This window comes from Rhinopithecus roxellana, chromosome 11, assembly GCF_007565055.1.
Source record: "Rhinopithecus roxellana isolate Shanxi Qingling chromosome 11, ASM756505v1, whole genome shotgun sequence".
NCBI lineage: Eukaryota > Metazoa > Chordata > Mammalia > Primates > Cercopithecidae > Rhinopithecus > Rhinopithecus roxellana.
In genome coordinates, this window is record NC_044559.1 from 63,614,204 (window position 1) to 63,686,292 (window position 72,089).

Consider the following 72,089-nt stretch of genomic DNA (forward strand, 5'->3'; position numbering starts at 1 on the left):
ACATCTGGTGGAGTGCCGAAATTCTATTATAAAAATTTTATTACTTTGCCCTTGAAGGCCTGAGGACTCTCAGGAATATGCTGGTAAAATAAAAATAACCTTTAGAGATGCCCAAACTGTTTTCCCCAGAACACCAGCATTTATTAGGTGTTCATTCAATAGATTTTTCAAAGAGTTCCATAGACAAAGAAGTTTGGGGAACAGTATATATAATTACCCCACCCTTTAATATTAGCATGTTAAAGGCCCTGAGAAGTTTTGGATTAAGAAAGTTTTCAAATTAAATTAACCCAGAATTTTCTAAGATTATTTGACCATGAAACATATTTCTCCCCACAAAGCACCTATTCCTATCTCCTTGTACTTGAGGATAATTAGATGTACAAGGGTAGGAGGTAGGGGAAGGGGATATGGCATAGAAAGAGCAGGACCTTGGAAGCAAGAATATCTAAGTTTAATTCCTGACTCTGCTATTTATTAACTAACCAACTTTGCCAATGTTGCTGAAGCTTTTTTGGCTACTTTTTTTTTATTTGTAAAGTAAGTTTAATAATCACTCACCTCACTGAGCTATAATGATAAGTATTAACTAAGGAAGATCCACATATGCGAGTTTCTGGCTTATAATTCACACTCAAGAGATACTGATTTTGTCAATTGTCCTTTCCCCTTTTCTTCTCACTTCCCTCCTTCCATTCCTTCTTCCCTTACTTCTCTTTTCCTTCCCTCTCACCTCTTTTCCTTCCTTCCTTTTACATTTTTTATTTAAATGAACTTTTTATTTTGGAATAGTTTTAGGATTTCAGAAAAGTTGCAAAGGTAATACAGAGAATGCCCATATACCATCCTCCCTGTCCCACTTCTTTCTGTGTCTATTAGATGCTCAGTGTGTGCACAAGGCTGGCACGCCCAGGGTCTTCCTCATGGCACTAACAGTCTACTGAAAGATGGAACAGAGACAAATCAGTCAACACCTACAAGACTGCTGGTAAGTGCAGCGACAGATGCAAAACACAGGATGATGGAAAGCACTCAGGAGGGTAACCTAACCTAGATTTGAGGGCCGGAACAGGCTCCAGAAGAAAATGTCAACTAAGAGGAAGACTGAAGGATGAACAGTGAGCCAAGCAAAGGGTTATTAATGTGTTATTAATGGGTTGAATCTAACTGGGAAGGGAGGGAGCCGGCAGAGTGATGTGCAGAGCATGGTGGACGATGCCAAAGGAATACTGAAACTTTCAGTGTGTCCAAATTCAGGTTCAGTAATGATGGTATTATCCAAACATACTTTCTGTAAAATTCATGCAAAACTACCTAAGAGCTATCTACTGTTCCAAAACAATAGTAACTTTGAACAGTGTTCACCAGAGCACAAAAGAATTACAAGATTTTTTTTTTTTTTTTTTTTTTTTTAAGAAAACTGGCCAGGAAATAATGAGTAACGAAGGACAGGAAGTAATTCTGAATGTTTAATATAGCTGGGGCTGTGCAGTCTGCCTTAAGTTGTTAGCTTTGTTTTCCTCTTGAGAAATAAAAAGGGGCCCTCCCTTTTCAGAGCCCTATGGCGCAATATCTATACTTTTTCATATGGCGACCTGTCCATTGCAGGAACGTAAGCCACAACATGCACAGCTCAGTCAAATGCCCCGCAAGTCTTCCTCTGATTGACTCCAGCAATTAGCCAAGGCTGTGCACCCAGGCAGGACCTGTGCACTCTGAGCTGCCTTCTCCTTCAAGACCCCCTCAACTTCGCAGGTTGAACTGCAGCCGAAGTCTTTAGAAAGGGCAGCAGGCAGGCTCTCGTGGTCCTCACCTGAAGTGAGCTTGCCAGCCACTGCAGGAACGCCCCGGGACGGGGAATGCCCATTTGTGCAACAAACCCTGACTCCTTCCTCACCCTGACTTCTCCCCCTCCCTATCCGCGCGCAGGCCAAGTTGCTGAATCAATGGAGCCCTCCCCAACCCGGGCGTTCCCCAGAGAGGCTTCCTTCCCATCCTCCTGACCACGGGGGCTTTTCGTGAGCTCGTCTCTGATCTCGCGCAAGAGTGACACACAGGTGTTCAAAGACGCTTCTGGGGAGTGAGGGAAGCGGTTTACGAGTGACTTGGCTGGAGCGCCGGAGGCGGGCACTGGCACGGAACACACCCTGAGGCCAGCCCTGGCTGCCCAGGCGGAGCTGCCGCTTCTCCCGCGGTTGGTGGACCCGCTCAGTGCGGAGTTGGGGAGGCTCTTTCACTTCGGAGGATTGCTCAACAACCATGCTGGGCATCTGGACCCTCCTACCTCTGGTGAGCCCTCTCCTCCCCGGGTGGAGGCTTACTCGTTCTTAGTCCCGAGGATAGGCAAAGTGGGGCGGGCGCGGGACGCGTGCGGGATTGCGGCTGCAGCGGCGCACGCGGGCACCTGGGAGCGGCGGGCTGCTGCCGGAGGTGTTGGAGACTGGCTCCCGGGGGCTGTTAGGATCTTCCCTCCGGCCCGGGTGCTCAGAACGCTGGAGGACTCGCTTTTCTAGGGACTTGATGCGAAGTGCTGACCCCGCGGAGCAGGCGGGGCAGCTCCGGTACTCCTCGGGGACCACTGTGCTCCACGTAGAGGTGGGCGTGGGGGGCGGACAGGAATTGAAGCGGAAGTTTGGGAAGCTTTAGGGTCGCTGAAGGAGGACCCCGGTTGGAGAGAGGAGCGGAACTCCTGGACAAGCCCTGACAAGCCAAGCCAAGGATCCGCCGCGGCGCTGGTGGGTGAGCGCGCGCCGCCCCGCGGGGGCGGGGAGAGAGCCTGCAGCCTTCAGAACAGATATTGCTCATTTTCTGGCAGTTCTCAGACGTAGGAAATAAGTCAGCCCCGAAGCAGTGGTTAAACCGGAGGGCTCGGAAGAACGGCACTGTTTCTTTCTCGAAAAAGTTATATAGGGGCTGAATGAGTTTCTGGAGGCTTGTTTACCTTTTTTTATTGTCACACAGAAAAAGAAACTGTCGTCTCCCTTCCGGGAATTCTCTCCTTAACACTGTAAGTCGCTGCCTTAGTGGTTTCATTTTGTTTTGTTTTTCTGCCCTTCTCTTTCTTCTTTTGCCCTTTCTTAGCTTGCACTCCCATGGTAGTTTCTGCCTGGTCTCCTGCTGGGGTGGTACCCGTTCCCACCACACAGAAGCCGGCGCCTATTATTGGCCAAGAAACTTAAGCAACCTGTTTTGAAAAGTCCCTCGCTCAGAAATGCCAGCTTGCGGATGGCTAATCGAAGAGACGTGGATCCAGGAGGCTCATTGGAGTACCGGAGCCTCTGAGAGTCCATGGATTTTTTTTTTTTTTTTTTTTTTTTTGGCCCCAACAAAGTGCCAAGCATAGCGAGAGAAATGTTTACAAATGTGCTCTCCGTGGATTCCCAGGAGAGCCATGTAGTGGGGAAGATGACCACATCCCCATTTTACAGATGGCAAAATGAGGTTCAGAGAGCTTCAGTAATTCAACCAAGATCACACAGCTAGTAAATGGCACATAGGGGATTGAACTCAGCTCTAACTCCAAAACTCAGGCTGTTCCCTGATTGCATCTGATATCCAGATTACACCAAAAGGCTGAGATGTCTGGGTCCATTTTATGATTAGAAAAAAAAAAAAAAAATCCTCCTGTTCCTTTCAGAAATAATGTGCACTATTTGGGCTTCTTTAGAAACTTCCTTGGAGAAAATTTATGATTCAAGATTGAGAAACCATTTATACAATCTCAGACCACACTCTTCTCTCCCTTGTTATTAACCATTGCACTAATGCAATGTTGGCTGCTTTGAAAATCTCTTAGTTCATGGACAGCAGTATTAGCAAAGTGTAAGAAAATTGCCAAAGCTTGGAGCTATGCTTGTTGAACTTTTGTACCAGTAGCACCTTTACCAGAGGCTGCGTGTGTTTAAAGCCCAAAGAAAACTTTGCTTTTCTGAAAGAATACACACACACACACGCATATATGCACATACATTTTGTATATATACATCTTATAATACCTATAAGTTTGGTATAATTTATAATATTTGTATATGATATATGGCCTAGGAAATTAAGGCTTATTAAATACAATTTATAAATGCAGATGAGTCAAATACAAAAATCAGACATAACCCTATCACCTAAGTAATCATTTTTTACATTTTGCGGTATATCTTCCATTTATCCCCTTTAATAGAACTCTTTTAAATTTGGTTACACAGAAATTGGTTTTGCGTTCATGACATGCCTGACATCAGGCCTGTATCCTTAAAGAAGTTTCAACACTCTTGTGTCACCTCATGCGTCTCCAGAAAATGTTTGCTTTTATGCCTTCACGGTTACTGCTTTCTTAGTAATAGCAATAAATAAAATGGATGCAAAATGCGAATTACTTGGAATACAGAAGCAAATTTTTAATTCTATTAATGGGCTGGACGTAGATGGGTGGGGAGCTGTTTTCTGCTTTTCCCCTCTTCCCCTAGTCCTCTGACTCTGATGATAACCATAGTCAACAATTATCCCCATCCTTAACCCCTTTTGCTTCTCTTTCTCTTTCCTTCTCTCAGCCTTCCTGGTGTTAGTTTTCTCTTTCCTATTTCTCAGTGTTTTCACTTCGACACTTAACAATAACAAAGTTAGAAATTCCAAAATGTTGGCAAATTTCTAAAGGAGACAGAAAAAAAACTTACTTTACAGATTTGTTTGAGAAATAGCTGTGGTTGCTTTTTTTTTTTTTTTTTTTTAATTGTGCATGACCCTGTTATTGGCCAAGAAACTTGAGCAGCCTGTTTTAGAAAGTCTCTCGCTCAGAAATGCCAGCTTGCAGATGCCTAATTGAAGGGATGTGAATCCATGAGGCTCATTTGAATTCCAAAGCCTCTGAGAGTCCATGGATTTTTATTTTATTGGGCCCCAACAGGTTTTGTCTTGCATTATTTAGGACATTGGCCAGGCAATCACTGGACAGCCAGTTTTATCTCCTTTACATTTTTTAGAATGGTTATCTTATGGTCAAAGGAAGGAAGAGGGCCTTTGGAAAATAAAGCTGTGTATTTACAAGTAACCATACAGAATAGTTTTGTGAGGAAAATAAAGAAAGTTATTTAATTTGTAATTTAATCATTTTTCTTAAACCAACCCAACGAACATAAAAGGGACTATTTAATCATTTTTGTAGTTTAATTTGTAATTTAATAATTTTTCTTAAGCCAACTTGATGAACATAAATTGGGCTATTTATTTTTGTTTTTAATGGGCTGTACTTACATCGCAAAGGACTTGAGAAGTCTTATAAATACGATAAAATAATAAATGTGAATTAAGACATTAGCAACCAGGATGGAAAAACCCAAATTTGTAAATGATGGCAAGGCTTGCAAGCAAAAATTAAATTGATAAATGGCATCACCCCCACTACCAGCTACAGTTAGACTAATGAAAAATCCTCTAATGTTCGTGCCTGAAATACAGTTACCACCCTTAGCAGCAAATTAGACTTTAATTTGGAAAAAAAAAATTTTCTTGCCACTGAGTTTAGAGAGGGGAAAAGATGACATAATTAGAGGCAAAGAAGATCTGGAATTTAGACGTTGTCTCTGAGTAAGGTCTTTGAGACACTGGACAAGTAATTTCCTTCTGAATACTCTCATGTTAACACATAGAAGAAGTGTCAGTGTTTCAAAGGAACCTCTTTGAAGGCTACTAGAAGGCTTTAGGGGTGCCAAATTACCAGAGTAAACTGCCAGTTTGATAGAATAACTTTTTGTTAAGAGATGGTCTGAAACCTAAGTAAGGAAATCCCCCCACTTGAAAGCCCCTAGGAAGTTAATTGCTTTTGGCGAATTATCTTAGGCTCCAAAAGTCCCTTGGTGAGCACATGGTTTGTAATAGGGACTAAAGACTACTGACTTATGGTGAAAAATGAAATAACACCACTTAAAACTTGAAATTGACAAAAAGCAACTTGAAACCAAATATAGGAGAGTGAACCCATCGGTTTCTTCTTTTTAAATAGGTAAATATAGAAAAAATGACCAGACAATGTGAAACAAAAAGCAAATATTTAAAAACTACATTTATACTTTATCTCACCCAACTAATATAAAGAATTTTGATTTTACTTATAAATTCCTAGCCTTGTCTACACATATACATAATTGCATGTTTAATTTGAGCTATATATAGTCTGCTTTTTGTTCCTTTGAATGTTACACAAACCTTTTTCTATTTCTGCATAATTTTTATCTTGTACTTTTTCTTGGATACATTATGGAGACAGCATTTATTAAATGAGCTGGGATTATTATAATTTTTTTTTTTTTTTTTTTTTTTTTTGAGACGGAGTCTCGCTCTGTCGCCCAGGCTGAAGTGCAGTGGCTGGATCTCAGCTCACTGCAAGCTCCGCCTCCCGGGTTTACGCCATTCTCCTGCCTCAGCCTCCCAAGTAGCTGGGACTACAGGCACCCACCACCTCGCCCGGCTAGTTTTTTGTATTTTTTAGTAGAGACGGGGTTTCACCGTGTTAGCCAGGATGGTCTTGATCTCCTGACCTGGTGATCCGCCCGTCTTGGCCTCCCAAAGTGTACTATAATTTTTATTATTTACTTTTTAATTTATTTATTACTTATTTTTATAATTTACTATTAGAAAAAAGCATTTCTTAAGTGTACTGGTATATATATGTGTGTGTGTGTGTGTGTGTGTGTGTGTGTGTGTATGACTTTTTCTTGTTACCCAAAAGTTACTCATAGAACTTACATATGAAAATTGTAGTACTTATGATGAAAAATCATAAAATAAGACAATTTAAAACTTGATAAAAAGCAACATAATATTATATGTTGTACCTTGTACTTCCTTATAAGGTACAACACTACAAGAACCTTAGTGTATAATTTTATTTTTGCTATATATGTATATATATATTCATAAAAGTGGAAAAATAACATTTAACTAATAAATCCTCTTTATTTTCTGGAAAATCCTTGCTTTAAAAAAAGTCTTTAGCTTTTTATATAGTTAGACTTCTAACACCAATTAAATATCTTCAATTCAGTCTCAAGCAGGAACAAATCTTCAGTCCACTTGCCTACCTTTATTGTCTTTGAAGTGACAGTGTGAGTAGTAAAGCCCAAATCAGAGAGAAGTTGACTTTTGTAAGATTGGTAACTTCACCTTCCCCGGAAGGAAATGAGGTGGTTCTTCCCTTTGATCACAACTGCTTTCTTGATTTGAAATAAACTGTTGTACAGCCCAGTCACCCCATCTTTAGGCATTTAGAAATAGCAATCATAGTTATATAGGACAACTTGCCTGAGTCCCACTAAGTAGAAATGATAGTGAATTTAGTATAAGATTATACCTTTAGGTTGGGCGGATGACCCACACCTGTCACTCAGCACTTTGGAAGGCCAAGGTGGGTGGATCATGGATCAATTGAGATTAGGAGTTTGAGACCAGGTTGGCCAACATGGTGAAAACTCGACTCTATTGAAAATACACAAGTTAGCTGGGTGTGGTGGCATACCTGTCACCTCAGCTACTCGGGAGGTTGGGGCAGGAGAATTGCTGGAACCTGTGAGGCGGAAGTTGCAGTGAGCCAAGATCATGCCACTGTACTCCAGGCTGGGCGACAGAGTAAGACTCCATCTAAAAAGAAAACAAACAAACAAAAAATTATACCTTTAGAGCAAGGCCAGCGTTTTAAATTAGCAAATCTGACTACAAATTCAATCAGCAGATATACTCAGCCCAGCAAAGTGAGCAAGCTTACTGTAGGTTGTGTTAAGGCATGGACTGGGATAAACAGGCAAAATTAGAGTAAATTTGACAATTTGACATTGGATTCATTAAAGACAGCCTGTCCTTCGATGAAGTCAGGCAGCATTGTGTTTCTATTCACCTCTGTGTTTTGTGAGGCTATAAAAATATAAGATGTGAGAAATGTGAATAGATTTTATTTGTGAGGGCAGAGATCTTGAAGAAGAGAGTGAGAGGAAGTCAGAGTATGTGGGTGAAAGCTCTTGTTTTCTGCTGAGGATTTAGCTTTGGTTTTTAGCCATTCGCACAAAGAGATCATTGGTCCTAATTAACTGATTGTTGTTGTTGTTTTTCACATGAATGTCTGTAAGGATTTAGGCTTGATTTTAAAAATTGGGCCTATACTCACAGAAAGACAAATACTACATGATCTCACTTATATGTGGAATCTAAAAGATTCGAATCCATAAAAGTAGAGAGTAGAATAGTGGTTACCAGAGGCTGGTAGGGGGCAAAGTTGGGGGGAGTTAGGGAGATATTGGTCAAAGGATACAAAAAGATACAAAATTTCAGTTAGAAGGAATAAGTTCAAGAGATCTAGTGTACAACTTGATGTCTATAGCTAATAACAATGTATTGTATACTTGAAAATTACTAAGAGTAGATTTTAAGTGTTCTCCTCACACATAAGAAAAGAAAATGAATAAGTATGTGAAGGAATGCCCAATGTTAATTAGCTCAATTTAGCTAATTATCTTCCAAAATATGTACACAATTCAAGACATCATGTTATATGCTATAAATATATACAATTTTTTATTTGTCAAATAAAAAACAATACAAAAAAACCCGGGCCTATACTGCCCACAGGCAGTCTTGTTAGCCTGCAGATAAAGTGTGTATGTATATATGCACACATGCATTTGTTTATTTTTAGTGTTAGTCATCACCATCTAAGTGTTGGGGGATTTTGCTTTCGTTTGAAAAGTGGACGATCTGGGCTCCCATACCACATGGCCCCTATTCCCCTGGGGCTCAGCAATGGTTGCTCCTTGGGACCAGGCAGAGCTGGTCCCAAGCCCCTCCCTCTCTCTGTAGTCTCTTATCCCAGGTTGCTTTATTCTTGTATGACCCAGGTGGCCCCTCTGGGCTTGTAAGGACTCTGGGGCTGTATTTTAGGGCTCTATAGCCCTCACATTACCCATTTCCTCTCCCAAAGGTCATTTCTTTTCTCTTCAGGCTTATTTTTGGAAGGGTCATTATTTCTTCATGAGAAGTCAAATTCTGATTTGCAAGTGCTGAACACAGATGCCTTTAGTCTGTAAAACTCTTATATTCTCACATGTAAATGTAGTAACCTGCTAACCTCAGCTTTTGCTTCCTCTAACCTAGTTGCCCTGCAACTGTGATGAGCATCAAAGTCACCAAGGGCACTTCCCCATTCTCAGAGATCCTGATTCCTTAGGTCTGTGTGGGGGCCTTAATAAATAATGCATCACTACAGAATTCTGATGTCTGTCGGGGTCTTGAGAACTATTTTTCTAACTCTAGCACTAAACTCAAAATGTAATTTCAGATGGAATTTCCTAGGCTTATTCGTTTTGTTTTATTTATGGCTTGGCCAGTCATGGATCTAATCAGTAACTTGAAACTGTTGCTTCAACTACCTCTGTCCTGGACTTTCCAGAGATTCGCTTTAAGAAAGAAAGAGGACATCCCTGGGATAAGATGACCATGTATATTTTTATGTACACATGTTAAAAACATATAAACAAATGGGATATTTGCTTATCTCTTTCATGTAGAAAAATTTATTTTACTTCTATTTCAGGTTTTCAGTAATGTAGTAGGACAAGATGGCATCACTATATCCCTGTTTTTTACACAGATATATTAGAGATGCATTATCTTATTGGAAATGTTAAACTATTCAATAATAAACTATTCGTCTTTTAGAATTTCTTTTTCCTCAAGTGTTGATAAGTACCTGAAAGTCTACAAGCAGACAAGAAGAATTAGTCAGTGGAACTTCATTTCTTGCTCCGTTTTTGTCCTCAGCAGTAGAGGGTGGTGAGATTTCAACCCAGCCTAGCAGGACCAATAAGTCTGGAAAGAAGTAGCTCCAGTTCATATTGGCACCTGCTAATTCTAGTTCCGAAGACCATGGGAAATCTCTTGCCTATTTAGCTCAGTGATCATCCAAGATGGGAAATTCTTGGGCTCAGCTGTGAGGGATCCCAAGTTTATATGTACCACTAATGTCTCACAAATCCAGAATCCAAGAGAATCAAGAGACTGTAGTTCATTCTTTATATTAAATTCTTAGGACTGCCGACTGGGTCGGCAGTTTTGGGGACTAGAAGCCTGATATCAAGGTGCCAGCTGGACTGGTTCCTTCTGAGGACCACGAGGGCAGGATCTGTTCCAGCCTTGTAAATGGCCTTCTTTTCCATGTGTCTTCACATTATCTTCCTCTGTTTGTATGTGTGTCCAAATTTCCTCGTCTTCTTCTTCTTCAAATTTAGAAGTGTATACTGTTTAATCTGCAAGGTTTATATAGCTTTAGCTAAAAATAAAAAAAAAAAGCAAAACAAAAACAGTGAAGCCAAGACACTCTTCCAAAGTCTGGACCCTTCCAGCCTTCCAAATACAAGAGCTCTGGAAGTTGTATATACCAAATTTCCTCTTCTTAAAAGGTCACCTTTTCCTCTTCTTAAAAGGTCACATTGGATTAAGGCTTACCCTATTAACACCATTTTAACTTAATCACCTCTGTAAAGACCCTATCTCCTGATACTGTCACATTCGGAGGCTCAGGAAGTTAGGGTATCGGTATCAATATATGAATTTGGGAGTGAGGGGAGGACACGATTTAGCCCATGACAGTTCTGAATCTCCTTTGCTAGATGCATGGCTGCGGGCCAGTCACTTCACCAGTTGGGACGCTGCCATCTCTAACAGAAAAGGGGTTTGGGCTAGGTCATCTATAAAGTCCTTTCTGCTCTAAATTGTAAATATAATGAGATACCAACTTTTAGTTTAATTGTTTAAAATTTTAGAAGTTAACTGGATGACAACTGGGTGGTGTCAACACCCCCCTTTAAAAAAAAAAATTCGGCCGGGCATGGTGCCTCACACCTGTAATCCCAGCACTTTGGGAGGCCGAGGCAGGCAGATCATGAGGTCAAGAGATCGAGACCATCTGGCCAACATGGTGAAACCCCATCTCTACTAAAAATACAAAAATTAACTGGGTGTGGTGGCGAGCATCTGTAGTCCCAGCTGCTCGGGAGTCTGAGGCAGGAGAATGACTTGAACCCAGGAGGCGGAGGTTGCAGTGAGCTAAGATCACGCCACTGCACTCCAGCCTGGCAACAGAGTGAGACTCCATCTCAAAAAAAAAAAATTCTCACTTTCTGTTTCTACTGTTCTCTCAAGTACCCCTCTGCCTTCTGTTACTTCTTTGCTGCATTCTGAGAGGATTGGGGTGGGGAGCACTCTTTCCTGTAGAACCCCATAACCCATCTATTTTCATCAATCTATTTGAAATTCAAAGCCAGGGGTTAAAATGTCCATTTTCAATTTGAGATGTCTAACTTTCAGATAAATCTATTAACATGCATTTCTAAGTGACTTTTAAGCTAAGCATTTTATTTTATTAAGCTTGTATAGAAGGGTAACCATTATACTTATATAATAAAGTGCACTTTCAAAAATACTCAGTTCAAATATAAAATAATATTCATAATATTTTATGACAGACCTCCTAGAACTTATATGTGTCTTTCTCCCCAGAGTAGTCTCTATGGGTGCCTAAACAATACTGCATTATTAGATTTTTTTCAGTTTATAAGCCACACAAGAAAGTTAGCCCATGTCATCTCTAGAAGTATAAAAAGAGACAGTGTTCTGAGAAACATATCTGTTTATTCCTAGTTCAGTAACAGCACAATGAGATGCTAAATTATGAGGCACTTTTTGTTTATCTTATTGTCTCATTGGCAACCAGCAGCTCCTGTTGCATTTTTGACATGGGGATCTATCAGGGTGTGGTTAATAAAATACATTTCCATGGCAAGTATTCTTTAAGAAAAAATAAACCAAGATTTCATCAGAGGCAGAAATTACTGCAAACTGTAGTTACCAGTTTCTGGTGATTTGTATAACTGAGCTTTCGATTTCAAAAATTAAAAAGTTCTCTTTAGTGTAACATATTTTTGGGTCCAATAATTTTACTTCAAAAATAAAAGAGAATTTTCTTTACCATCAAACAACGTTGCTATAATGAGTGGTGATATATTTAGCCCTAGTGGACCAAAGAGAAATAAAATGGCTTTGATTATGCTGGTTTAAGAAAATATATCCGATTAAACAAAGGTTAATATTTATGATGTTTGATTTAGTAAAATTATAAGACTACCAAAGAAAGCTAGAAGAGCAAAAGAACCCAAAATTTATACAAAGAATTAAATGTTAATAATTCAAAGGTTTAGAAATTTTTTCCACCTTTCGAATACTAAGTTGCTGTTATAGATTTACTACCATTATTACCCAGATATTCCATTTTACTAAAAAATAATAACACAGGTGATTATGATAAATCAGTATAGATCTTTAGGCTCAACACAACCCTGCTACCTTTTAAATTTTTTTATTATACAACAAACACATATGCGTTATCAAGAAAAGATGAGTTAAGCAAAATGAAAAAAATAGTCTTAGCAACTAGAAATAAGCACCATTAAAATTTCTGTGTGTTAAAAGATAATATACTGCTGAAACTTTTTTTTCTTGAAATGTCCTTCTTTTCTTTCGCTTTTCAATTTCTTAATCCCTAAGCTTCTAGTGTTGAATTTTCTGGACCACCGTTATACCCCCTCATCAAGAGGGCATTTTTTTCTGCAGTAGCTGAGCACAATGGTCATATTGAAGAAATTCTCCTGTGGGGCTTTGCCTAGAGGTAAAATCCTCTTGGCCGGGTGTGATGGCTCATGCCTGTAATCCCAGCACTTTGGGAAGCCGAGGCGGGAGGATCTTCTGAGGTTAGCAGTTTGAGAGCAGCCTAGCCAACATGGTGAAATGCCATCTATACTAAAAATACAAAAAGTTAGCCATCATAGTAGCGCATTCCTGTAATCCCACCTACTCCGGAGGCTGAGGCAGGAGAATCACTTGAATGCTGGAGGCAGAGGTTGCAGTGAGCCGAGATCTAGATTGTGCCACTGCACTCCAGCCTGGGTGACAGAACAAGACTCCATCTGAAAAAAAAAAAAAAAAAAAAAAACCCACAAAAACAAAACAAAACAAACAAACAAAAAACACCAAAGTAAAATTCTCTTCACGGTGATGACTGTAAAGCTTGCTTTTGCCTCTCTCTGTCACAACAAACTGTTTGCAGTCTGATGCTGTGCTCAAAATTGAGAATTCTCACTGACTGTTCCAGGCATCTGTCTACTCATTCTTGCCATGCTGAGGGCTGTCATTTCTCACCGCTGAATGCTTTTTTTTTTTTTTTTTTTTGCTGCTCTTTAAAAGTCTTTTCCTGTTTGCTTTGAACTTCAGTAAAAACAGGGGTTAAGACGGTAATATACTTTTATTTTGTTTTGGGGGGTTTTTTTCTTCTTCTTTTGGTTCCTTTTCAAATCCATTTGCCAAACTGACACTGGAATAAGCCTGAATGGGGGTCTATATCTCTTCCAATAGTTAGTTTAATTCAGTCACTGAGCTGTTGCTCTATTTGTAACTGCCATGCTAGATCCGGGGCTGACCAGTCCTGAGAAAGTGTGGAGATCCTTTTAGACTGGCGTGGTGCTGGGGCAGGGCGTCAGTCATTATCTTCTGTGTCTGCTAATTCTTGCATCATTTCTTCTACCCTGTAACCTGGTTGGCTATGAAAAGTAATTCTTCCTCACTGATGCTGCAGGCAATGGGTGAATATCCAATTGTTCTCTCAGTTTCTTGTCATGGGATACAAAGAACAAATTTCATGTGTCCTTGTTTCTGAGAGATTCAAAGGGAATGCACAGATTCTAGCATAGGATGACTTCCAGCTTCTAACTATTTGTCTATGCATTCCATTTCCTCACCCCTGCCAGAGGTTACAATCATGGTCACGGCTGTTCTGAGAAATTCATTGCCGAAAGTGGAGGGAGGGAAATGCAAACTCAGCTTCTTCCCAAGCTTCTGGGCGGGGCTGGCAAGTTTTGCCTTCCCTGCCAGCAAGAGCCCTGGCTTTAGGGGTCTTGCTACAGTTTTCCCAGACTGGAGGTCTTCAGGCTGACTTCTGATTCTTAGCAAATTCCTGCCAAACACCTCCCCTTTCCCCAGCATCCATTTGTTTTGAAGGTTCTTTGCAGGCTTCTTGCCAATAATTGTCTATAAACAAATGGAGTTGTTTGCATGCCTAGGTGGAGTAAAATATTTAGGAAACTATTCTACAAATATGAAACAGCCCAGATTTGGGCCAGAAGTCCTGGCTCTGAGTCTCTTGTTAGCCACTCTTAACTGAATTTTTGGACAAATCATTTCTCGCACTCTGTGTAGTCTGTCACCTGAGTACTCGGCGATTTAAACCAGGAGTTGTGCTCCCCCAATAATACTGTCTCCTAAATATTGCGTGAAATTGGTATATCAAGGAGGGCAGGGCACTATACCCATGGGGGCCTCGCTCTCTCTCTCTCTCTCTGTCTTTCTCGGATATTCATCTTTGGTGGCAGACCTGGGATTCAAACCACAGTTGTTTTGAACTTTCTCTTTCCTCCTGCACTATGCTCCCCCTCACTGAAACTTTAATAATAAAAATAGCACACTTATTGGGCATGTATTTGTTATGTGCCAAGTTCTGTACTAACAGCTTTAAGTGCATTATTCCACTTATTTTCACAACAAACCTATGCGGAAGAGGTTATTTCAGCTTATAGATAAAGAAACTGAGACTTGGAGAATGTAATTGATTTTACCCACAAACACAGGGCAATAAGTGGGAGGCCCTGTTCACGTTAGAACACCTGGTTTCTATCATCCATGGTGCTGTTTCTAGTGTGGTTTGAAGAACCTGAGGTCTGAACTGCTATACAGGTGACCTGCTGCTTTCTCGGAGAGAAATCTGAAAGACAACAGAGCCCTCACGTTGGCTTTGCCTGTGCACAGCCGATACTGCCAATTTTGGGCAGATTGCACTTGTTTACCATGTTACTTACTTCAGAAATCAATAAAACTTGTTTACCATGTTACTTCAGAAATCAATAAAATTCTCTTCATGCTTTTATTTTACAGGTTCTTACCTCTGTTGCTACATTATTGTCCAAATGTGTTAATGCCCAAGTGACTGATATCAGCTCCAATGGATTTGAATTGAGGAAGATCGTTACTACAATTGAGACTCAGAACTTGGAAGGCCTGCATCACGAGGGCCAATTCTGCCGTAACCCCTGTCCTCCAGGTATATTACACAAAATATCCAGAGATTACAGTGAAAGTCACAGTTAGGAGTAGCACATAGTAATCATGGCTATAATAATTTTACAGCTTTTGGTTCTCCTGTATTATATAGCGTAACTGTGAGAAAAACAACTATGAAATTATTTTCCAAAGATGAGTTTTATTTATATTTAGCACGCTTATTTGATGTGGTTATGGATAAATTTAATTTACAAGTGACATGCAACTCTGAAATGAGAAGATTGGTCTATTTGGCTCCATTTTTCTCCTAAGCGAAAATGACTCATTTGTGAATATGAAAGCTTATCATGCCAAAACTGATTAGCATCTATCATAACAATAGTGGAACTCTGAAAGCAAGAGACTTCTACTCTTAAGGGATATGTCTCAGCACTTCCCTTCAATCAGAAGGTCTCTAAGAAAGCTGTCCTGGCACTGAAGCCTGCAAAATATATTTGCATTTTGCAGCTGAATAACTAGATGAATAAGAAAAGCAACAGGCAGAAACCAACAGCTTTTTTTTTTTAAATCAATACTTTGAATGGCAAACTAATTTCAGATGAGAAATCCTTCAAACACTGGTAAATTAAAAGCTAAGCAAAATGCAATTGTGCAAACATTTCTTCAACTTTGAGTAGAGTCAAAAAAAGGAAAATAGCACATGGGTTCATGTGATAGATTAGTAGAACAAGAAAAGGACTGTAGTAGGTTTCATGGTTGGCCTCCCAGGCTTCCAGCACTCAAGCTGCAAAACATGATGGGTCCTGTTTGTGAAAAGATTCTACCAGTCTCCGTATGCTTCCTGTCCAGATTTTAATAACCCTTATGGAAAAATCTCCCCTGTAACCCAACCCATTTTACTTAAATCCATTTACACTTAAAGCTTCTCCGACACAAATAAAGAATGGCTTCCTGGCTTTATTATGACTTGCTAAGCACAATTAATTTGCCCTATGAATTGAAATCTTTGTTCATAATTTTAAAACCTAAAATGCAAATTAAAATGAACAAAATATGCTTTGCACATCAAACTATCAAGGATTTTTGTCTATTGCTTTTTTGGTTTTGCTTTGTTCTATTTTCATTTAAGAAGTGAAGTAAATTGTTATAAACTTTTAAGAAAGACATTTGGATATATGCGTCAAAAATTTAAAAATGTTTATACTCGCTAAGATAGCAATTAAATTTTAAGAAAATACCTTGAGAAAGTAATCAAAAATAAAGGAAAATATTGCATGCATGATATTTCTTTATCAATATGATGTGGGATTCCTTAGGTAAATTTTGGAATATTTAAAGACTGAAATAGTATGTATCAAACAAAGTCATATTTTCTGATACATTTCTAACATAATCCTCAATTATATAAATCTTCTTAAGTGATTTCCAACTGATCTGGCTGGATTAACTGATTCTCCCTGATTCCTCTAGAAAATATCCTGGATGGCATCCAACCATGTTAAATACTCTTCCCACTTCAATTCCCTCTTGTTGGATTTTAGGCTTATCAATATTTAAGTTGCTTCCAAATCTGTTTACGCTCATTGGTGTTGTGATATTCTTATGTAATTTGATTGAATATTGTATAAATTAATGAAATGCAAATACAGAGAAAAGACAGATTTTATTTCTATGAAAATTAGGTTCAGTGCTTTGGAGAATATTAGTAAAGATGAGCTGCTAAAATGTTGTTGATGAATTTTGTAAGGGAAAAATAAAAGTTAAGTGGTAGGAAAAATCACAAAAATCTCTAAAGCCATTCATACAGATTATTGGTATGTTTATGTTTTCATTTCATCAAAAAGGAAGGGAGGCAGGGGGGAGAATAAAACAAAGAAAGGAAGAGAAAAACAGACAAACAGGAAATTATAGGTGATGCATTATGGATGTGACTTAAGAAAGAAAGAACCTGGGATTCTAATAACTTCTATATCACAAAATTGTCAAATGATTATAAAGTTATATTTTATAAATTAAAATAAAATATTTACAGTATTTTTAAATTATTTCCTATGTAAATTTTTCCTATGTAAATTGACATTTTTGATTAAATGGTCAAAGAAGTCCTCCCTACATCATCATATTCAATAAGAAGGATTCTGTGGTATACTGCCTACATATTTCATATATACACATTATACATATATATACACACATACCTGTTATGTGTATGCTCATGTATATACATGTATGTATGTATTTATATGCGTAGGAATGCAACAAAATAACAGGCAGTATCTCAAGATTGTTGATATATAGTCTTTTGTTTGTTTGTTTTTTTGAGATGGAGTCTCACTCTGTAGTCCAGGCTGAAGTGCAGTGGCATGACCTCGGTTCACTACAACCTCTACCTTCTGGGTTCAAGCAATTCTACGGCCTCAGCCTCCCAAGTAGCTGGGACTACGGGAGCACACCACGACGCCAGGCTAATTTTTTGTATTTTTAATAGAGACGGGTTTTTGCCATGTTGGTCAGTCTGGTCTCAAACTCCTGACCTCAGGTGATCTGCCTGCCTTGGCCTCCCAACCTGCTGGGATTACAGGCATGAGCCACTGTGCCCGGCCTGATACATAAGTTCTTATTATACTTTCCTGCCTTTTCCAACATTTCTGTAATAAGCATATGTACCATTATACTAAAAAATGTATTTTAAAATCTGATTTTCAATTAAACAACTACTTATTTTCTTATTTTAATAAATTTTGTTTTCATACTTTGGCGGAACCAAAGAACCTGTGGTTTATTGTATCTCCATTATACCAAGGATGTTGTGCTAGGCACATTCTGCAAGATAATTTATTAAAGAGACCAATTCATTCAGAGACCAGTAAAATACCATTAGCAAAAAATAAAATTATACTTGGACTTGGGCTGTGTTTTCTTTAAATATTGCTACAATGTTATATAGCCCTATGCACTATTTTTGAATTTTGTTCTGGGAATCTCCAGTTTGTCTTTTTTCTATTGACAGACTATTGTCTTTACTTACTAAAATAGCATATATATTTACATGTCATAATTTGCTCATGTAGTAAATATTTTGTTTTATCAAAAAGAATAAAAAAGAATATATGAAGTTATTAAGGAATTCATGTTCCTAGGAAACACAGCAGAAATTAATTTTGCTGTATAGGTGAGCAGAGCAGATTAAACTGCTTATTTTTTTTAAAACTAGTTATACCATTAACAATTAGAGTCACTAGTAATGTTTTTCTGAGACACTTCTCTTGGAATTTTCTGTCACTTTCGTCTTCATTCTCTATTCCCTTACCTTCATCTAGCTTTCTTTTTCTAGCATTTTTTAGCACTTGATATCAATATATTTATTTGTATATTGTCTACCTGCATCCTGAGAAGGTGAAGTCTTTGGTGATGAAGGCTTTATCTTATTTCCTGCATAATATCAAACTTCTAAAAAGTTCCTAGCACTTAATAGACATTTAATAAATACCTATCAGATAAATGAATTTTTTAAGAGAACACATTGCATGGTGCTTACTAATAGCAATACAGTGACTCACTTTATTTTGAAAGTAAATTAATGCAAATAGTGTATATTATTTAAAATTATTTGTTTTAAGATAACAAGCCTGATAGATAATAAATTTTGGTATAAATATGTTAATGCTTCTCAAAACTCGTCAGTACGTACCCTGTCTTTTGACGAAAAAGTGATAGAAAGGGGAGAACAAAGAGAACTGTCGTGCTCACTAGGCAGACCGAGTGCAGTTCTGACAGCAATGCAAGGGAAATATTACTATCTCTGTCATACGCAGGATGAAATTTAGGCTTGGCGAAAACAACACTGTTAAAGATTTTATAGCTCTTCAAGATTTGACCAAGGCCTTTAAAACTTCAAATGTTCTTTTCCTTATTACACTATTTCTTATCAGGGTTTGTGGACTTTGGAAAGTTAAATGAAAAGTCAGAGCAATGTGAGTCAGTTTGATAACCTCAGTGGCCAGTAACAGCTATCCCCACTCTGAATATATACCCACCAACCTCTCCCCTTTCTCCAAGGAAGTTGGTTGTTGGCAAAGGCATTTCGTGCAGTGCACTTTGTCATTCTAACCTTCCTTTGTTTTGTATGCTCCTGTTGCTAATCATCCTATTTCTATGGGCTTCAGTCACTCTTTTAGCTTTTGTCTTGGGAGACTTCCTGGCTCTTGACATGACTTTTACAATAATCTTCTCCCCCATTGTATTTATATATCGTTAGCCTACCCCGCTCCCCGTGTGTTTTAGAAGAGTTTTATTGTCTATCATCCCTGCATACTTCCCACCCTGTTACCTGCCCGTGTCCTGTTCATACACTTGCTCCTTTTTCCCTTGGGCAGGCAAAAGGAAAGCTAGGGACTGCACAGTCAATGGGGATGAACCAGACTGCGTGCCCTGCCAAGAAGGGAAGGAGTACACAGACAAAGACCATTTTTCTTCCAAATGCAGAAGATGCAGATTGTGTGACGAAGGACATGGTAAGAGTCTTAAAAAGCAATTGAAAGAGATCAGTCTTGGAATTCCATGTAGAACCATTTATAAGACAATTTGAAATTGAGGCCTACTGTGGTGCTATGTTGACACATAGGAAAGGGAAGGACAGGTAGCTAGGGTACCACAGGACCAGGTACCGAGCTAATTACTGGTCTAGACCTTTATGAGTAAGTCTAGGCAATTCTTCCAGATATAGGAGAATGACTAAATATGAACCCTAGGACAGGGGTCATCAGCTCAAATCAAAACCTCAGAAATTATTTTGTTTCTGGCCTTGACTTATGCTTGTATAATAGTGCTTGTTCATGACCAGAAAAAGCTCAGAAGCCTGCAGATACAAGGACACAGAAATCCAACAGTTGGGTAGGAATGCTCCCCATTTCTTTGGAGATTTAGTTGTTCTGATAATTCCAGCTGGGGACCTGAATTTTCATGGATATCCCAATGTATTCTAAGGGCCCAGATTAAAATATAGTACAAGTATTTCTAGTTTTGTTTGACATGGAGAAACCCCTGGACATAAAGCTTTTCCCCTGCCTATTCAGCCCATAAAGCAGTGTTTCTCATCCCTGGCAGTGCATTAGAATTGCTTTGGGAGCTACTAAAAATGTTTCATGTTTAGGTCCCACCTCAAGGCAATTACATCAGAGTCTCTGAGTGAGGGCCTTGGTATTGGCTTGATTGAGTAAATCTAGGGTAAAGCCTAACATTCTACATTTTTAACAAGCTTCCAGGTGATGCTGATGCTGCCAGTCCCCAAGTCACCCATTGAGTGTTAAGTCTAGAGACTAGAGGAACAGGGGAGACATCTAAGCAATGGCGAGGTTTGTCTTGGTTTGTCTGCTAAATGATTGCTGGCCATTTCAACCTGGGGTTTCCTGTTCCGTGTTTAAACACCAGCTGTATTACTGGTGTCGTGCTGTGACTGTTGATATAAGCAGTGGATCTCAAGAATCCATCCAGCTCCTGCCCACCATTTTCATAGTCCACTTTTAATTAGCCGCTATAACTAATAGTTTCCAAACTGATTTTCTAGGCTTAGAAGTGGAAATAAACTGCACCCGGACCCAGAATACCAAGTGCAGATGTAAACCAAATTTTTTTTGTAACTCTGCTGTATGTGAACACTGTGACCCTTGCACCAAGTAAGTTGTAGTCTTTCTCTGATTAAACCACTAGATATAACATGAGAGTTATCATTTTCCTAGGGAAGTAACACTGACTGCGAGTTAAGAATTAGAGTTCTAGTCTTGCTTTGCCACCAAGCAACTAGATGACTGCTCGTTTAAACATTAGTGAACACTTCCTGTGTAGGTGACACTTTGCTGGCCACTTAAGCTAAAGATGTGAGCCAGACACATGCCTGGCATCAAGCTATCAGTCCAGAAGATTATGAAATATTTGGAACTACTATTATTGTAGTCAAGAAAAGCAATGGCTATTGTGTTTCAACAGCATGAGAATAGCATCAGAAGAGACTTATGTTCCAGGTGTTACAAATTATACAGGAAAACTTTTCAGCTCTGCCTGAGGAGATGGAGGTGAAGACCTGAATGTGTCTCATGGCTTGAGTCTTGAAGAAAGAAAAGAAAGAGCATTAACAGGTGCACATGGAAGGAATGCACATTATAGGCAGGGGAACAGCAGCTGCAAAGAGACAAAGGAAGTGCAGGAAAACAGAGTACATGGCTGGAGTGTAGGAAAGACTAAGAAGGGGTCAGGGCTGAATCATGAAGGGCCTTGTCTTTCAGGCTAAAGAAGTTGGTTTTGACCCAAAATTAGAGAACCTGGCTTGTAATTCATCTTGGGAAGCTAATAGGCTTAAGAATTAAGGACATGATGCTTTATGTTTTATTTGCTAGGAAAATTTTATGTACAGTTGTCCCAGGCTCTCCCCTGGCCCCAAGTGTCTGAGAATGCCCCTATGATGACAGGCTAGGTAGGCACTGGGGAAGCAACTGACTTAGTAAAATAATAACAATAATAGTAGTTCCAAATATTTCATAATCTTGATTTAATTTTCTTCTCATCATAACCTTTTGAAATAGATAATATTACTTCCATGTTATTGATGAGATAATAGGCTCATGACAGTCTGACTTCCCAAGCTCACCTAGTCAGGTAACAGGCAGAGGCTGTGAACTCAGACAACCTGACTGTGAATGTCTGTCTGTCTGAAAGAAATCATATATGAACCTCTTGAGTCTCCTGATCACCACCATATGCTAAAAGTAGCAGCCTCTAAGGGCCAGCTGAGTACCCTCTCTGAGCGGCATCATGGGCATGGCTATCACCTGACCATTTTCTCGGCTATGGGAATTTTTTGGAATTACTATTGGCAGTTAAGAGCTAGTTTAAGCTGTAGGATTTACGTGTTCAGTTTATTACCAGGTTTAAGTTTATTTTTGTGTCTACTTCATCTCTCTTGTGTGTCACTATTTTCCTATCTTCCTTTAACTCTTGAAATCTTAAAACAGAGTCATTCCTTATGATATTTTTCATCCAGCCATCCAAATTATATCAACTTGTGCCTGCTTTAGATACTAATCTAGAAATATTTGAGGGAATATGTTTGCCAGAGATGCAAAGACGAATAAAATGGCCCCTAATTTATAACATGCCATTGAAAATGATCAAGGAATCATTCTGCCAGGCTTTTGAATTTCCCCTGTATTTTGTTTTCTAGATGTAAACATGGAATCATCAAGGAATGCACACTCACCAGCAACACCAAGTGCAAAGAGGAAGGTAATTATGTTTTTGACGGTTATATTCTCCTTTCCCTCATCCCCATGAAAAGATGTGAAGAAAAACCAGTAACTCTTGATTATTTGAGAGTCCTTTGTTTAATCTTAAAGATTGCTTATTTTCATATAAAATGTCCAATGTTCCAACCTACAGATTCCAGATCTAATTTGCTGTGGTTGTGTCTTCTTCTTCTCCTAATTCCACCAATTGTTTATGGTAAGTTCTTGCTTTGTTCAAACTGCAGATTGAAATAACTTGGGAAGTAGTTCACAAAGATTTGCCTTATTCTTACCTATAAAAAGCTACCAGTTTGGTAGATTTATGTATTGTTAACTTCTTGCCTCCGAATGCAGCCTTGAGAGCTGATAGATAAGGACAAATGAAATTATCCCTCAGCTAGTTTCTGAGCAACGGTTTTGGGGCATTGAGTGGTATTCTAATCCTTCCTATGAACAAGGGTTCTCTGCAGCAGTGGAGTTGGCCAAAAATCAGAAGTAATTCTTCACTATTCATTGAGATCTCCCTATGCAAAAAGAGAACACAAGAAGCAAAGGCATTCCCAAGAAACACATTGCAGGGAACGGTTAAAAAACTTGTACTTCTCTGCCTCCTCTTCCTTGGCCTAATGGCTTGTTTTAAATTATTTCTCCTCCTTAACTTAAAATACTATGGGAACACATGTTATACAAAGGTGACTCGGTAGAGTCAGTAGAAAAGCCAAAATTAAGTATAATCATAATTAGTCTAGAAAAATCTCTTTAAGTCATTCATCAACTACAGGGTCACACCAACTTTTGGTAACTTAGTAATATCCAATTTTCCCTTCTCTGTCGGAACAATTCTCTGTTTCTTCAGTTCAGTTGAAGAAGAAAGTTTGCCTTGCCATTAGCAGTTGTTTAGCTGAAAATACATTTGGGATATTTAAACACTGTAATTGTGCTCAGAGACATACAGATTCTTCTATCTCACGTTGACGTTAATGCATACACCTATTGAGTATGTATACTTGAGTTATTTGTGTGCGTATTTCAATTTCTGGGCATCCATAGCAAATTGATGTTAACTTGCTTCTCCTGCAGCTTCTGTGTCCTGCCATAGTCTTGCCGTCCACATCTTTGCTGGACAGGGAGTGGTGCTTACCATATAAGTCAAAAACCATCTCCATGCTAGGCCAGTTTGTGGTAATTCGATGACTAATTAAGATATGTCCTTTCACTAGAACAGTTGACTTAGTGCTACGGAAGTTTCAAAATCAGCTGCCTCCTGTGGTGTTTGGCCACTTTTAAGTTTCTATGAATTTCTCCTTTTCCCTTCTTATACTTCTCTTAGTATGAAAGTAAGTTCTCACATGCATTCTACAAGGCTGAGACCTGAGTTTGATAAAATGTCTTTGTTCTTTCAGTGGTGAGAAAGAAAGCATGCAGAAAGCACAGAAAGGAAAACCAAGGTCCTCATGAATCTACAACCTTAAATCCTGTAGGTATTGAAATAGGTATCAGCTTTCCTTGAAAAAAAAAAAAATAGAGAAATTAGTGATTTGGCTTTTTGTTACTTCCTTTTACTTTTTTGTTTCTTGTTTGTTTGTTTCATTTTGTTTGAGATGGAGTCTTGCTCCATAGCCCAGGCTGGAGTGCAGTGGTGCAGTCATGGCTCACTGCAGCCTCTAACTCCTGGGCTCAAGTGAACCTCCTGCCTTAGCTGGGACCCTGGGACTACAGGCATGCACCACCATGCCAGGTTAATTTTGTTTTAATGTTTTATAGAGACAGGGTTCACTTTGTTGCCCAGGCTGGTCTCAAACTTTTGGCCTCAAGCAATCCTTCTGCCTCAGCCTCCCAAAGTGCTGGGATTATAGGTGTGAGCCATCACATCTGGCCTGTTACTTTCTTTATTTAAACATTGCTTGTGTTTGTGTATGCATAGGTTAAAGGGGCCTCACAGATGAATTATGATATGGTACCCAATTTAAAAGTAGGCTTCTACACAAAAACCGTAAGAATCAACAAAGGAGGGAATTGAGAGTGTGCTGAAAATGAGCTGAAAAAAGAACATGGCCAACCTCCATGTTCCGTGTTGTTGTTATCCCTGCAGAACCAGGCATGGGTTCAGTATCCAAGCCTGAGCAAAGAGATTGCTCTTAAAGTTTGTCATAAAGGCTTCACTTTCTCTGGTTGCTGGTTAACCTTATATCTCACCATATCTTTTCCCAACATGGTATCAGTACATTTCAGATAGCAAGAAATACACCAAGAAAAGAAACCTGTTGCGCTTAATGGAATTATTTTATTTGGGGCCAGGGCTCAGTGGGAGTTAGGATTCTTTAAATTAATATGGTAAAAAAAAATTTCAATTTGAGCCATTTTCTGGTATTAAAAATAAGAATAGTTACAGGGAAGAAAAGTTTAGAGTGGTTATATTTATTGTTTAATAAGTCTACATGAAAAATAACCTCAACCTATTTTATGAATTCTTTAGGTTTCTTGCCTTTAAAAACTGAGACAATATTGCTTAGTTTCTGGCAAGGCTGGAACCTTTCAGAATAAAAATTGAATGGTAAAAGTATGCTTCTTAATCACTTAATCTAGCTTCCTAATTTTATACTTCAAGCAACTGATGGTACTTCTTTTCGAATTAAGGAAAAATTAGAAGTTTATGTTTAGAATATGCTAAAGATATATTTTTATTTGTCTTTCTCTGCTTCCATTTTTTGCTTTCTAGGAAACAGCAATAAATTTATCTGGTAAGGCTTTTATTGTTTTATTTCATAGAGATGGCTTCCTTTAGAGTAATAGGCCAATTTCAGAGTAAAATAATGTTGCTACTTTCGGTGACATATTGTGGGATCTTGTTATTTCTCATACAATTCTACCTGCTCAGCATAAAGCATTTATCAAGCAATTTGTTTAAATTTATAATGAATACTCATAGATAAAAATAATCAAGTAACAATAGGACACAATAGTCTGAGGCTTAAGAAACTTCTCCTACATAATCAGCTAGATGTATTACAGAACTCCTGCCTAAACGGATCTAGAGGTTAAAGTGCACTGTAGACTCAGGTATTATCAGTGTACCCAACTCTGTAAGAACATACATGATTCCATTCAGTTGTTCTTTGATCTGTGATTTAGGGATAAGATGATCATAAACTCTTTGCTTATACTTTTAGATTTGTGGGTCATTGATCATTGGATCCATGAGAGATGTTATAGATGATCTTTTCCAATCCTCTTATTTTATAAATGAGAAAAGAAGACACAGAAATGTTATATATTGTGCCCAGGTTATTTAACAAATTACTGGGTACATGGCAGGATTTGGAGTTAGAACTCAAGATTGCCTTGTTTCTGTATTCCCCCAGTCAGCCCTTCACAGATCTTTAGGACTTAGCTATATTCTGAAGTACTATAAAAAAAGAAATAAACATGGTTTTCAGTAATGAGAATTTCATTTAGAAAAACAAATTTTTAGACTATTTTCTATTTTTCAGATGTTGACTTGAGTAAATATATCACCACTATCGCTGGAGGCATGACACTAAGTCAAGTTAGAGACTTTGTTCGAAAGAATGGTGTCAGTGAAGCCAAAATAGATGAGATCAAGAATGACAATGTCCAAGACACAGCAGAACAAAAAGTTCAACTGCTTCGTAATTGGTATCAACTTCATGGAAAGAAAGATGCATGTGACACATTGATTAAAGGTCTAAAAATAGCCGATCTTTGTACTCTTGCAGAGCAAATTCACACTGTCATCGTCAATGACATTACTAGTGACACAGAAAATTCGAACTTCGGAAATGAAGTCCAAAACTTGGTCTAGAGCAAAAAACAACAAATTCAGTTCTGAGTATATGCAGTTAGTGTTTGAAAAGATTCTTAATAGCTGGCTGTAAATACTGCTTGGTTTCTTACTGGGTACATTTTATCCTTTATTAGCTCTGAAGAGCCAACATATTTATAGATTTTTAATATCTCATGATTCTTCCTCCAAGGATGTTTAAAATCTAGTTGGGAAGACAAATGTCATCAAGAGTAAATGCAGTGGCATGCTAAGTACCCAAATAGGAGTGTATGCAGAGGACAAAAGATTAAGATTATCTTCTGGTATCTAACATATGATTCTGTAGTATGAATGTAATCGGTGTATATTAGTAAAAATGTCTATCCACAGGCTAACCCCATTCCATGAATCAACAGAAGAAGCTATGACCTTCTGTTGAAATGTCAGTTACTGAACAGGCCACTTTGCCTCTAAATTACCTCTGATCATTCTAGAGATTTTACCATATTTCTAAACTTTGTTTACAACTCTGAGAGGATCATATTTATGTAAAGTGTATGTATTCGAATGAAGAATTTAAATAAGGCTCTACCTCAAAGAATTTTGCACAGATTAATCGTATCATAGTATACAATATTTCAATTGTGAATTCACATAGAAAACATTAAATTATGGTGTTTTACTATTATATATGTGTATGCATTTTACCGGCTCAAAACCACCTACTTCTTTCTCAGGTGTCAAAAGCATTTTGAGCAGCAGAGTATTGCTAGAGCTTTGCCACTTCTCCATTTTCTCCTTGGTGCTCATCTTAATGGGCCAATGTACCCCCAAACATGGAAGTATCATCAAAAAATTACTTAATCCACCAAAAGGCAAGACTGCCCTTAGAAATTCTAGCCTGGTTTGGAGATACTAACTGCTCTCAGAGAAAGTAGCTTTGTGACATGTCATGAACCCATGTCTGCAATCAAAGATGATAAGGTAGATTCTTATTTTTCCCCCACTCCCCAAAATGTTCAATAATGTCCCATGTAAAACTTGCTACAAATGGCAGCTTATACATAGCAATGGTAAAATCGTTATCTGGATTTAGGAATTGCTCTTGTCATGCCCTGTAGGTTCTTAGATTTAAAAGCCTTCTCATTGCTGCTATCCTACAATTAAATACTTTTGAAAGTTTGTATTAAATGTGAATTTTAAGAAATAATATTTATATTTCTATAAATGTAAACTGTGAAGAGAGTTAAAAACTGAAGCAGATACCTAGAACCACCTAAAGAACTTCCATTTATAGAGGATTTTTTTTGCCCCTTGTGTTTGGAATTATAAAATATAGGTAAAAATGCCTAATTATAGTAATGTTTTTGGTATTTCTGGTTTTCTCTTTTTTGGTAGGGGCTTGCTTTTTGGTTTTGTGTTCCTTTTCTCTAAATGCTGCTAAATATAACTTGTTTATGAATCTTTAATACTTCTTCGGCTTCTTAGAAGGTACTTCCTTTTTAACCTTAACACTTTTAGCAGGTAAATAATTATTTCCATAAGTTGCAACTGTCAAGAAGACCTCTTCCAAACAGCACATGATTATTTGTCAAACAGCATCATATTCCAGATACTGGAATGTGGATAAGAAAGTATAAATTTCAAGGGGTAGGTTTTATTATTATTATTATTTTATTATACTTTATGTTCTAGGGTACATGTGCACAACGTACAGGTTTGTTACATACATATACATGTGCCATATTGGTGTGCTGCACCCATTAACTCATCATTTACATTAGGGATATCTCCTAATGCTATCCCTACCCCCACCCCAACCCGACAACAGGCCCCGATGTGTAATGTTCCCCTTCCTGTGTCCAAGTGTTCTCATTGTTCAATTCCCACCTATGAGTGAGAACATGTGGTGTTTGGTTTTCTGTTCTTGCAATAGTTTCCTGAGAATGATGGTTTCCAGCTGCATCTATGTCCCTACAAAGGACATGAACTCATCCTTTTTTATGGCTGCATAGTATTCCATGGTGTATATTTGCCACATTTTCTTAATCCAGTCTGTCACTGATGGACATTTGGGTTGGTTCTAAGTCTTTGCTATTGTGAATAGTGCCACAATAAACATACGTGCACATGTGTCTTTATAGTAGCATGATTTATAATCCTTTGGGTATATACCCAGTAATGGGATGGCTGGGTCACATGGTATTTCTAGTTCTAGATCCTTGAGGAATCGCTACACTGTCTTCCACAATGGTTGAACTAGCTTACAATCCCACCAACAGTGTAAAAGTGTTTCTGTTTCTCCACATCCTCTGTTGTTCCCTGACTTTTTAATGATCGCCATTCTAGCTGGTGTGAGATGCTATCTCCTTGTGGTTTTGATTTGCATTTCTCTGATGGTCAGTGATGCTGAGCATTTTTTCATGTGTCTGTTGGCTGCATAAATGTCTTCTTTTGAGAAGTATCTGTTCATATCCTTTGCCCACTTTTTGATGGGGTGTTTGTTTTTTCTTGTAAATTTATTTGAGTTCTCTGTAGGTTCTGGATGTTAGCCCTTTGTCAGATGAGTAGATTGCAAAAATTTTCTCCCATTCTGTAGGTTGCCTGTTCACTCTGATGGTGTTTTTTTTGTTTGTTTGTTTTTGTTTTTGTTTTTTTGTTTTTTTGTTGTTTTTTTTTTTTTTTTTTTTTTTTTTTTTTTTTTGCTGTGCAGAAGCTCCTTAGTTTAATTAGATCCCATTTGTCAATTTTGACTTTTGTGGCCGCTGCTTTTGGTGTTTTAGACATGAAGTCCTTGCCCATGCCTATGTCCTGAATGGTATTGCCTAGGTTTTCTTCTAGGGTTTTTATGGTTTTAGGTCTAACATTTAAGTCTCTAATCAATCTTGAATTAATTTTTGTGTAAGGTGTAAGGAAGGGATCCAGTTTCAGCTTTCTACATATGGCTAGCCAGTTTTCCCAGCACCATTTATTAAATAGGGAATCCTTTCCCCATTTCTTGTTTTTGTCAGGTTTGTCAAAGAACAGATGGTTGTAGATGTGTGGTATTATTTCTGAGGGCTCTGTTCTGTTCCATTTGTCTATATCTCTGTTTTGGTACTAGTACCATGCTGTTTTGGTTACTGTAGCCTTGTAGTATAGTTTGAAGTCAGGTAGCGTGATGCCTCCAGCTTTGTTCTTTTTGGCTTAGGATTGTCTTGGCAATGCGGGCTCTTTTTTGGTTCCATATGAACTTTAAAGTAGTTTTTTTCCAATTCTGTGAAGAAAGTCATTGGTAGCTTGATGGGGATGGCATTGAATCTATAAATTACCTTGGGCAATATGGCCATTTTCACGATACTGATTCTTCCTATCCATGAGCATGGAATGTTTTTCCATTTGTTTGTGTCCTCTTTTATTTCATTCAGCAGTGGTTTGTAGTTCTCCTTTAAGAGGTCCTTCACATCCCTTGTAAGTTGGATTCCTAGGTATTTTATTCTCTTTGAAACAATTGTGAATGGGAGTTCACTCACCATGTGACTCTCTGTTAGTCTGTTATTATTGTATAAGAATGCTTGTGATTTTTGCACATTGATTTTGTATCCTGAGATTTTGCTGAAGTTGCTTATCAGCTTAAGGAGATTTTGGGCTGAGACGATGGGGTTTTCTAAATATACAATAATTTCATCTGCAAACAGGGACAATTTGACTTCTTCTTTTCCTAATTGAATACCCTTTATTTCTTTCTCTTGCCTGATTGCCCTGGCCAGAACTTCCAACACTATGTTGAATAGGAGTGGTGAGAGAGGGCATCCCTGTCTTGTGCCAGTTTTCAAAGGGAATGCTTCCAGCTTTTGCCCATTCAGTACGATATTGGCTGTGTGTTTGTTATAAATAGCTCTTATTATTTTGAGATACGTTCCATAAATACTGAATTTATTGAGAGTTTTTAGAATGAAGGGCTGTTGAATTTTGTCAAAGGCCTTTTCTGCATCTATTGAGATAATCATGTGATTTTTGTCTTTGGTTCTGTTTATATGCTGGATTACATTTATTGATTTGCATATACTGAAACAGCCTTACATCCCAGGGAGGAAGCCCACTTGATCATGGTGGATAAGCTTTTTGATGTGCTCCTGGATTCGGTTTGCCAGTATTTTATTAAGAATTTTTGCATCGATGTTCATCAGGGATATTGGTCTAAAATTCTTTTATGTTGTGTCTCTGCGAGGCTTTGGTATTAGGATGACATTGGCCTGATAAAATGAGTTAGGGAGGATTCCCTCTTTTTCTATTGGTTGGAATAGTTTCAGAAGGAATGGTACCAACTCCTCCTTGTACCTCTGGTAGAATTCAGCTGTGAATCCGTCTGGTCCTGGACTTTTTTTGGTTGGTAGGCTATTAATTATTGCCTCAATTTCAGAGCCTGTTATGGTCTATTCAGGGATTCAACTTCTTCCTCATTTAGTCTTGGAAGAGTGAATGTGTCCAGTAGTTTATCCATTTCTTCTAGGTTTTCTAGTTTATTTGTGTAGAGGTGTTTATAGTATTCTCTTATGGTAGTTTGTGTTTCTGTGGGATCAGTGGTAATATCCCCTTTACCATTTTTTATTGATCTATTTGATTCTTCTCTCTTTTCTTCTTTATTAGTCTTGATAGTGGTCTATCAATTTTGTTGATCTTTTCAAACAACCAGCTCCTGGATTCATTGATTTTTTGAAGGGATTTTTGTGTCTCTATCTCTTTCAGTTCTGCTCTGATCTTAGTTATTTCTTCCCTTCTGCTAGCTTGTGAATGTTTTTGCTCTTGCTTCTCTAGTTCTTTTAATTGTGATCTTAGGGTATCAATTTTAGATCTTTCCTGCTTTCTCTTGTGGGCATTTAGTACTATAAATTTTCTTCCACATACTGCTTTAAATGTGTCCCAGAGCTTCTGGTATGTTGTATCTTTGTTCTCATTGGTTTCAAAGAACATCTTTATTTCTGCCTTCATTTCGTTATGTACCCAGTAGTCACTCAGGAGCAGGTTGTTCAGTTTCCATGTATTGGAGTGGTTTTGAGTGAGTTTCTTAATCCTGAGTTCTAGTTTGATTGCACTGTGGTCTGAGAGACAATTTGTTATAATTTCTGTTCTTTTACATTTACTGAGGAGTGCTTTACTTCCAACTATGTGGTCAGTTTTGGAATAAGTGCGATGTGGTGCTGAGAAGAATGTATATTTTGTTGATTTGGAGTGGAGAGTTCTGTAGATGTCTATTGTGTCCACTTGATGCAGAGTTGAGTTCAATTCCTGGATATCCTTGTTAACTTTCTGTCTTGTTGATCTGTCTAATATTGACAGTGGGGTGTTAAAATCTCCCATTATTATTGTGTGGGAGTCTTAAGTCTCTTTGTAAGTCTCTAAGGACTTGCTTTTTGAATCTGGGTGCTCCTGTATTGGGTGCATATGTATTTAGGATAGTTAGCTCTTCTTGCTGAATTAATCCCTTTACCATTACGTAATGGTCTTCTTTGCCTCTTTTGATCTTTGTTGGTTTAAAGTCTGTTTTATCAGAGACTAGGATTGCAACCCCTGCCTTTTTTTGTTTTGCATTTGCTTGGTAGATCTTTCTCCATCCCTTTAATTTGACACAGTCTCTGCATGTGAGATGAGTCTCCTGAGTACGGCAAACTGATGGGTCTTGACTCTATCCAGTTTGCCAGTCTGTGTCTTTTAATTGTCGCATTTAGCCCATTTACATTTAAGGTTAATATTGTTATGTGTGAACTTGATCCTGTCCTGATGATGTTAGCTGGTTATTTTGCTCGTTAGTTGATGCAGTTTCTTCCTAGCATCAATGATCTTTACATTTTGGCATATTTTTGCAGTGGCTGTTACTGGTTGTTCCTTTCCATGTTTAGTGCTTCCTTCAGGAGCTCTTGTAGGCCAGGTCTGGTGGTGACAAAATCTCTCTGCATTTGCTTGTCTGTAAAGGATTTTATTTCTCCTTCACTTATGAAACTTAGTTTGGCTGGATATGAAATTCTGGGTTGAAAATTCTTTTCTTTAAAAATGTTGAATATTGGTCCCCACTCTCTTCTGGCTTGGAGAGTTTCTGCCGAGAGATCCACTGTTAGTCTGATGGGCTTCCCTTTGTGGGTAACCTGACCTTTCTTTCTGGCTGCCCTTAACATTTTTTCCTTCATTTCCACTTTGGTGAATCTGACAATTATGTGTCTTCGAGTTGCTCTTCTCGAGAAATATCTTTGTGGCATTCTCTGTATTTCCTGAATTTGAATGTTGGCCTGCCTTACTAGGTTGGGGAAGTTCTCCTGGATAATATCCTGCAGAGCGTTTTCCAGCTGGGTTCCATTCTCCCAGTCACTTTCAGGTAAACCAATTAGATGTAGATTTGGTCTTTTCACATAGTCCCATATTTCTTGGAGGCTTTCTTCATTTCTTTTTACTCTTTTTTCTCTAAACTTCTCGCTTCATTTCATTCATTTGATATTCTAGTATGGATACCCTTTCTTCCAGTTGATCAAGTCAGTTACCGAAGCTTGTGCATTTGTCACGTAGTTCTCATGTCATGATTTTCAGCTCTATCAGGTCATTTAAGGACTTCTGTACACTGGTTATTCTAGTTAGCCATTCATCAAATCTTTTTCAAGGTTTTTAGCTTCTTTGCTGTGGGTTTGAACTTCCTCCTTTAGCTCAGAGATGTTTGATCGTCTGAAGTCTTCTTCTCTCAACTCGTCAAAGTCATTCTCCATCCAGCTTTGTTCCACTGTTGGCGAGGAGCTACATTCCTTTGGAGGGGGAGAGGCACTCTGATTTTCAGAATTCTGAGTTTTTCTGCACTGCTTGTTTCCCATCTTTGTGGTTTTGGGTCTTTGACGATGGTGACGTACAGATGGGGTTTTGGTGTGGATGTCCTTTCTGTTTGTTAGTTTTCCTTCTAACAGTCAGGACCTTCAGCTGCAGGTCTGTTGGAGTTTGCTCGAGGTCCACTCCAGACCCTGTCTGCCTGGGTATCAGCACCGGAGGCTTCAGAAGAGTGAATAATGCTGAACAACAAATGTTGCTGCCTGATCGTTCCTCTGGAAGCTTCGTCTCAGAGGGGTACCTGGCCCTGTGAGAAATGAGGTGTCAGTCTGCCCCTAGTGGGGGGTGTCTCCCAGTTAGGCTACTCGGGGGTCAGGGACCCACTTAAGCAGGCAGTCTGTCCGTTCTCAGATCTCAAACTCCATCCTGGGAGAACCACTACTCTCTTCAAAGCTGTCAGACAGGGACATTTAAATCTGCAGAGGTTTTTGCTACCTTTTGTTTGACTGTGCCCTGTCCCCAGAGGTGGAGTCTACAGAGGCAGGCAGGCCTTCTTGAGCTGTAGTGGGCTCCACCCAGTTGGAGCTTCCCAGCTGCTTTGTTTACCTACTCAAGCCTCAGCAATGGAGGGCACTCCTCCCCCAGCCTCACTGCTGCCTTGCAGTTCAGATCTCAGACTGCTATGCTAGCAAGGAGGGAGGGCTCTGTGGGCGTGGGACCCTCTGGACCAGGCATGGGATATAATCTCCTGGTGTGCCCTTTGCTAAGACCCTTGGTAAAGTGCAGTATTAGGGTGGGAGTGACCTGATTTTCCGGGTGTTGTGTGCCACTATTGCCCTTGGCTAGCAAAGGGAATTCCCTTCCCCCTTGCACTTCCCGAGTGAGGTGACGCCTCGCCCTGCTTCAGCTCTCGCTCAGTGGGCTGCACCCACTGTCCTGCACCCACTTTCCAACATGCCCCAGTGAGATAAACCTGGTACCTCAGTTGGAAATGCAGAAATCGCCGTCTTCTGTATTGCTCACAATGGGAGCTGGAGGCTGGAGCTGTTCCTATTCGGCCATCTTGGAACCGCCCCTCGGTTTTATTGTTAAGAAAGCCAAATGTGGATTTTGAAATATTCTTTCCTGCATATTATCCATTCTAACTACATGCTGGCCAGTAGGCCAACTTTCTTTTCCAAAATTTAATTTTAATAATATATTCTGTTTAACTTATGACTCCCAAAGTATTAACATTTCAACATGTAAGCATGTCGGTGAGATAGTTGTGCTTTGCTTATGGTTCCCTCCTGTGCTATGGTCTGGAAAGTGTCTTTAGGCAGAAAGTCTGAGCGATCATAGGGTTTGCTCATTAATTTCTCTTCTCTGAGCGATCACAATCTGTGCTGCCTCCTCTCCAGTTTTCTATCTCTAGACAGAAGGAGGGCAAGTCAGGTACTAGTTATTCTTCATGGCCAGAAGTGCAAGTTCTACTTTGCAAGGCAAAATTAAGTTAGAGAACACCCTATTCCACTTTGGTGAACTCAAAGCAAGAACTTTTAGTTCCTTTGGGAGAAGGGCAATGGAGAAGTCTTTGTACTTGATGGTGTGGCTTTTTTCCTCATGGCTTCACCTAGTGGCCCCAAGCATGACTTCTCACATGTCAACGATCACAGCCATGTTCCCGAGTTGAGGTGACCTCATGGTCCAGAATCATCCTCATTCTGGTGAACCTGGTTCTCTTTGTGGTGGGCATATTGGGTAGGAGAATCACTCAAAGGTCACCCATGATCTTCAGAAAAAAGGCTATTTGCAGAAGGAGCTCACAGATCACATTGAAAGCATTGCATATTCAAACATCTTGGTCTTCCTTATTGGCACGCTCACAGGGTCTTCTGACCTCTGATTAGATCAGATGCTTTTTAGATATTGAATCATCAGTTTCTGTACAGCTATCTGAATAAGGCACATAATTAATGAAATTTAGAATTTTTTCTGTGCTCACTTCTGAATGGTAATTTGTTTTGGTTTAGAATTCTATATACCAGGCCATTTGTAATTTTCCTCAGCACTTTAAAAATGTTAAACCATGTTTTCTTAACATCTGTTGCTGTTGATGATGTTTGCTGTTGGTGTAAATATCATTCCTTTGTAGATAATCTTTAATTTTTTTCCCCTGGTAATTTTTTAAGCTTCCCCTACCACTTTCCTATGTGTTCTGCAGTTTCACAGCAACAACTTTCAATGTGGATTTAGTTTTACTTAATCTATTTAATCAGATTTAATTTAATTAGAAAGGCAGGGCTTTCATCATTTCTGGAAAAATTCCAGCTATTTTCTCTTTGAATAGAGCATCTTTACCATTCTCATTCTCTTCTTCTGAAACTGTTATTATTATCTGTTGAAACTTCTTATTTTCTAGGTCTCTTAATTTTTTTAAAACTATAATTATCTCTGTATGTTGCATTTTAGGGAATTTCTCATTACTCTCTTTAAATTAACTCTTAGTTTTTACTAAACCAGGCTAGAATAGTCTCTCCACTGAGGTATGTATTTTGTTTTCTATGTTTTTCATTCTTAATATTTCTTATTGCCCCTTTTACATTTTTACTTGTATATGTTTCATTCCTGCTTTTTAAATTTTTTTCTTCTTTCTTTTTCTTTCTCTCTCTCTCTCTCTCTCTTTTTTTTTTTTTTTTTTTTTGCAGTGCAGACAGACTTTATTAGTACAGCAGAGGTGCCCACAGAGCAGGCAGAAGTGATCAGTGCCTGGATCTGTCCCTTCCTCTTTCTGCCCTCAGTGGGCCCTATGAGGATGGGGCCTGACCTGGACCAGTTTCTCTTGTTCCACCTGAAACACATGAGAATGGAGAGCTCAGGGCTGGCCTTGCTTCTGGCTCCTCTTGTCATAACTCTAATGTTGTCACTTCATTGAAGGGATTAGACCGCTCCTTCCCCAGTCCCTAGGCAGGGAACTCTAGCCACTTGGGAGAGACAACTTTGTGAGGCCTGGGCTTAGGCATATCCTTTAGACACCCCCTACCCCATCCCACACCATTTAGTTCTCTGGGACTCAACACACTTTCTTTATTTTATTGACAGTTTATCATAGTTTAATGTATCTTATTCCATTATTTATCTTCTTGAAAATCCTACTGAGTTATTTTAAAGTATTTTTTAGAGTTGCTCTATTATTTAAATTTTAACTGCAGTGTTTTCATGCTGACTTTGTAGCCTGGCTTTCCTCATGTGATTTTCCTCATGAATTTTTGAAATTTGTAGGCTCATCTTGAATAGTCCGTTTTTTTTCTGTCTGCACTCACTTCTCCTTATCTAATAGTTTTGTGTGTTCTTTTGCCAGTTCTTCCAGAGTCACCAGTTCTGAGCCAGGATTTACTGAGAAAATCTTGAGGCTCATACATTTCAGTGGTATCAGGACTATCACAGATTCAGTCATGCATTTGGGGGCAGCTTGGCTCAGCCACTGGTCATAGGCTGTGCCTAATCTTCCCAGATCCTTAGGCCTGTAGCTTTCTAGAAGCCACAGTCCCAGGGAGTGTTTGGCAGTAGCTCTTAGCCATCTTTCACAAGACAGAAAGTTCTGAGAGAGAAGAAGGAAAAGAAACTGGTTAGGCAGAGTTAGGATGGGTCCTTGGTAAAATTCCTTCAAAGAGAGAAATAGCCTGAAAAAAAAAATCAAAGCTACAGGCACATATAGAGCAGCCTGGGGAAAAATTAAGATTTAGCTGCAGAGATAAGGGAGCAAGGCCTGACAAAGAAGTCTTTGTTCTTTGGACAATCAGCGGGCTCCCAGGAAAAAGTTTCCTCCTCTTTCCAGACATGCACATGATGGGCTCCATGGGAACTTGCACAGGGAGAGGGGCTTACCTAAAACATACCTACAGTTTCACAAACAAGAGAAGCTATACTTTGTGCTTACCTAAGACGTACATGCAGCTGCACAGGTAAGGAGAGTTACACAGGCAGCTACTACACAGTTAAGGGAAGTTACACAAACAGCTACAGAGATGAAAGGAGTTTTTTCTTATAAAAGCTTTTGGATTCACCGGTAAAAGCGGCAACCCTCTTCCGGGCCCCCTCTTTGCTGCGGAGAGCTTTCTTCTTTCAATTATTAAACTTTTACTCCAACCTCACCCTTGTGTCCAGGCTCCTTAATTTTCTTGGTCATGAGACAAAGAACTCTGGGTGCTATCTCAGACAACAAGACTGAAACATTGTGGTGCACTGGCAAGACTGCACACTTCTACATCAGCCCATGGTTTTAAGAAGGGAGCCTGGTTCCTGTTCTGCCTCAGGTACATTTATTCTGTACCAAACCTAAAAGCAGTCTTTGCTTTGCTTCCAAGCATTGATCCAACTAAGCTTTGGCTTGTTGTGCCCAAGTCATCATCTTGCAGTTGTTTCCATTCTTATAGCATGAAAGGATTGATCTTATTTTTGAGCTTGGCTATGCCTTTTTATTTTCCTTTAAAGATGTTTTATGTATTATTGCTATTTGCTCAGATTGGTAGGAGGTGGCCCTCAAGAAATGAACTTACAATTCTGTATTAACCCCAGGCCCCATTAGATAACTAGAAACTGTTTTGTTTTGTTTTACATTTTTAAGTTAAAACTAAGGATCAAGTTGTTTTTCAGTTATATAGGGCCCTCTGACAGGACTTGATGTGGTTTGGATCTGTGTCCCCACCCAAATCCCATGTTGAATTGTAATCCCTAATGTTGGAGGTAGGGCCTGATGGGAGGTGATTGGATCATGGGGACTGAATTCTCATTAATGGTTTAGCACCAATCCCTCAGTGCTGTTCTTGTGATAGCGAGTGAGTGATTGTGAGATCTGGTTGTTTTAGAAGTGTGTAGCACCGGCCGGGCACAGTGGCTCACACCTGTAATGCCAGCACTTTAGGAGGCTGAGGCAGGCAGAGCATCTGAGGTCAGGAGCTCGAGACCAGCCTTGCCAACATGGTGAAACCCCATCTCTACTAAAGATACAAAAAACTATCTGGACGTGGTGGCACACGCCTGTAGTCCCAACTACTCTGGAGGCTGAGGCAGGGAGAATCACTTGAAACCAGGAGGCGGAGGTTGCAATGAGTTGAGATCGCACCATTGCACTCCAGCCTGGGCAACAGAGTGAGACTCCATCTCAGAAAGAAAAAGAGAAGTGTGTAGCACCTCCCCTGACCCTTGCTCCTGATCTGCTCATGTAAGACATGCATGCTTTCCTTTCACCTCCCGCAATGTTTGTAAGTTTCCTGAGGCCTTCCCAGAAGCAGAAGAAGCTATACTTCCTGTACAGCTTCCAGAACCATGAGCCAATTAAACATCTTTTATTTATAAATTACCCAGTCTCAGCTGGGTGCGGTGGCTCATGCCTGTAATTCCAGCATTTTGGGAGGCCAAGGCAGGCAGATCACAAGGTCAGGTGTTTGAGACCAGCATGCCCAACATAGTGAAACCCCATCTCTACTAAAAATACAAAAAATTAGCTGGGTGTGGTGGTGGGCATCTGTAATCCCAGCTATTCGGGAGGCTGAGGCAGGCGAACTGCTTGAACCCAGGAGGCAGAGGTTGAAGTGATCCAAGATCGTGCCATTGCACTCCAACCTGGGCAACAGAGTAAGACTCCATTTCAAAATTTAAATAAATAAATAAACAAAAAATTACCCAGTCTCAGTTATTTCTTTATACCAATGCAAGAACAGACTAATACAGGACTCAAGAGAAAAGAACAGAGACTGTGGGGTTTCCCACATAGATGTGCATCTTGTGATAGTGGTGAATTGAGAGTCATACAGATCTGGGATCAAATATTTACTTTCTTCATAAAGGTACAAACAAATGACTTAATCTCTTTGAGTCTTAATTTCCTTATATATAAAATGGAAAAAAATGTTTCAACATTTTTCAGTTTTTGTGAAGATTGAAGTGTATATGAAGTATCTACCATAGTATTTAGCTCTGGACCTTGATAGATGGTAACGACAACAATAAAAAATCTCAGATGCTTAAGAAAAATGGAAATTTATCGACATATCTTACTAGGTGTTCAGATATAGGGTGGCTTTGACTAACCTAAACCAGTGCCTCCGGTCAAGATTCCTTGTTATTTTCTTGAATCTAACCTCTTTATTTATCTACTTCTTGTCCATCTCTTCATATATTTGCTTGCCAAACTGATAGTGACAAGGTGCCTGCAACCATTCTCGACCTATCTACATATCACAGTCCAGAAGAAATGACACTTATGCCCCCAGTCCTCCAAGCACTTCCCCTGACCCTTGCTTCTGCTGGTCCTTGCTTCTGAGAGCCGTTATTATTGAATTGTTTAGATCACAAACAACCTCTGAATTAATGACTTATGATTGGGGAATTGGATAAGTCGACTGGCTTAATCCACAGGCCCCATTCTTGGAGCCTGGGGTAGAATCAATTTCCCCTGAGTGTCAAAAGATTAAGAGTGGGGAGGCAGGAGGACTTCTGTTAAGAGGATGATAGAGGGTTCTAGGTAGGAGTGTCAGGATGTGTTTAGGTACTCAAGCTGGCTTAAACTATAGAAAAAAATGTATTACCTCATATGACAGGCAGTCCAAAGGTGTGGCTCACTGAAGCCTGCTTGTACCAGCTCACAAGAGCCAATTATTAAATTCTTAGGAATTTTGAAAGCCAGTTGTTAAATTGTTGATAGCTTGATATTGTCATACTGAGAGTATTTACACAACAGAAATTGTCAAAGGCTACAGATCAGGAATCTCCCCCGACCCCCACAAAGACAGTTACTGGTTACTGGGCAGAAGTCAGGGTTGGTGGCTGATTCAGTGTCTCAATGATATTATCAGGGACACAGGATTCTTTTCTAGTTTTCCAATCTGTAACTTCAACATTGGCATTAGACTAGAGTTGTTTGTTTTTGCGCAGTCATCCAAAGGCTTTATCGGTGAATCAACAGTGTGATACCTTTTCTATATCCAACAGCAAAGAAAAAGAGGGAAAAACAGGAAAAAAATTCTCCCCTCAGATATATACCTGGTCTTTTAGTATGATTGAGCCAAATTTAGTCATCTGCCTACCTGTGTGGTCTGCCATATACTGATTGACTTAGGCAACTCAGGAGCCACCTCTGGAGTTGTGGACAGGATCAGTTTCTCCTAAGCTTTATGAGTTATGGGAAAAAGTAGATCAAAATGGAAATACTACTAGGAAAACAAAAGGGTGAAATGGATGCTGATAGTTTCCTCTGTAGAAAAGAATGAACAATATCAACTACACATATTCTCCACGTTGCTCACAAGTTGAGTAAGCACTTACAGAGAAAGTCTGGATCCTAGGACAAAAGAAAGTTCATTGTTATTGACCTTACTATGTTTCAGAACCCCCAAAATAGACACATGGACTTTTTTATGAAGTAAAGAGATCTTCAAGAATCTTTACACTTCTTAAATGACTCTCAACTGAGTCTAGGTCAAGTCATGGCTGCTGGAGAATGTTTTTGATTGGATATTTTTGAAGGAGGCCTTGAGGCAAGGTTTGGGTACAGGTGGTTCATTTAAGAGGTGATTCCAGGAAACCTGATGATGATGTTGTAAAGTAAGACAGGGAATAAAGAAAAGCCCATAGTGCAGGCCATGATAACCATGCTATTGCTATAGACAAGTGGGGCCCAATTCTACTGGGTTCTCTCTGAAAGGCTATGTAGGACAAACCTCCACATTGCACCAACAAGGCACAGGGAAGCTGAGTCTTGACACCAATTCCAGTCTTTCATTGGTTGAGGGGCTTTTCTAGGGCATTAACTCCCTAATACTTCTGGCCTATCTTCTTCCCTCCAGTTTTGGTAGTCTGAGGACAGGCATCTTTAGGCAGAGAGACGCAGGAGGCCATGTGTCACATTTGTTAGCAGGTGATCTCTCAATGACCAAGTGTCCAATAGTGTCTACGGCAAAGAGCAGGCTGTAGAGATGTCTAAGTATAGAAGGACTAGGCTGTCTCATGGGATAACTCATTCTGCGTGAAAAAGGTAGTGGGCATGGTGAATTTTGTTTAGTAAGAACACTTTAGTTGGTGATGTTAGTTATCCGTATAGATTGGCATCTATTGCTTAAATCTCTTGCCCGTGGATGAAGGCCTGGGTTTCAGGCAAAGAGAAATCAATAAAGAAAATTGAAAGAGCTATTCTACAAAGCTTGGAAAAACACTGGTCTCTCATCCCTGTGACAAAATATAGTGCAGATTTATCCAGACATCCAATCTTCCTTTCCTCCCCTCCCTTTTCCTCCCCTCTCCTCCATAACACATGTGTATTGTCCAAACCACCATCTTGCTTTGGCATAATGGGAATTCCACTCTGGTGGGTGTCCAAAGGCCACTTCCTGTGGAATTCCTACCCTTATGCCATCTAAACCATGCACCTCTGATAAGCACTCACATATAATTCTCTTCTGTAGATGTTTAATTATCTCCCCTTTGCTAGGCCATAAGCCACCTGAGGGCAGAAATCATGATTAGCACAGAATAGGTGTTCAGTCAACATTTCTTGAATGAATCAGTTAATGAAGGAACATGTGTGTGCAGTAGTCATTTGTGTTCTTGTATGACTGGCATTTGATGGAAAAGTCATAGTGTTAGGGAAGTTGAACTTTTTTTTTTTTTTAAAGATCGTATCATTAATTTATCACATGTATCCAAGCTCCTTTGAGTTTTCCTGCCCCCATCCTGTGTCATTCCAGTCATATCCAGCTGCTCCTTCCATGCTTCCCCCATTCTTGTATCTGACTCTGTTACTCCCAGTCCAAATCTTGCTCTTCACCATCTGCACCTTGTGCTCTCCTCTCTCAAAAAAATCTACTCAAATTCCACCCATCTTCACAGGCCCAGGGAAATCACTAGTTCCCACAGGAGGCTGTAGGCTGTAACCAACTCTCCAAAAGCTTTGAGTCGTCTCTGAGGTCACCTGTGCTTGTCCTCATTCCATCAGGCACTCGTGTTATTTGACCTGTGATCTGCATGTATAGATCTTGTACCCCATATACATTGTAAGGTCCTTGAAGGCAGAAAAGGAGGCATAAAGAAATAGGTAGGAGTGTAGGCTCTGAAGACTGCATTTGGATCCTTGCCATTCCTAGATTTGGGACCTTGTCACCTTGGGCAACTTATTTACCTTCTCTAGACCTTAGTTTTCTCACTTCTAGAAGAGGGAAAATGATAGTATCTGCCATGTAGTGCTGCTCTGAGGCTTAAATGAGATACTCCACTTAGAGCACATGGAATGGTACTTGGCACGTGATAAGCGCTAAATATAGCTTTCCTATAATTATAGTAATGCCCAGGGCTCCACAGGCCCAGCCCAGCACCAGTACATGAATGGTATGACACTGATGCTAGAGTTGGTAGATTAAGGAGAACACACAAAGAGCTAATGATGTTCAAATACACATCAGATTTCATACAGAGTTTTGGGCTTGACTTCCCCAGCTGCAGGATTCTTCTAGCTATCTGCTTTATAAATAAAAAGCACGAGTCTGCAGTAAAATGCAGGGAAGTGACCAAGAAGGCTCATTCAAAGGTCATGACAAATGAAATGGCCACAGGTAAAGTTTCCCTTCATTGTGTGCTCTCCTTCCATTCTTCTGGATGCTGCTGCAGCAGCAAGCAATTCGGGAAAGGGCCATCAGTGGGAGCAATGTGTCCTAGTCACCTAAACAAAAGATGCTGAAGTGAGTGCAACAAAATGGACTTTCTTTTCCAGTGTGACACCTTCCCACCAACCATCCAAACCCCTCTGTCTAAAGTGCACGGCTTAACCTCTGGATTGCAGGGATTTCAGATTTGTTTCCTAAATCTGGAACTTTCTCCTCCTCAATCTGCCCCTGACAACCTTGTCTCTTTTGAAAGCCTTCCCTACAGTTCTAACAAACTAAATAATTCATAACTTGACCTCATGAATGCCTCTCCGCTATACGTTTTCTTTTGATCTGGAATTCCCTTCTACTCACCCATGAAGGTCAAATGCCACCCCTCTTTCAAGTCTTAGTTGGAGGCCACCTCTTTATGAAACCTTCTCCGGTGTCTCCGGCTAAAGATACTGCAGGCCCCATCTGTTTATTAGGGCCAACAATACCTCCCTCATTTCTTGTGGTATAGATTAAAGACAATTCTGTAAAGCACCTAGAACAGTGTCTGGCTTACACAAAAATGGTAGACATTATTGTCATTATCACTCTCATCCTAATTATATATGGAGCTTATTATCCTAAAGGCAGTGGAAGGGAGTAAGAATTATGTGTGACTAATTTTACAGGTCCAGGCATCCAAGAAAAGTTCGCTGTACAAATGATCATATAAATTAATGAGCGAAATGATAACTAACTCATCCCTGAGGCAACATAAGGTGCAAATGACTTCTAGTGCTGTGTGTTTCTAAATCTGCAGTACAACCCAGCAAGTATATCATTGTTTTTCCTCCTGATTATGAAGCCAGTATACAGTCATCTAGAAAATTCAAGCAATACAAAACAGTTTTAAAAAGAAAGTGCAAAAGGCCGGGCAAGGTGGCTCATGCCTGTAATCCCAGCACTTTGTGAGGCCAAGGTGGGTGGATCACCTGAAGTCAGGAGTTCAAGACCAGTCTGGCCAACATGGTGAAACCCCGTCTCTACTAAAAATATAAAAATTATCTGGGTGTGGTGGCCTGTACCTGTAATCCCAGCTACTCAGGAGGCCAAGGCAGGAGAATTGCTGAACTTGGGAGGCGGGGATTGCAGTGAGCCAAGATCATGCTATTGTACTCCAGCCTGGACAACAGAGTGACATCTATTTTTTTAAAAAAGTGCAAATTAATCCCAATCTCACTGTTCAAGAGTAACTCTTGTGAATTTTTAGATATCTACACACATACAAAGTTAAAGAAAGGTGATCACATCATACATGCTTATAACATGCTTTTTACTCAACAATGGGTTATAGTTGCTATTCCATGTTAGTAAATAAAAATAATTTCTTTTTAATATTCCTTTTAAATATAATTGTTATGGTTTGGCTGTGTCCCCACCCAAATCTCATTTTGAATTTTAGCTCCCGTAATTCCCATGTGTCATGGGAAGGACGTGGTGGGAAGTAATTGAATCATGGGGGTAGGTCTTTACCATGTTGTTCTTAGGATAGTGAATATGTCTCATGAGATCTGAAGGTTTTATAAAGGGGAGCTCCCCTGCACATACCCTCTTGCCTCCTACCACGTAAGACATGACTTTGCTCCTCATTTGCCTTCAGCCATGATTGTGAGGCCTCCCCAGCCATGTGGAACTGTGAGTCCATTAAAGCTCTTTCCTTTATAAATTACCCAGTCTTGGGTATGTCTTTATTAGCAGTGTGAAAACAGAGTAATACAATCATATTTTTTTTGGTACATAGTATTTCACTGCTTTATGGTATCATATGTTGGTAAAATACAAATCTTATCATAATTTATTTTGCTGAAATATAAATGTTATTAAAGAATGTGAAAAATTTAACCACTATAGGTCATGAACACTTTAGTTCTTACTTGACTTGTTTAACCTTAAGCTAAAGACTTGGTGGGGGAGGGCAAGGAGGCAATGCCCCAGGAATTGGGCATAGATCTGCTATGTTAGCAGGCTCAGGTGAACAGAGTATCTCCAGATGGCTGAGGAAAGGGAGAGCTCTTCAAAGGATGAAAGAGAACAGGTTGATGTTGAAATGGACTTCTCTAGGTAGATATACTTGGGTTGGCCCTGTCTGGGGCTTTGGGCCTCTCTAACTCTCAACTTCCAGTATAAGCCGAAGCCAAGTTCAAAGGTGTAGGTTCTGGAGGTGCTCTTGGCAGAACGAGGTCGTTTCCATATGACTTAATACTGGCCAAACAGCTAGCCAGGAAGTTATGGGGAGGAGGAAAAAAAAAAAGAAAGTACTTAAAGAGGGAGGAAATTAACTTTATTGAGTGCCTACTATGTACTATGGTATATGCTTACACAAAAAAGTATTTGGCAAAATTCAATACTTATGACAAAAATTTTTATGAAACTGGAAATAGAAGGGAACATTTTCAATTTGGTGAACAGCATCCAGGAAAAACCATTGACTAACATCAGACTTAATGGAAAAGAATTAAATGTATGTTATCTGACTACTCCATCCAATGGTTCTGTTATCCCCACTTTATAGAGGAGGCAAGGGCTGAAAACATCAATTAACTTGTATAAAGTTATACAAAGAAAATTCTGAGAAATCACGAGGCTATTGTTAAGAACATTTGCAATCTTTAAAGTCTTTCTAGGACATAAAATTGTGTGCATCCTCTTCCCACTTTGAGATTTGAGTTTGATAGATACAGCTTCAGCGGCAACTTGGAGATGCTAAACAACAAATGATATCAGATTCACTCTGGAGGCTGCAGCGGAAAGTGTATCAAAGATATGGTTTGGAAGATGTGATTCGAGGGGAATAAAAATGAAGTTATTGAACCAAAATTAACCCTGTTTATGGGTTTTTTCATTCATTCAGTAAATGCTTATTGTATTTCTACTCTGTGCCAGGCGCTGTGCTAGGTCTGGCTTATATACATGGTTACCTCCTGGAACCATGAGTCAAGAGGCAGACACTAATGGGATAGTGACACAGTTAAATGCTAAACGCAACTTTGACAGATGTCATTAGACGAAAACGTAATGCGGGAGCATAACAGGAGGATTTGACTTAGTGTGTGAAGTCAGGAAAGTGACCAAGGATCTGAGATCTCAAGAAAGGAAAAGGTTGCTAAAGATTCCCTGGCAGAAGCAAGCAAGAGGAGCAGAGATTGGAGGAAAGATGATCAAGAACAGGCTGAAGCCTGGGCATGTAGGGGTGGTCACTGACTGTGGCTTCACTTATACAGCAGCTTGGGAGGTTTGCCATTCAAGGCAGGAGAAGTACTTGTAAAGATTGCCCAAACTGAGGACTTATTAGTAGCTGACAACTTCCACAGATTCCTGGCATGGCTTGAGCAAACTTTTTTGGTATCTTAAAGGCTGAATGTTTCATGTTTCACATCTGCCTAGCCATACAGCACTAGCCGTGTTTGGGGCTCTCCATGTAGTTCTGTGGTCTGTATCAGGTGTCTGCCAAGTGCAACCCCCATGAAGATTTTCTTGTGAATTTGCAGAGGTTAGTGTGTTGAAATTGAATGGAGAAGAGTTCCTCTTATCTCTGTATATTCCTGGGAATTGAAAGGGAGGGCGGTCCCTCTTTCCAACATAGAAATCAGCCTTGGCTTCTTCAGGAAGATTTTGTAACCATGACAAAAAATAGAAATACATATATATTTAAAATTTTCATTTTAAGGTCAAAGTTCTAGAAATCTAAATGTGTCAGCTGCAGAAAGTATCCACCAAGATGAATGGTCTTGGCTCTGCTGGCTGTTGCATGGCATGATGACCTTGTGTTCCGCACCCTAAACGAGTACATTAGCTTCAGCTAGGAGAAAAAATCTTAGCTACAAAACCAAAGACCAAAGGCCAAAGTCCAAAGGACGCATCAGCTGCGTCAGTAGAGAGTGAGGTTAGCTCAACACAAATCCGTCACTGAAAGCAGTGCAACCAAGACAGGGGCGAGGGGGGTGGGGGCGGGGAGGATTCAACTTCTCCAATGACAGAAAGGGCTGTGCTTCACTTCCAGATGGCCACAAGGTGGCAGTATTTCTCCTAGTACTAAATTTGCCCCGCTTGTATAAAAAAGTCTTGTTCCATATGGAAATAATGTCTGTCATTTCACATTTTGGTTTCTTCCCCGCCCCCCCAACAGAGAAACAGGCCAGCATGGGGTAAGGCAAGGATTAAATGTGAAATCAGGTAGTCCAAGTTCTAATTCTAGCTCTGCCGTGAAGTAACTGTGTAACTCTGGATTTAACATATCTGAGTTTCAATTTGCTCATCCACAAAATGAAGATGCATCTCGCCTGCTCTTCTTATAATTGTCAGGCACAAGAATAAACTACACATGCAAGTGTAATCAATTATAATGTACTATAACACTAGTTCTTAACTTTTAATATAAGAATCACATGAGGAAATTTTAAAAATACGCACCCTCAGGCCCATCTTCTAAAGAAGTTTCAAGTAGTCCAGGCCTATGCCTGAGAGTTTGTATACTACTACATATTCATCTGTAGGTGTCAAGATCATGAAGGCCCAGGGACCACAATCTGAGAAACTACACTATGGGAATACTTACCAGTAGAAGGTGAGAGGTTAAGGCACAGCAGTTTCTCTTACCTTTTCATGTAATGGTATTTATTTTTCTCTATTTTGAATAAAAGTTTTACAAACACTCTACTACTCTTAGATTAACTGAGGGCAGAAGTCTATATTTTGTTCACCTCCTTATGTTCACAGCAATTGTTGGGGTGTTAATTGGATAATAGTCAGATAACAATAGTTATGTGAATCTTTGATGGAGGTAATCTGTAGAGCATCCCTAGAAATCTCACTCCATTTATAGGGATATTTGGTTATAGGACCCAGTAAGACTCAATAGAATTGACCTGAGCTTTGCCTTTGTGCCCCCATAGGCTCATTTTTGTCACCTAATAAGTGGCCAGTGCCATTTAGTAATGGCTGAATCATGGGCTTCACTCTGCTGAAACAGTTGTGCAGGAAATTTAGCAATGAGGTTCCATAAACCTCCCAGAGTTTTCTGTCACTACAGATGTCACAGATCACCAGGGTTTTTCAACCAGCACTGGCAGCATCTTCAGGGTCTTTAAGAGAGACTTAGCCCCCTTATTCCTTAGAGGGTGCTCCCTGCTGAGCTGTTGCCCTAAGAGAGGATATAGTTTAAAGGTGAGTATAGCAGGAGAGATGTGCAGTCTGGCACATTGGGCCTGTGGCCAGGGTGCAATAGCTCAAATATGATATCCCCAGCACCTGGATGTGGATATTCAACTCTCCTCTTAGTTAACAGCAAAGAGGACTGTTAGCAAAGTTGTCAGAGGCAGCTACAGAAACTTGCTGTATTCAAATTTCACATTGATAGAGAAAGGAAAGTGCTTAAATTGAACCATGGACTTTTAAATCTTTCAGCAAATATTTATTGAGCAGCAATTGTTTTCTAGCAGGAACCATGCTAAGCCTTTAATTAAAATGTGAGTAAAATATCCAAAGACTGCTATTGTGAGGCTGAGATTCTAGCAGCAGGAGATGGATAAATAATAAACATAATGATTGCATAAAATACTTTATGTTCGGAAGGGATATATGATCTGGTAAGTAATGCGGGGTATAGGAGATTGGGGAGAAGTCAGTGAGGGGAAGAAGCAAGGTGTATTATTAAATAGGATGGTGAGAAGAGGCCTCTGTGAGATTGGAACAAAGACTTGAAGAAGAGTTGTCCAAACAGAGAAAATCACTAGAGTAAGGGTCTAGGGCCAGAGCATGCCAGGCACTCAGGAGGCATAGCAAAGAGGCCAGCACAGCTGCAGTGGATGAGCTCAGGGAGATCACAGGAATCCAGACCACATAGACTTGGTCCTACTGGAGATCAAGGACTTTGCTGAAGGCATCTTTGAATCCTTGAGGACGAATATTGTGTTTCACATGCACCAGATGCGCAAATGGATTGGCCTCAGGATAGGACAAAGCCTTGGGGGAGGTGGTGCCACAGGACAAAGCTGAAGGGCTAGCCTTCAGGGAATGGACACCCCTTTGGGGAAAGAGATAATTTACGAGAAGTGGGTATGGCATGAATGCTGAACTCAGTTGCAGCGCAGAGAGCTGCAGAAGAGCATTTGCTCGATTAGTGAGACCCTGAATCAGTATGAGGGATGGTCCCCACTGCAGCACTTTCTACACCCCATCCTCCCGTATTCTTCTTGTGCCTGTGGCCTTTTTCCACCCCGCCCCCTGCCCACTCAGCATTCAACTGACCTATGCATAACACCTTAGTCATCCTTTCACTGAGAAAGGACTTTCTTAAGAACTCAGAATGTGGAAAGTCCCTTTCTCCTTTTCCCCTTTTTGTTTTCAATTGAGGTGAAAATCACATAACATAACAATTAACCATTTTAATGTATACAGTTTAGTGGCATTTAGCACATTCACAATGTTGTGCAATCACCACTTCCATCCAGTGCCAAAACATTTTCATCACCTTAAAAAAAAAAAAAATCCATTAAGTGGTCACTCCTCACCCCTCCCTCTCCTCAGCCCCTGGAAACCACTAATCTGATTTCTGTCTTAATGAGATAAACTCTTCTAGATATTTTATGTAAATAGAATCCTATTCTGTGTAGCCTTGCGCGTCCAGTTTCATTCATAGAAATGCGTTTCTTAACTCTAAAAACAATCCAGTAAAGACGCAAATTTTAATGACCGCGTAGTCAGAAAGGTAATGCAGTGGCAGCTAGTTATGTCTGATGGCAGCAGTCCAAGGCTTTTAAGATTTCTTCAGCTTCCGAAGAAGATGACATGAGGAAAATGAAATTTACATAATGCTTGTCAGACTTCTATTTCCTAGAGCCAGTATGTTTTGGATAGAGATGCAGAATATGGATGACATCAGTAATAGCTCTGATAGATCACCTTACAGCCTTCATGTTCTGCCCTTAACTGTCAATAACAGCAAGTGTTAGAACAGGTAAGTTTACTGTGCTGGTTTCCTGTGGGAGGTGGGAGTGAAGAGAGGTTTGAGGTTGTCTTCTTCTTCAGTTTGTGCTGTGTTATCATCAGTCCATGCAAGAACACTTGAAAACATTTTTTCATTTATGTAGTTTATTCCCAGACTCCACTTCCATTGGCATTCCTAATAGGTAGCCATTCTAATGTATTTTAAATGCACCTTTCTCTTTGTATGTAGTGATGTGAACTATTTATTGCTGTCTTATTGCACCTAATTTTATTTTTCTGAGACAGAGTTTTGCTCTTGTTGCCCAGGCTGGAGTGCAATGGTGTGATCTCGGCTCACTGCAACCTCTGCCTCCCAGGTTGATTGTATGTTAATATATCTTATGATATTTCCACTCAATATGATGTTTTGAAGATCAGTCCACCTATGTGTATATAAATAAGTCAATAAACTTTTGTATATTAACCTGTATATATAATTCATATATTTGTATGTATCTTGTATATCACACACATGTTATATACATATATCTAAATATGCATCATATATCATATGACATCATATGCATCATATATATCACAGCACCTTGCACAAACCTGGTGTTAAATAAATTATTATCAACAGAAGGATCAAGTTTTGCTTTTCATGCTCACAAGATAGTTTCTTTCTAAACTAATCTAGCTTTTTGAACTGCAGTATAAATATAATACTATTATTCAAGATAATAAAATCACTTCATACACACACACACACACACATAAATATACATGTATATGTATATACTGGAGGACAAGGACTTTGCTGAAGGCATCTTTGCATCCTCAAGGACGAATACTGTGTTTTACATGTACCATATATATATTCCATTTTGCAGTGGGTCTTATTACCCTCATTTTAAAGATAAAGAAACTGAGGCTCCAAGAAGATGACTTTGCACATATTCACATGTCTTTCTGCTGACAATTCAAACTGAATTCTTGCACTCCAGAGAGATTCCTAATATCATGAGTAGTGTCATTTGTAGGAAATCATAGTCATGCCTTCACTGGAAGCCTAATGAACTTTGACTGAACACCAACAGGCATCTGGCCTGAGATCTAGAGTTAGCTGTGTGGGTGCCTGTCCCCCACCCTGAGTCAGTTCTTAACTGATGCTTTTTTTAATGGTGAACAGACCAGGGTCAGGTCAGCCAGGTACCTTCTGTGCCTCATACTGTCTTTCACAAATGTGTGGTGTGCGTGTGTGTGTGTGTGTATGTGCATGTGTGTTGTGAAGTACCTATTCTGTATTCTGTTTCAAGCTTGCAAGATCCAGTGGTTTCTAACAAGAGCTACACTGGCCTCGTTTGTTTCCAGGTGATTCTTTCTTTAGGGCATTTGGTAATATGATTAAGATGGCAGCTCACTGACTTTAGAAACATATGTATACACTCGTAATGTCACATTTTGTTAACTGAAAAAATATGTATTGAATATTTGTCCAACTATATCCTAGCACTCATCTAAATGCTGGGCATATAGTAATGTACTCAATGTCATTACCACAGTGAGTTTATCTCATGATGAATAGATGCAGCAGAAAATAAATATAATAATTAATTAAATATTTTCTACTCTAATAAGGAATATCAAGAAAAAGTACAGATGCTATGAACTGATATAGCAGGAAATCCTTATTTAGACTGGGGTGTGGGTGGAAGATCAGGGAGAGGCTTCCCGAGGAAATGACCTATGTTTCCTTCCATATCTAAATGTATCTCTATATAGACATGAACGGATAGTCATGAAAACTTAAAGGTGACTATCTCCAGGCAATGGAATGACGTGTGATTATTTTTTCCATATATATTTATATAATATGGGAGGAAGGTTTTTCTCAACCCTCTTGGGGTCCCTGACAGAGCTGACACAGACAGATTAGCAGGAGAGAAACATTACAAATTTATTTAATGTAAGTTTGATGTGGCACAGAAGCCTTCAGAAATGAAGATCCAAAGACCTGTTGTCCCAGCCACTGGGGAGGCCAAGGGTTCGAGGCTGCAGTGAGCTTTGATTGCAGCTCTGCATTCCAGTCTGAGAGACAGAGCTAGACTCTGTCCTAAAGAAAAAAAAAATCCAAACACGTTTATTTTTAATGCTGGGTTTGATGAGGTGGATGGACATGAGCAAGCAGGATTGGACAATGGTGGTATGATCTGACGGTGGTAATTGAGGAGAACTTAGCAAAGCCTGTTTGTTCAGATTCCTCTTGACATTTCTGTGTCTTTGAAGATAAGAAAGCTTCTTTCCTCTGGGTATAGGGAAGGTACCTCTTGAAGGAGGGTCTTAGGACCTACTTCAAGGGAGAAGGGCAGTGTAAGGTGAGAGTGACCTTCCTGCTTCTGCTATTTTTTCAAGTTCCAAGGTGCCATATCTTGGGGCAGTATATTCTGAATCCCAACAATATCCACAAGAATTATATTTCAAAGGCATTTATTATGCAGATAAAGTACATAGGCATTTGTTGAAAGTACAATTGAATCAAATCTATAGGGGATTTAAACTTTGCTGATTTTGTGTCTTTGACTTTGTAGCATTGACTTAACCAGGAACTATTTGATACTCACAGAGGGACTTGGGAAATCTCAGATACTGCATTTTTTCCAAGGAACAGATTGCAAACTATTCATTCATTACAAATTCAAATACAGAAGCGTCTGCTGGACTCTAATAGAAGCCATCACATGTGGCTAATTTTCCTGCAACACCAAGAACTGAACAGCCTTAATGAAGAAGCCACTCAAGTCAGAGCACCTATACCATGTGTGCATGCAAAGGAAGATGTTGAAGAGAGTTCCACTACTTGGGAGCTTGCTGTCTGGTTGAAAAGCCAAGCCAAGCACATACAAACACATTCCAAGTGCACGTTGGTAGCATTCTTCTGCAGCAACCCAGAATGGCAGGTTGGGCATCTTAACTGTGGTCATTTAACATGAGGCAGTGAGTGTGCATGAATTACTTGGTGGGAGGGATTTTTAAAATGTGGAGGACTGTACTCATGCCTGAGATTTTAATGCAGAGGTGCAGCACAGAGATCTAAATCCCTAATGTGTTCCCACTGATAACCCCTTGAGAAATAAGGAACCTATAGATGGTCTTCAAGGAGCTTGGAACCCTCTAAAATTATTTATTAAATTCGGCTTGCAAATAAATTTGTCTAGGAAGCAGCTCATTTTGTTCATCAGCTTTTTAAAATCCATGTTGAAAATAAGTTAAAAATCACCACCAAGAAGAATGAATATTGCTGCACAATTACCAAGTGCCTGGCCCACAGCTGGACATTTTAGATACATTGTCTTATTCCAACAAAAACCTGTGAACTAAGTATTTATGTCTCCATTTTACAAGTTATGCAACTAAGGTTCAGAGAAGTTAAGTATTTCCTCTTCTCCCGAAACCCCCACCCCCTCCAGTTATATAGCTCATAAGGTAAAGACAGAATTTGAACTTCAGTCTTTTTTTCTTCTATCGCTTTATTTTGTATGTGTGTGTGTGCATGTGCACATGGTTAAATTTTTTAAAAAAAATGTGTGGGTATATAATAGGAATATACATTTATGGGGTACATGAGACATTTTGATACAGGCATGCAATGCATGAAAATCATCACATCAGAGTAAATGGGTTATTCATCACTTTAAGCATTTATCCTTTCTTTGTGTTACAAAATCAAATTATACTCTTTGAGTTATTTTTAAATGTACAATAAATTGTTGTTGATTGTAGCTACCCTGTTGTGCTATCAAATACTAGATCTTATTTATTCTTTCTAAGTATAGTTTTGTACCCATTAACCAGCCCCACCTCTAGCCCCCACCCCCACCCCAACCCCACCCCCAATACACTTCTCAGCCTCTGGTAACCATCATTCTACTTTCTATCTACCTGAGTTCAATTGTTTTCATTGTTTTTTAGCTACCACAAATAAGTGAGAACAAGCAAAGTTTGTCTTTCTGTGCCTGGCTTATTTCATTTAACATAATGGCCTCCAGTTCCATCCATGTTGTTAAAAATGACAGGATCTCATTCTTTTATATGGATGAATAGTATTCCATTATGTATATGTACCAATTTTCTTTATTCATTCGTCTGTTAATGAACATTTAGGTTGCTTCCAAATCTTAGCTATTGCAATTAACATGGGAGTGCAGATATCCCTTCAATATAATGGTTTCCTATCTTTTGAGTGTATACCCAGCAATGGAATTCCTGGATCATATGGCAGCTCTTTTTTTAGTTTTTTGAGGAACCTCTAAACTGTTCTTCATAGTGGTTGTACTAATTTCCATTCCCACCAACAGTGTTTAAGGGTTCTTTTTCTCCATGTTTTCACTGGCATTTGCTATTGCCTATCTTTTGGATAAAAGCAATTTTAGCTGGGGTAAATGATAACTTATTGTAGTTTTGATTTGCATTTCTCTGATGATCAGTGATATTGAGCATAAGTGTTTACCATTTGTATGTCTTATTTTGAGAAAAGTCTATTTATATCTCATGCCCATTCTTTCATTGGATTATTAGATTTTTTCCTATACAGTTGTTTGAGCTCATTATATATTCTGGTTATTAATCGTTTGTCAGATGGATGGCTTGCACACATTTTCTCCCACTCTATTGATTGCCTCTTCACTTCATTGACTGTTTCCTTTGCTGTGCAGATGCTTTTTAACTTGATGTGATCCCATTTGTCTATTTTTGCTTCAGTTGCCTGTTCTTTTGGGGCATTACTCAAGATATCTTTGTCCAGACCAATATCTTATAGAGTTTCCCCAATGTTTTCTTTTAGTAGTTTCATAGTTTGAGGTCTTATATTTATATTTGTAATACATTTTGATTTGATTTGTGTATATGATGAGAAATATGGCTCTACTTTCATTCTCCTGTTTATGGATAGCACCATTTATTGAAGAGACTGTCCTTTTTTCATTGCATGTTCTTGGCACCTTTGTAAAAAATAAGTTCACTGTAGATACATGGATTTATTTATGGGTTATCTATTCTGTTCCATTGGTCTATATGTCCTTTTTTATGCCAGTACCATGCTGTTCGGGTTACTGTAGCACAGTAGTATAATGTGAAGTCAGATCATGTGATTCCCCTCACTTTGCTCTTTTTGCTCAGGATTACTTCACTATTCTGGGTCTTTTGTGGTTTCATATAAATTTTAGGATTATTTTTCTATTTATGTGAAGAATATCATTGTTATTTTTATAGAGATTGCATTAAGTATGTAGATTATTTATTTGGGTAGTATGGACATTTTAACAATATTGATTCTTCTAATCCATAAACATGGAATATTTTCCTCTCTTTTTGGTATCCTCTTCAATTTCTTACATCAGTGGTTTTTAGTTTTCATTGTAGAGCTATTTCACTTCTTTGGTTAATTCCTGGGTATTTTATTTTTAGCTACTAAATGAGATGACTTTTTTGTTTTTCAATTTGTTCACTGATGGCACATCAAAATACTACTGATTATTGTATGTTGATTTTATATCCTGAAACTTTACTGAATTTATCAGTTCTCATAGTTTGTGTGTGTGTGTGTGTGTGTGTGTGTGTGAAGTCTTAGGTTTTTCTAAATACAGGATCATATCATCTGTAAACAAGGATGACTTGGCTTCTTCCTTTTCAATTTGGAAGCCTTTTATTTCTTTCTCTTGCCTGATTGCTCTAGCTAGGACTTCCAGTACTAGGTTGAATAACAGTAGTGAAAGTGGGCATCCTTGTTGTGTTCCTGATCTTAGAGGAAAGGCTTTCAATTTTTCCCCACTTGATAATGATACTAGCTGTGAGCCTACTGTATACAGTTTTTATTATGTTGAGGTATATTTGTTCTATACTCAGTTTTTTGAGGGGTTTTTCCATGAAGAGATGTTGAGTTTTTTCAATGCTTTTTCAGCATCAATTGAAATGATCATATGATTTTTGTCCTTTACTCTGTTGATATGATGTATCACATTGATTGATTTTCATATGTTAATTACCCTTGCATTTCCTGGAATAAATCCCACCTGATCGTAATGAATGATCATTTTCATGTGTTGTCGCATTTGGTTTCCTAGTATTTTATTGAGGACTTTTGCATCAATGTTCTTCAGGGATATTGGCCTGCAATTTTCTTTTTTTGATGTGCCTTTCTTTGGTTTTGGTATCAGAGTCATATTGGCCCCATATGATAAGTTTGGAAGTATTCCGTCCTAGTCTATTTTTCAGAATAGTCTGAGTAGGATTGGTATTAGTTTTTGTTTAAATGTTTAGTTAAATTCAGCACTAAAGCCATTAGCTTTTTTATTTATTTATTTATTTTTGTTACAGGCTTCAATCTCATTACTTGTTTTCTGTCTGTTCAGGTTTTGGATTCTCCATGGTTCAATTTTAGTAGGTTGTATGTACCTAGGAATTTATCCATTTCCTCTAGATTTTCCAATTTATTGGAATATAGTTGCTCATAGCAGCCACGATTGATCCTTTGAATTTCTGCAGTATCCATAGTAATGTTTCATTTTTAACCTCTGATTTTATTTATTTAGGTCTCTTTGTTTCTTAGTCAGGCTAAAAGTTTTTCAGTTTTGTATATCTTTTCTAAAAACAAACTTTTTGTTTCATTGATTATTTGTATTTATTTGTTTCAATTTCATTTATTTCTGTTCTGACCTTCATTATTTCTTTTCTTCCACCAATTTTGTGTCTGTTTTGCTCTTGCTTTTTTCTTTCTTTAAGATGCGTTGTTATATTGTTTATTTGATGTTTTTCTACTGTTTTGATGTAGGTGCTAATTGCTATAAACTTTCCTCTTAGTACTGCTTTCACCGAATCCCATAGGTTTTGGTATTTTTTGTTTCCATTTTCTTTTGTTTCAAGACATTTTAAAATTTCCTTCTTAATTTCTTCATTGGTCCATTTGTCATTCAGGAGCATATTGTTTAATTTCCATGTTTGTGCAGTTTCCAAAACTCATCTTGCTATTGATTTCTCGATTTTTTTTTTTTTTTTTTTTTTTTTTTTTTTGGTCAATGTTTTTGAATGTTTTAAGGCTTGTTTTGTGGCCTACCATATGGTCTATCCTTGAGAATGATCCATGTGCTGAGAGGAAGAATGTGCGTTCTGCAGCCATTGGATGAAATGTTCTGTAAATATCCGTCAGGTCCATTTGGTATATAGTGCTGATTAAATCCTATGTTACTTTGTTGATTTTCTGTCTGGATGATCTGTCCTATACTAAAAGTGGGGTGTTGAAGTCTCCAGCTACTATTGTATTGAGGTCTATTGTCCTCTTTAGCTCTAATAATATTTGCTTTATATATCTGTTGAGTGAATATATATTCAGCATTGTTACATCCTCTTGCTGAATTGACCCCTTTATCATTATATGATGACCTTTCTTTGTTTCTTTTTGTACTGTTGGTCTTGACATCTATTTTGTCTGATATCACTGCAGCTACTCCTGCTCTTTTTCGAATTTCATTTGTGTGGAATATCTTTTTGCATGACTATTCTATGGTTTTGTTTATCTTTTCCAAAAACCAAAAACTATGTTATAGTCATGTAAAAAGATATGTGTGCATTTATAAGTAAAGTGTGTTTCTGGTAGGCAACAGATCATTAGATCTTGCTTATTTATTCATTCACCCACTCTATGTCTTTTGATTAGAGGGTCGAGTACATTTACATTCAATGTTATTATTGATTGGCAAGGACTTACTCGTGGCATTTTTTTATGTGTTTTACGGTTGTTTTGTGGTCTTCTACTCCTCCTTCTTTCCTTCCTTCCTGTCTTCTTTTTTTGTGAAGACAGTTTTCTCAGCTGGTATGTTTTAGTTTCTTGCTTTTTATTTTCTATGTACCTGTTGTATGCTTTTTGATTTTAGGTCACCACGAGGCTTGTAAATAATATTTTATAACTTATGCTATTTTATTATTTATACTATCTTTAAACTGATTACTTATAATTTATACTATCTGTAAACTGATGAAAACGTAACACTGATTGCATAAACAAACAAACACAGAGAAAACTAATAAAAAAAACTCCACACATTAACTTCATCCCCCACTTTTAAACTTTTTTGTTGTTTCTTTTTATATCTTACTATACTGTCTATTTCTTGAAAGGTTTCTGTAGTTATTTTTAGTAGATTCATCTTTTAGTATTCTACTCAAAATATGAGTAGCTTACACACTACAATTACAGTTTACAATATTCTGTGTTTTGTGTACTCACTATTATCAGTGAGTTTTTTACCTTTAGATGAGTTCTTATTGCCCATTAAGGTCTTTTTCTTTCAGATTGAAGAACTCTCTTTAGCTACCACTTCTTGTAGGACAGGTCTGGTGTTGAAGAAGATTCTTTGTAATTATTTCAGTCTCTTTGTTAAATTTATCTGACAGGATTCTGAATTCCTTCTCCGTATTATCTTGGAGTTCATTGAGCTTCCTCAAAATTTTTTTTTTTTTTTTTTTTTTTGAGGCGGAGTCTCGCTCTGTCGCCCAGGCTGGAGTGCAGTGGCCGGATCTCAGCTCACTGCAAGCTCCGCCTCCCGGGTTCCCGCCATTCTCCTGCCTCAGCCTCCCGAGTAGCTGGGACTACAGGCGCCCGCCACCTCGCCCGGCTAGTTTTTTGTATTTTTTAGTAGAGACGGGGTTTCACTGTGTTAGCCAGGATGGTCTCGATCTCCTGACCTCGTGATCCACCCGCCTCGGCCTCCCAAAGTGCTGGGATTACAGGCTTGAGCCACCGCGCCCGGCCGCTTCCTCAAAATTTTAAATTCTCTGTCTGAAATGTCATAGATGTCTGTCTCTCCAGGATTGCTCTTGAGGTCTTATTTACTGCATTTGGTGAAATTATGTTTTCCTGGGTGGTCTTGATGCTTGTGGATGTTTGTTGGTGTCTGGGCATTGAGAACTTAGGTGTTTATTGTAGTCTTCACAGTCTGGGCTTTTTTTTACCCATCCTTCTTGGGAAGGCTTTACAAGTATTTAAAGGGACTTGGGTGTTGTGATCGAAATCTTTGGTCACTGCAGCTGTATCTGTTTTGGCCACTGCAGCTTTATCTGTAACACTGTGGCTCTTGCAGACTCATAAATGTACTGTCTTGGTGGTCTGGGGTAAAAATTCAGGATAATTGCCTGGTTTACCAACAATTCTTCTTCTTCTCTTCTCTTACTTTCCTATTGATAAACAGTCTCTCTCTGTGCTGAACTGCCTGGACCTGCGTGAGTGGGTGACACAGCACCCCTGTGGCCTCCATCCCTGGGACTACACTGGGTCAGACCCAAAGCCAGCACAGCTCTGGGATGCATCCAAGACCTGCAGTGACAAATGCCTGGCTATTGCCTATGTTTACTTTAGGCCCAAGGGCTCTACAATCAGCAGGTGGCAAGACCAGCCAGGCTTATTTCTTTCCCTTCAGGGCAGTGAGTTTCTCCCAGCCCTGAATGGATCTGGAGATACTCTCTGGAGCCAAGGCCTAGAGACAGGAACCTTAGGAATCTACCTGGCACTCTATTCTACTCTGGCTGAGCTGGCACCTAAGCTGCAAGGCAATGCCCTCCCCACTCTTCCCTGCCCTTTCCTCAAGCAGAATTCCCCATGGCCACCACCACTCAGGCCCATGGCAAGTATTGCCTGGCACTGCCAATGTTCACTCAAGGTCCAAGGACTCTTCGGTCATTATTTGGTGAATGCTGCCAGGCCTGGGACTCTCTTTAGGGAAATGGGCTCCCCTCTTACCCAGGGCAGTTCCAGAAATGCCATATAAGAACCAAAGCCAAAAGTTGGGGACCTCAGGTCAGGAGTCCACTTGGTGCTCTACCCCACTGTGGCTGAACTGGTACCCAAGCTGCAAGGCAAAGTCCCCTTTACACTCTCCTTTCCTCAAGCAGAAGCAGTCTCTCCCTGTAGCCACCACAGCTGGAAATGTGCTGGGTCACACCTAAAGCCAGCACAGCTCTGAGTCTCACCCAAAGCCTGCCGCGAGTACTACCTGGCTACCGTTGCTGATTATGGAAGGCCCAAGGACTCTTTAGTCAGCAGGTAATGAATTTTGCCAGGATTGCTTCAGTCTTTTCTGGGCAGTGGCTTCCCTTCTGGCACAAAGTACATCTGTAAATGTTGTCTTAGGAGCTAGGGCCTGGACTCTGCCTAGTGCCCTATCCTACTGTAGCTTAACTGGTATCCAAGTTATAAGACAAAGTCCTCTTTTCTCTCATTTCTCTTCTCAAGCAGAGGGAAGGAATCTCTCCCATAGCTGTGAGCTACACTTTTTGGGGTTGGGGAAGGGAAACACAAGCACTCCCTTGGCCGCCTCAGCTGGTATCTGACTAGGTCGTGTGCTCCCAAAGTCCACTGTCTCTCAGCCAGCCCAACACCAGGACTTGCCCAGGAATTGCAGTCTCTGTGGACTAGACTGTTTTTTAAGTTTATTAAGACCCTGGGGAAATTTTAGGTCATAGTAGCAGGGCTTGACAGAACTCAGGTTCCAAAAGCTGGGATGGATGATTTGCCTCTGGTTAGAGCTGGTCTAAATTCTTCCTCTGTATATGATGGCTAAGTTCTGCCTGGTATTGCTTTCCGCTGTGACAGGTCCACATTGGGCTCCAATGCAAAGTCCTCCAATCATATACTCTCCCTCCCCTAAGTTCGCAGATTGAACTTGGCTCTGTGCCATGCAGCCACTGTAGGGGAATCAGGGAAGGGTGGTATAGGCAATTCAAGACTACCTTTGCACTCCTCTTCAGTGCCTCTTTCCTTAATTTGATGTCAAAACCAGGTATTATGATTGCTAACCTGATTTTTGCTTCTTATAAAGATGCTTTTATTTGTAGGTAGTTGTTAAATTTGGTGCTCCTGTGAAGGAAATAATTGCTGGAGACTTTTATTTAACCATCTTGCTCTGTCTTTTCTGCATAACTTTTTAAAAACGAGCAAATTTTAATTTTTTTCAACTTGTATTTTAGATGCAGAGGGTCTTTGTGTGGTTTGTTAGACGGGTAAATTTTGTATCACCATAGTTTGGTGTACAAATGATTTCGTCACTCAGGTAGTGAGCATAGTACCCGAAGGTAGTTTTTTGAACGTCACCCTCCACCTACCCTCTCCCTGTAAGTAGGCCTCAGTGTCTATTGGTCTCACCTTTGTGCCCATGTGTACTCAATGTTTAGCTTCCACTTATAAGTGATAACATGTGGTATTTGGTTTTCTGTTCCTGTGTTAATTCACTTAGGATAATGGCCTCCAGCTGCATGCATGTTGCTGGTAAGAACATGATTTTGCTTCATCTGTGGTTGCGTAGTATTATATGCTATGTATGTACCACATTTTACTTTTTCCAGCCTACCATTGATAAGTGTCTAGATTGAGTCCATGTATTTGCTATTGTGAATAGTGCTGCGATGAAGATATGAGTGCATGTATCTTTTTGGTAGAATGATTTGTATTCCTTTGAGTATATACTCAGTAACAGGATTGCTGAGTCAAATGGTAGTTTTGTTTTAAGTTCTTAGAGAAATTTCCAATCTACTTTCAACAGTGGCTGAATTAATTTACAGTCCTACCAGCAATTTGTAAGTGTTCGCAACCTCACCAACATCTGCTATTTTTAGACTTTTTTTTTTTTTTTTTTTTTTTCGGATAGAGTCTCACTCTGTCATCCATGCTAGAGTACAGTGGCACGATCTCGGCTCACTGCAAACTCCACCTCCCAGGTTCAAGCAATTCACCTGCCTCAGCCTCCCGATTACAGGCGCCCACCACCACGCCTAGCTAATTTTTGTATTTTTAGTAGAGACAGGGTTTCACCATGTTGGCCAGACTGGTCTCAAATTCCTGACCTCATGATCCACCCGCCTCGGCCTCCCAAAGTGCTGGGATTAGAGGCATGAGCCACCACACCTGGCCTGACTTTTTAATAATATCCATTCTGACTGGTGTGAGATGGTATCTCATTGTGGTTTTGATTTGCATTTCTCTGATGATTAGTGATCGTGAGCATTTTTTCATGCTGGTTGGCCTCTTGTAAGTCTTCTTTTGAGAAGTGTCTGTTCATTTCCTTTGCCCATTTGTAATAGTGTTACTTGTTGTTATATATATATTTTTTTTTTCTTGCTTGTAAATTTAAGTTCCTTATGGATTCTGAATATTAGACCTTTGCTGGATACATAGTTCGCAAGTATTTTCTCCTATTCTGTAGGTTGGATACATGGTTTGCAAGTATTTTCTCCTATTCTGTAGGTTGCCTATTCACTCTGTTGACAGTTTCTTTTGTTGTGCAGAAGCTCTTTAGTTTAATTAGGTCCTGCTTATGAATTTTTGGTTTTGTTGCAGTTGCTTGTGGAGTCTTTTTCATGAAATCTTTGTCAAGGCCTATGTACAGAATAGTATTTCCTAGGTATTCTTCTAGCATTTTTTTAGAGTTGGGTTTTACATTTAATTTTTTAATCCATCTTGGCATGATTTTTGTATATGATGAAAGGAAGGGATCCAGTTTCAATCTTCTGTATATGGCTAGCCAGTTATCTCAGCATCATTTATTGAATAGGGAGTTCTTTCCCCATTGTTTGTTTTTGTCAACTTTGCCAACGATCAGATGATTGTAGGTGTATCACTTTATTTCTGGATTTTCTATTCTTTTCCCTTGGTCTGTGTGTCTGTTTTTGTACTAGTACCATGATTTTTTGGTTACTATAGTCTTACATAGTTTGAAGTTGGGTAGTGTGATGCCTCCGGCTTTGTTCTTTTTGCTTAGGATTGCTTTGGCTATTTGGACTGTTTATTATTCCATATAAATTTTAGAGTCTTTTTTTCTAATTCTGTGAAAAATGATGTTGATTATTTGATAGAAATAGCATTGAATCTGTAGATTGCTTTGAGTAGCATGGCCATTTTAACAATATTGGTTCTTCCAATGGATGAAGATGGAATGTTTTTTAATTTGTGTGATCTCTTATTTACTTCAGTAGTATTTTTATTTTTATTATTTATTTATTTATTTTTTAATTATACTTTAAGTTCTAGGGTACATGTGCATAATGTGCAGGTTTGTTACATATATATACTTGTGCCATGTTGGTGTGCTGCACCCATCAACTCGTCAGCACCCATCAATTCGTCATTTATATCAGGTATAACTCCCAATGCAATCCCTCCCCCCTCCCACCTCCCCATGATAGGCCCCGATGTGTGATGTTCCCCTTCTCGAGTCCAAGTGATCTCATTGTTCAGTTCCCACCTATGAGTGAGAACATGCTGTGTTTGGTTTTCTGTTCTTGTGATAGTTTGCTAAGAATGATGGTTTCCAGCTGCATCCATGTCCCTACAAAGGACGCAAACTCATCCTTTTTTATGGCTGCATAGTATTCCATGGTGTATATGTGCCACATTTTCTTAATCCAGTCTGTCACAGATGGACATTTGGGGTGATTCCAAGTCTTTGCTACTGTGAATAGTGCAGCAATAAACATGCGTGTGCATGTGTCTTTATAGCAGCATGATTTATAATCCTTTGGGTATATACCCAGTAGTGGGATGGCTGGGTCATATGGTACTTCCAGTTCTAAATCCTTGAGGAATCGCCATACTGTTTTCCATAATGGTTGAACTAGTTTACAATCCCACCAACAGTGTAAAAGTGTTCCTATTTCTCCACATCCTCTCCAGCACCTGTTGTTTCCCGACTTTTTAATGATTGCCATTCTAACTGGTGTGAGATAGTATCTCATTGTGGTTTTGATTTGCATCTCTCTGATGGCCAGTGATGATGAGCATTTTTTCATGTGTCTGTTGGCTGTATGAATGTCTTCTTTTGAGAAATGTCTGTTCATATCCTTTGCCCACTTTTTGATGGGGTTGTTTGTTTTTTTCTTGTAAATTTGTTTGAGTTCTTTGTAGATTCTGGATATTAGCCCTTTGTCAGATGAGTAGATTGCAAAAATGTTCTCCCATTCTGTAGGTTGCCTGTTCACTCTGATGGTAGTTTCTTTGGCTGTGCAGAAGCTCTTTAGTTTAATTAGATCCCATTTGTCAATTTTGGCTTTTGCTGCCATTGCTTTTGGTGTTTTAGACATGAAGTCCTTGCCCATGCCTATGTCCTGAATGGTACTACCTAGGTTTTCTTCTAGGGTTTTTATGGTATCAGGTCTAACATTTAAGTCTCTAATCCATCTTGAATTAATTTTCGTATAAGGAGTAAGGTAAGGATCCAGTTTCAGCTTTCTACTTATGGCTAGCCAATTTTCCCAGCACCATTTATTAAATAGGGAATCCTTTCCCCATTTCTTGTTTCTCTCAGGTTTGTCAAAGATCAGATGGCTGTAGATGTGTGGTATTATTTCTGAGGACTCTGTTCTGTTCCATTGGTCTACATCTCTGTTTTGGTACCAGTACCATGCTGTTTTGGTTACTGTAGCCTTGTAGTATAGTTTGAAGTCAGGTAGCATGATGCCTCCAGCTTTGTTCTTTTGACTTAGGATTGTCTTGGCAATGCGGGCTCTTTTTTGGTTCCATATGAACTTTAAAGCCTTTTTTTCCAATTCTGTGAAGAAAGTCATTGGTAGCTTGATGGGGATGGCATTGAATCTATAAATAACCTTGGGCAGTATGGTCATTTTCACGATATTGATTCTTCCTATCCATGAGCATGGTATGTTCTTCCATTTGTTAGTGTCCTCTTTTATTTCACTGAGCAGTGGTTTGTAGTTCTCCTTGAAGAGGTCCTTTACATCCCTTGTAAGTTGGATTCCTAGGTATTTTATTCTCTTTGAAGCAATTGTGAATGGAAGTTCATTCCTGATTTGGCTCTCTGTTTGTCTGTTACTGGTGTATAAGAATGCTTGTGATTTTTGCACATTAATTTTGTATCCTGAGACTTTGCTGAAGTTGCTTATCAGCTTAAGGAGATTTTGGGCTGAGACAATGGGGTTTTCTAAATATACAATCATGTCATCTGCAAACAGGGACAATTTGACTTCTTCTTTTCCTAACTGGATACCCTTGATTTCTTTCTCTTGCCTGATTGCCCTAGCCAGAACTTCCAACACTATGTTGAATAGGAGTGGTGAGAGAGGGCATCCCTGTCTTGTGCCAGTTTTCAAAGGGAATTTTTCCAGTTTTTGCCCATTCAGTATGATATTGGCTGTGGGTTTGTCATAAATAGCTCTTATTATTTTGAGGGACGTTCCATCAATACCGAATTTATTGAGCGTTTTTAGCATGAAGGGCTGTTGAATTTTGTCACAAGCCTTTTCTGCATCTATTGAGATAATCATGTGATTCTTGTCTTTGGTTCTGTTTATATGCTGGATTACGTTTATTGATTTGCAAATGTTGAACCAGCCTTGCATCCCAGGGATGAAGCCCACTTGATCATGGTGGATAAGCTTTTTGATGTGCTGCTGAATCCGGTTTGCCAGTATTTTATTGAGGATTTTTACGTCGATGTTCATCAGGGATATTGGTCTAAAATTTTCTTTTTTTGTTGTGTCTCTGCCAGGCTTTGGTATCAGGATGATGTTGGCCTCATAAAATGAGTTAGGGAGGATTCCCTCTTTTTCTATTGATTGGAATAGTTTCAGAAGGAATGGTATCAGCTCCTCCTTGTACCTCTGGTAGAATTCAGCTGTGAATCCATCTGGTCCTGGACTTTTTTTGGTTGGTAGGCTATTAATAATTGCCTCAATTTCATAGCCTGCTATTGGTCTATTCAGAGATTCAACTTCTTCCTGGTTTAGTCTTGGAAGAGTGTAAGTGTCCAGGAAATTATCCATTTCTTCTAGAGTTTCTAGTTTATTTGCGTACAGGTGTTTATAGTATTCTCTGATGGTAGTTTGTATTTCTGTGGGGTCCGTGGTGATATCCCCTTTATCAATTTTTATTGCGTCTATTTGATTCTTCTCTCTTTTCTTCTTTATTATTCTTGCTAGTGTTCTGTCAATTTTGTTGATTTTTTCAAAAAAACAACTCCTGGATTCATTGATTTTTTGGAGGGATTTTTGTGTCTCTATCTCCTTCAGTTCTGCTCTGATCTTAGTTATTTCTTGCCTTCTGCTAGCTTTTGAATGTGTTTGCTCTTGCTTCTCCAGTTCTTTTAATTGTGATGTTAGAGTGTCAATTTTAGATCTTTCCAGCTTTCTCTTGTGGGCATTTAGTGCTATAAATTTCCCTCTACACACTGCTTTAAATGTGTCCCAGAGATTCTGGTATGTTGTATCTTTGTTCTCATTGGTTTCAAAGAACATCTTTATTTCTGCCTTCATTTCGTTATGTACCCAGTAGTTATTCAGGAGCAGGTTGTTCAGTTTCCATGTAGTTGAGCGGTTTTGATTGAGTTTCTTAGTCCTGAGTTCTAGTTTGATTGCACTGTGGTCTGAGAGACAGTTTGTTATAATTTCTGTTCTTTTACATTTGCTAAGAAGTGCTTTACTTCCAATTATGTGGTCAATTTTGGAATAAGTGCGATGTGGTGCTGAGAAGAATGTATATTCTGTTGATTTGGGGTGGAGAGTTCTATAGATGTCTATTAGGTCTGCTTGGTGCATAGATGAGTTCAATTCCTGGATATCCTTGTTAACTTTCTGTCTCGTTGATCTGTCTAATGTTGACAGTGGAGTGTTGAAGTCTCCCATTATTATTGTATGGAAGTCTAAGTCTCTTTGTAAGTCTCTAAGGACTTGCTTTATGAATTTGGGTGCTCCTGTATTGGGTGCATATATATTTAGGATAGTTAGCTCTTCCTGTTGAATTGATCCCTTTACCATTACGTAATGGCCTTCTTTGTCTCTTTTGATCTTTGATGGTTTAAAGTCTATTTTATCAGAGACTAGGATTGCAACCCCTGCTTTTTTTTGTTCTCCATTTGCTTGGTAGATCTTCCTCCATCCCTTTATTTGGAGCCTATGTATGTCTCTGCATGTGAGATGGGTCTCCTGAATACAGCAGACTGATGGGTCTTGACTCTTTATCCAATTTGCCAGTCTGTGTCTTTTAATTGGAGCATTTAGTCCATTTACATTTAAGGCTAATATTGTTATGTGTGAACTTGATCCTGCCATTATGATATTAACTGGTTATTTTGCTCGTTAGTTGATGCAGTTTCTTCCTAGCCTCGATGGTCTTTACATTTTGGCATGTTTTTGCAATGGCTGGTACTGGATGTTCCTTTCCATGTTTAGGGCTTCCTTCAGGGTCTCTTGTAAGGCAGGCCTGGTGGTGACAAAATCTCTAAGCATTTACTTATCTGTAAAGGATTTTATTTCTCCTTCACTTATGAAACTTAGTTTGGCTGGATATAAAATTCTGGGTTTAAAATTCTTTTCTTTAAGAACGTTGAATATTGGCCCCCACTCTCTCCTGGCTTGTAGAGTTTCTGCCGAGAGGTCTGCTGTTAGTCTGATGGGCTTCCCTTTGTGGGTAACCCGACCTTTCTCTCTGGCTGCCCTTAAGATTTTTTCCTTCATTTCAACTTTGGTGAATCTGGCAATTATGTGTCTTGGAGTTGCTCTTCTCGAGGAGTATCTTTGTGGCGTTCTCTGTATTTCCTGAATTTGAATGTTGGCCTGCCCTACTAGGTTGGGGAAGTTCTCCTGGATGATATCCTGAAGAGTGTTTTCCAACTTGGTTCCATTTTCCCACTCACTTTCAGGCATCCCAATCAGACGTAGATTTGGTCTTTTTACATAATCCCATACTTCTTGCAGGCTTTGTTCATTTCTTTTTCTTCTTTTTTCTTTTGGTTTCTCTTCTCGCTTCATTTCATTCATTTGATCCTCAATCGCTGATACTCTTTCTTCCAGTTGATCGAGTCGGTTACTGAAGCTTGTGCATTTGTCACGTATTTCTCGTGTCATGGTTTTCATCTCTGTCATTTCGTTTATGACCTTCTCTGCATTAATTATTCTAGCTATCAATTCTTCCACTCTTTTTTCAAGATTTTTAGTTTCTTTGCGCTGGGTACGTAATTCCTCCTTTAGCTCTGAGAAGTTTGATGGACTGAAGCCTTCTTCTCTCATTTCGTCAAAGTCATTCTCTGACCAGCTTTGATCCGTTGCTGGCAATGAGCTGCGCTCCTTTGCAGGGGGAGATGAGCTCTTATTTCTTGAATTTCCAGCTTTTCTGCCCTGCTTCTTCCCCATCTTCATGGTTTTATCTGCCTCTGGTCTTTGATGATGGTGACGTACTGATGGGGTTTTGGTATAGGTGTCCTTCTTGTTTGATAGTTTTCCTTCTAATAGTCAGGACCCTCAGCTGTAGGTCTGTTGGAGATTGCTTGAGGTCCACTCCAGACCCTGTTTGCCTGGGTATCAGCAGCAGAGGTTGCAGAAGATAGAATATTGCTGAACAGCGAGTGTACCTGTCTGATTCTTACTTTGGAAGCTTCCTCTCAGGGGTGTACTCCACCCTGTGAGGTGGGGTGTCAGACTGCCCCTAGTGGGGGATGTCTCCCAGTTAGGCTACTCAGGGGTCAGGGACCCACTTGAGCAGGCAGTCTGTCCGTTCTCAGATCTCAACCGCCGTGTTGGGAGATCCACTGCTCTCTTCAAAGCTGTCAGACAGAGTCATTTGCATCTGCACAGGCCTCTGCTGCTTCCCCTTTTGTTGTTTAGCTGTGCCCTGTCCCCAGAGGTGGAGTCTACAGAGACAGGCAGGTTTCCTTGAGCTGCTGTGAGCTCCACCCAGTTCCAGCTTTCCAGCAGCTTTGTTTACCTACTTAAGCCTCAGCAATGGCGGGCGCCCCTCCCCCAGCCTCGCTGCTGCTGTTTTGGTTAGATCGCAGACTGCTGTGCTAGCAATGAGGGAGGTTCCGTGGCCGTGGGACCCTCCCTGCCAGGTGTGGGTATAATCTCCTGGTGTGCCCGTTTGCTTAAAGTGCAGTATTGGGGTGGGAATTACCCGATTTTCCAGGTGTTGTGTGTCTCAGTTCCCCTGGCTAGGAAAAGGGATTCCCTTCCCCCTTGCGCTTCCCAGGTGAGACAATGTCTCGCCCTGCTTCAGCTCTCACTGGTTGGGCTGCAGCAGCTGACCAGCACCAATTGTCCGGCACTCCCCAGTGAGATGACCTCAGTACCTCAGTTGAAAATGCAGAAATCACCGGTCTTCTGTGTCGCTCGTGCTGGGAGTTGGAGACTAGAGCTGTTCCTATTCGGCCATCTTGCTCCGCCCCCCCTCAGTAGTATTTTTAAATTCTTGTTGTTGAGGTCTTTCACCTCCTTGGTTAGCTGTGTTCCTGGGTATTTTGTTCTTTTTAAGGCTATAGTAAGTGGAATTTTGTTCTTAATTTAGCTCTTAACTTGAATGTTATTGGTGTTTAGAAATGCTACTGATTTTTGTACATTGATTTTATATCCTGAAAGTTTACTGAAGTTGTGTATCAGTTCTAGGACCCTTTGGGCAGAGACTATGGGGTTTTCTAAATATAAATCATATCATCTGTGAAGAGAGATAGTTTGACTTCTCCTCTTCCTATTTGCATGTCTTTTATTTCTTTCTCTTACCTGATTGCTTTGGCTAGGACTTTCAGTACTATTTTGAATAGGAGTGATGAGATTGGAAATCCTTGTCTTGCTCTGGTTTTCAAGGGGAATGTGACCAACTTTTGTCCATTCAGTATGAACATGATATTGGCTGTGAGTTTGTCATAGATGGCTCTTATTATTTTGAGGTATGTTCCTTTGATGCTTAGTTTGTTGAGGATTTTTAACACAGAGGAATGTTTAATTTTATTGTAAGCCCTTTTGGTGTCTATTGAGATGATCATGTGGTTTTGGTTTTTAGGTCTGTTTATGTAACGAATCACATTTATTGACTTATGCATGTTGAACTAACACTGCATTTCAGAAACAAAGCCTGCTTATCATGGTGAATTAGCTTTGTGATGTGCTGGTGGATTTGGACTGCTAGTATTTTTTTTTTTTTTTTAGGATTTTTGTATCTATGTTCATCAGAGATATTAGCCTGAAGTTTTATTATTATTCTGTTGTTGTGTCTCTGTCAGTTTTTGCTATCAGAATGATGCTGGCCTCATTGAATCAGTTAGGGAGGAGTCCATTCTCCTAGATTTTTTGAAATAGCATCAGTCAGATTGATATTAGCTCTTCTTTGTATGTCTGGTAGAATTCAGCTGTAATTTGATTTGTTTCAGGGTTTTTTTGGTTGGTAGATTTTGTATTAACAATTCAATTTCAGGACTTATTATTGTTCTGTTCGGGATTTCAATTTATTCCTGATTTAACATCGTGTGTAGTTTTTGGGATACCATTAGCTTCATAATTCTTTAATAACTACAGAAACCAAGAATCATTGCATTATGTAAAGTAACTCTTTTATTCATACTACGTAGATTCCTACCTACTTCATTTGGAGAAAATATATGAAAATGCGCAGGAGATTTTAGTTCAATTTTCTGAGACATTAAATATTAACATAGGAAGTATGTTATAATGTAGCCTATAAGAGGACAAAAGCATAGAAGTTTAAGCCTCATAAACAACTTTTAGTTATCTACTAGATCAGTGTGACGTATAGAAAAATCTCCGGTGTTAGAACCAAGCAAACTTGGTTTAAATTCTAGCCTCAACACTTACTAGCCATGTGGCCTTTGTCAACACATATTATGCCTCTGGACCTTAATGTCCTTATGTGTAAAATGTGTATAGGGTTGATGTGAAGGTCAGGTGATATGTATCAAACACTTAGTGTGATACCTCCGGAAGTGAAAAAGAAGGATAAATTATGTATGGGGCAAGAATCTTATGACCCCTTCTGTTTCCTCCAACTCCACCTATTTTCACAACTACTACCCCACCTGTCACGACCCTGATTTCTCCTTAATCCTCATTGTTCTGCTGCTGAGAATACTCAGTAACTTTCCCTGAGTGTGTTGGATCTTTTGCCTTGGCTGAAAGAACTGGAAACATGAGTTTCCAGTTCTTGCCATCAGTTCTGGTTTTAAATAAACACTACACAGCAAAGTTTGGGACCTAGTATCTCAAGATGTCACTGAAGAAACTGGATGACAGAACCCAGAAGTGCAAGGGCATTATCTCCTTGTGGGACAAAAATTTGACCACTGGGAAACAGCAGTTGGGAAGAATCTTGGCAGACAAATACTCTCTACATCCTGTTTTCTTACAGGATAGTTTCTCCTTGCCACCCAAAAGGAGAATATCCAATTAGACATGCCTTCTGAGTAATACGTGTGTATTGTCATCATTTGGCTTGAAGCAGTAGGCAGTATCATTTCAGAGCACATCCTTCCTGGTCAGGAATACTTAGACATGCATTACAGAAGGGTTCAGGTCTACATGGTATTGCCATCACTTCCCATCTTGGGCTAAGACGCTTTTATGCAGATTCTGGGCAAGAAATTGCTAAGGCCTGTGACACAAACTGATACACTAACAGAAAACTCATTTCTTATTCATAGTGTCCCTGAAAACCTCTTGCAGATTAGCCTCTCTGGAAAGCTGGAAATAGTAACATAGAGAAGAAACATTCCAGTTGTGTGTTTCATCTCAGTGAGGAATTATTATTATTATTATTATTTTGAGATGGAGTCTCGCTCTGTTGCCCAGGCTGGAGTGCAGTGGCCGGATCTCGGCTCACTGCAAGCTCCGCCTCCCGGGTTCATGCCATTCTCCTGCCTCAGCCTCCCGAGTAGCCGGGACTACAGGTGCCCACCACCTCGCCCAGCTAGTTTTTTGTATTTTTTAGTAGAGACGGGGTTTCACCGTATTAGCCAGGATGGTCTTGATCTCCTGACCTTGTGATCCACCCGTCTCGGCCTCCCAAAGTGCTGGGATTACAGGAGGAATTATTTAAGCTAGAAAACTCAAGCATCCTCACCTTCTTTTTCTCTCTCACCTTCCACATCCTATTTATTACCTATGGTGGTCAATGTAACTTGTTAATACTTTCCTTGTTCTTTGTCTCATTATAGTCCAGACTCATCACTTTTCTGGACAAAATGCTCAGACCTTCTGATCTGCTGGCCTCCCATCTCACCCTACTTGAACCTTTTCTCCGAACTGCTGTCAGGTCAGTCTTTCTAAAGTATAAGGCAGATTCCTTTATGCCTCTACTAACAAATCCTCAATAATCCCTCACTGCCTTTTGCAGAAAGCCTCAGGTTAAACTCATTCTATGACCATTCCCCAACCCCTGACCCCCTGCTATTATAGAACAATTCCGAAACAATGTAATAAATATTGCAGAGAGAAATGCTAAGTGCTATTCTCTGTTATTTGTCATAACAGTATGCACTCACGAACAGGATTAGTGCCCTTAATAAAAGAGACTACAGAGAGCTCTCTCACCCCCCTTCCACCATGTGAGGGTGCAAGGAGAAGATGGCCATCCATGTACCAGGAAACTGGTCTTCACCAAATACTGAATCTGCTGGCCCCTTGATCTTGAACTTCCCAGCCTCTAGAACTGTAAGATATACATTTCTATTGTTTAAAACCCATCTA

General features: G+C 39.4%; 1 protein-coding gene across 2 annotated transcripts; it reads left to right on the forward strand.

Annotated features, from left to right (window-relative positions):
• Positions 1–1,640: 1,640 nt before the first annotated feature.
• Positions 1,641–27,572, forward strand: FAS (Fas cell surface death receptor). Of its 2 annotated transcripts, none has more exons than XM_010379606.2 (9): positions 1,641–2,289; positions 15,013–15,178; positions 19,515–19,652; positions 20,705–20,813; positions 22,355–22,416; positions 22,570–22,632; positions 23,819–23,892; positions 25,135–25,156; positions 25,907–27,572. In XM_010379606.2, exons 1-9 carry the CDS (start codon positions 2,260–2,262, stop codon positions 26,236–26,238), a joined length of 996 nt encoding a protein of 331 aa, XP_010377908.1. In that variant the 5' UTR covers positions 1,641–2,259; the 3' UTR covers positions 26,239–27,572. The 2 variants fall into 2 exon arrangements, with proteins under 2 accessions (XP_010377908.1, XP_010377907.1); XM_010379605.2 differs by lacking the exon at positions 1,641–2,289 and adding an exon at positions 2,331–3,007.
• The last annotated feature ends 44,517 nt before the right edge of the window (positions 27,573–72,089 follow it).

Coding starts and splice junctions, on each gene's coding strand:
- FAS (XM_010379605.2), top strand. CDS start 2,918: ATGAGTTTCTGGAGGCTTGTTTACCTTTTTTTATTGTCACACAGAAAA. Junction 19,653..20,704: donor ATTGTGTGACGAAGGACATG/GTAAGAGTCTTA, acceptor CTGATTTTCTAG/GCTTAGAAGTGGAAATAAAC. Junction 23,893..25,134: donor AATCTACAACCTTAAATCCT/GTAGGTATTGAA, acceptor TTTGCTTTCTAG/GAAACAGCAATAAATTTATC.